Source organism: Halichoeres trimaculatus, unplaced genomic scaffold (genome assembly GCF_033239565.1).
Source record: "Halichoeres trimaculatus isolate MK-OKI-2021-1 unplaced genomic scaffold, fHalTri1.1 fHalTri1_scaffold_7, whole genome shotgun sequence".
NCBI classification, from domain to species: Eukaryota; Metazoa; Chordata; class Actinopteri; order Labriformes; family Labridae; genus Halichoeres; species Halichoeres trimaculatus.
The window spans coordinates 15100681-15162141 of NW_027437185.1; the positions used below are offsets into that span (position 1 = coordinate 15100681).

General features: G+C 41.2%; 3 protein-coding genes and 1 long non-coding RNA gene across 6 annotated transcripts; all 4 read left to right on the forward strand.

Moving 5' to 3' along the window:
* The first annotated feature begins 706 nt into the window (after window positions 1-706).
* Window positions 707-7277, forward strand: stc2a (stanniocalcin 2a). Its single transcript, XM_074673280.1, has 4 exons — window positions 707-1115; window positions 3148-3290; window positions 3888-4099; window positions 4303-7277. Exons 1-4 carry the CDS (start codon window positions 977-979, stop codon window positions 4664-4666), a joined length of 858 nt encoding a protein of 285 aa, XP_074529381.1. The 5' UTR covers window positions 707-976; the 3' UTR covers window positions 4667-7277.
* Window positions 7278-11465: 4188 nt separating this feature from the next.
* LOC141793403 (cytoplasmic polyadenylation element-binding protein 4-like) lies at window positions 11466-21290 on the forward strand. Of its 3 annotated transcripts, none has more exons than XM_074674089.1 (12): window positions 11466-11601; window positions 12544-13663; window positions 13781-13879; window positions 14681-14774; window positions 15696-15746; window positions 16241-16264; window positions 16673-16849; window positions 17055-17144; window positions 17256-17374; window positions 17775-17889; window positions 17978-18159; window positions 18308-21290. In XM_074674089.1, exons 2-12 carry the CDS (start codon window positions 12599-12601, stop codon window positions 18533-18535), a joined length of 2244 nt encoding a protein of 747 aa, XP_074530190.1. In that variant the 5' UTR covers window positions 11466-11601; window positions 12544-12598; the 3' UTR covers window positions 18536-21290. The 3 variants fall into 3 exon arrangements, with proteins under 3 accessions (XP_074530190.1, XP_074530192.1, XP_074530191.1); XM_074674091.1 differs by having other exon boundaries at window positions 14684-14774; XM_074674090.1 differs by lacking the exon at window positions 11466-11601 and adding an exon at window positions 11711-12066.
* A 926-nt stretch (window positions 21291-22216) lies between these two features.
* Window positions 22217-24065, forward strand: LOC141793889 (uncharacterized). The gene is made up of 3 exons (XR_012598448.1): window positions 22217-22606; window positions 23499-23587; window positions 23822-24065. It is a non-coding gene; the product is annotated as an uncharacterized LOC141793889 (long non-coding RNA).
* A 14466-nt stretch (window positions 24066-38531) lies between these two features.
* On the forward strand, window positions 38532-39727 carry LOC141793780 (homeobox protein XHOX-7.1'-like). The gene is made up of 2 exons (XM_074674642.1): window positions 38532-38843; window positions 39290-39727. Exons 1-2 carry the CDS (start codon window positions 38537-38539, stop codon window positions 39718-39720), a joined length of 738 nt encoding a protein of 245 aa, XP_074530743.1. The 5' UTR covers window positions 38532-38536; the 3' UTR covers window positions 39721-39727.
* Window positions 39728-61461: the final 21734 nt, after the last annotated feature.

Here is a 61461-nt window from a genome sequence, read left to right on the forward strand (position 1 = left end):
GCTTTCAGTTTAAAGTATGCAGTTATTATCATTGGATCTATAAATCAATAAAACTATATATAAAGATCTGACAACTTGTCCATGCATTGTTGTTGTGACACCATTGATTACAGTTTAATAGTGTATTTTCTTTGTGCTGTTCTGGCAGAATTTCCCCCCACTTTTTGTGAAAGTATTGACTGTGGAGATCTTTGAAGATGTTAATGTAATAACAACCTTGCATTAATGAATTAGTAGGTTGTAGAGCCGCAAGCTAAGTCTGTTTTAAGTAGAGCTCTTGGACATCATATGCTTTAATTTTCTGCAGTTTGTTGGCAAGGTTGGTTGCCTATTCCTTGATCCTCCAACTGTTATTATACTCAGCTTTGTAGCTTAAATAAGTGCTCTAGTTTTATGGCAAAAACAGACTTTCTATTGACTGTCTGCTGCAGCAACCAGCAGAGCTATAGGCTAAGTCAGACTGTATGTTATGTCAATCACATATTAGAAATGATGTGACTGAATGATGCAGATTTGAGGTTTATTGGTCATCTCAGAGTTGTCACAGTCAACTCACTGATGCATGATGCTTTATGGCGCCAGTTTTATTGCAAAAAGGGGACTTTCACTGGACACTCCCCTAAAACCTTGGACGTGGATGTCTGCGTCTCTGATTGGTTGTGAAGCCCCAACCGACAACACCTGCTTAACTCCTTCATCCAAATTGACACCCGGGGCTCTGAGAAATATAGGCAGCATCCCTTCCAGCTCATGCATTCAGACCCACAGCTGCCCCCATAAGACAGCGAGCCGCAGCTGCGCTGGTTGCTGATCCAAGGTGAACCCTCACACACACACACACACACACACACACACACACGCACACACACTCACTCACTCACACACACACTCACACACACTCACACACACACACTCGCACACACTCGCACACTGCTGGGATCTTTGCTGGGAGTCGAGGCGCGCTGACAGAGACGCGATGTTGGTTAAGCTGGCCGTGGCGCTGCTGGTTTTGTCAGTGCTGGAGCAAGTAGTGGGATCGGATAATATTGATCTCCATGACACCCTCCCGGAGAAGCCTGCGAGCCAGAAAGGACGCCTCTCCCTGCAGAACACAGGTAAGGAATGAGTGTCAGTGCGGATATGAATGTGGAGATTATTGGTTGGTGCAACAGCTCGCGCATCTACGTGGGGTTTGTCCGTACACGTGTTTCTGTGGCTGCAGATTGAACCACGCTGGGGACTCGACCGGGCGACAGGATCAATCCGCTCCTTTTCACCCAAATTCGGCCCTACGATGCACACCACTGACCCTTTTCGATTAGCCAGAAAGACGATACCTTGTAAATACTCTGAGACAGAAATCCAATATGTTAGTAAACTATTAATAGAACAGTACAAGGTAATAGGTAATGAATACGGCAGCACTAGGTGTGCTTGCGCGCTGATGTGCGCGAGTCAAAGGTGACTGTTTTGGTGGTTTTCTGGGAGAAATGTATCTTTAGTGTGTTTTGTTTCCTGAACTGGGCATTGTGTGATGTTTTAAGGAAGGGTAGTGGAGCACTGATAGTTGTGGTGGTCTGGTGACTGGGTTCTTCAACAGTGAAAGCAAGCAGGAGTTTATTTTGTTGAACCATCCGTCAGAGGAAATATGGAAAAAAAGACTTATTGTCTCTTTATCTCAAAGCATGAACACCACACCGGGCTGCTGCATTGTTCCTGAATCAAATTTAGATTTCCTAATTTTTCCCATTATGAAAACAGCATGACTTTGCGACCCACCATGTAAACCTGTGTCAAATTATTACAGCATTATCATGATCTCACCCCCACGCTAAAAAAAAAAAAATGGGGACAAACCCCTATGCTGGATTCGCAGCAGAGACCCTGGTAACACCACTGTGTAACTCAATGCACGTTGCGGCCGAGCTCGTACGATCCAAGCACATTCCCGTGATGCCAAAACAAGCACTGCTGACAGCGGCTCACTTTTCCTGCGCACTAAAGTTCAACTCTGTGCCTACAAACCCCTGCAGCAGCTCGGCCCCTTCCCCCTACTACTGCCCCCCAACAGAAGCTCTTTGTTGACATCGTGATTCCTAATAAGTCACATTTAATCATTTGTTTGCTGTGCGCAGAACACGCGTTTTTGCGCAACTGGTGCGCTCTTCAAACTAAAGAAAACATTCCACCTCCAAGACAGACCACCGGTGTAATTAACGTTTAGCTAATATAATTTAGTAAAGCTAATTATTTAGATGATGACTTGGCTTTTGTGTCGCCGGATCGAGACTACAAACTGCCTCCAGTTTGCCGTATTAATAAAAGAAAACTAACGCTCCAAACGTCACTTAAGGTAAGCAGCAGTTTCTGTGACAGGTTCCCAGCTGGCAGTCAGATGTCTCATTATACATGCTGTCAGACAGCAATTTGGGGTTACAAGAGAGACATTCACGTTCCCCTCGGTAATTTCTGTTCTCAATCATCAGTTTTATTCCTGCCTTTCATGGCTGCAGTTAAAAGAAAAGGCTATTTGAGAGAGCATGGTGTGTTAAAGCTAATATTAAGTGTTCACATGACATGTACTTAATCAAGTTTTTTTTTGTCTGCACTGCTGCTGCTGTTCCCTGAGTTACACACCTTTTTACCTTGAGATTTCTGTAAGCTGTATCAATCTTTCGCACTGTGCAACAAAGTGAGACTTGTTGATGCATATTATATTGGTATAAAAGAGAAATAACTGAGTTTGAGTTTCCTGCACAAGTAGTCAAGGCTGTATCTGCAATGCACCATCCCTTCTCAATGCTAGGCAGTGCAGTTGGATTGTGCTGCAGAATGACACAGTAATATCTGTCACCGAGTGTTCCTCTGCGGGAACCCCTCAGCTTGAGAAATTAGACTTCTCTCCTCTCCTCTCCCTGTCCCTCAATCCCTGCATCCCCCGTCTCTCTCAAACTGTAGGTCATGAACACACGAACGACCGCCTGTGTCTTTGGAAATAGTTTCATGCCACACCAGCTTTGTCATTTGTGCAGCAATCAGCGCCTTAGAGCCGTACAGTCTTCATTGCCAGAGTGCCCGAAACACTGCCGCTGTCTCTGCTGTGCACAGATAATGAAGTCCCTCCCCTAACCTGTTCTCTCTTTCCAGCTGAGATCCAGCACTGCCTGGTGAGTGCAGGGGATGTCGGCTGTGGTGTGTTTGAGTGCTTTGAGAATAACTCCTGTGAGATACGAGGGCTACAGGAAATCTGCATGACGTTCCTGCACAACGCTGGCAAATTTGACTCTCAGGTACTAAACTAGTCTGTCCTTGTGTTTGCAAAAATGATATAACCGGGGGGCTACATTCCTTTTTCTCCTCACTGGTTCACTGCTACATAATTTTCAGCCATGAACAGATATTTTCCTCTTCTTTTCCTCCTGCAAACCAGTTTTTCTAGTTGTGCAATCTTTCAGACTCTCCTCTAATAATCTCTTTTCCTCTCGTGGGAAGTTCACTTCCCTCTCAGTGGACTGATGCATGTACAGTTAGAAGCTGGGGTCATGAGCCATTTGGCTAGAAGCCCAGTCAGCTCCCTTTTCATACATAGCGGAGGCTGAAGCCCTGCCAAGCCAGGCCTGACCAGGGTCCTAATATGTCGAATGGGTCACACACAAGGAACTTACATCTTTGGCAGACAAACCCAGAAGGTTTTATCGACAGGAGTTACAGGATTTACTTTGGTTGATGTAGAATCCATCGCTGTATCACATTTTAAAAACAAGTACTCACACATTTCTCCATGTTTGCTTCATAAACAGCACACACATGGTGCTAAAGCTACTGCGATTCAGACATTGAGTTTAACTGATGTGTGTGATGTTAACATTGCTTTGTCTCACTTTCAGGGAAAGTCCTTTATCAAGGATGCTCTGAAGTGTATGGCACACGGGCTCCGGCACAAGTTCAGCTGTATCAGCAGGAAGTGTGTGTCCATTAAAGAGATGGTGTTCCAGCTCCAGAGGGAGTGTTATCTCAAACACAACCTGTGCTCTGCTGCGAAGGAGAATGTGGCTGTCATGGTGGAGATGATCCATTTCCAAGACCTCTTCCCTAAAGGGTGAGCAGCTACATGATGAATGTACTATTTGTGGCCTGTCTTTTTATCTTTATGATTTAGTGCCTTAACTGGATGTTCTGCCAGTTAACCACCTCTGTTCTTCCATGTATAGTAAAAGCGCTGTCACATTGACTCATGTCATTTCCTGGACAGAGATATATTGTGTCTTGGATGTTAAATCACAGTGTCCTCTCTCTGTTCAGTCCATATGTGGAGCTGGTGAACATCCTTCTGAGCTGCGGTGAGGAGGTAAAGGAGGCGTTGACTCGGAGCGTGCGGCTGCAGTGTGAGCAGAACTGGGGGGCTCTGTGTGACAGCCTGAGCCTTTGCTCCTCCCTCGCTCCGTCTCCTTCCGGCTCCTCCATCGAACACCACCGCCGCCCTTCGCCCTCCCACCCTGAGCCGGAGCACCCTCGCCCACCACGGCAAGGAGAAAAGGAAAAACCCGGTAAGGCAGGCTTCAACGCTCACCCACGCAACCGCAGTCAGGGACCTCGTCGCCAGAGTCCTGAGCCCGGGATCGTGGCCGAGCAGGAAGACCCCGAGGCCACTGACATCCGGAGGTGAAAGCACAGGAGACTGCCCTGACCTTTGAACCCTCACTACATTTTAAAACCACACTTGCAGACTTATGCACACCTCCACACGTAAACACACATACACACACACTTCTCTCCTCACACACATGCACACATGCACACACAGGCACACACAAGCACACAGATTCCCAGACAGACTGAGCAGAAGGAAACAAGCCCCAAGACCTTTCCTGTTCTTATTCCACCCTCTCCAGTCATTCCAGCAGTCCCACATGGTAAACTTGCAGGGTAAATGTGGTGTAGCTCGTACTGTTATGCCAGACTGTAGGCCACACTTTTTTAAAAAGAAATAATAATTGTTATGATCATGATTATTTCAACTGTTAGGACTATTTTGGCTCTAACATAGCATATCTCAAATCATACTTACTGTAAGATTTGATTATATTTGTATTATTTATTTTATTCTTTATGCAATGTCAAAATATCAAAATGTACATAGAAATATACTATCTATATTTATATAAACATGTATAAATATAGCTACAATATGCAATACTGATATACTATAGATGATAGTATATGGTGTGCTGTCTGCTCTCTCCACAGTATTGCACCCATCACACATTGGTCTGTAGATATGTAACATACACCGTTTGTTGTTTCAGAGTGGGAATGTGTGTTATAATTATAGATACTTGATGATTAAATACAAATTGTACAGGTTTCAAGTCCAGTTCTGGCACATATGAAATGAAGTGCATGATGGCCACAAAGCCGACAGACTTGTGCATTCTTTAAGTGAGCGCTCACTTTTAAGATGCAAATGTAATACTATGAAAATGGATGGTTATTTCACGCGTGTATTGTATTGATAAGGCTCTCTCAAAGCTAGAAAAACAGGAGAGCAAAGACTGATCTCTGATGTCTGGGCTGTTTTAGTGGGAAACTAACATTTCAGGCAGTCTTAAGAACTCTCTTTTTTTCATAAGTGTTCATGCAACTCAAGACATGCATCTCGTTTTGGATGCAGAAAGTATCGCATCACTCCCAGTCATTGCTGATGGAGCTCCAGGAGCTGTCTCTCTGACATTACACATTAATGTCATGATTAAAGCATCAGGAGACATGTTTGTTCTTGTTCACAGATAATAACTGGACTCTCATATGCTATTCATTCTCTCTTCAGTTGGTTTTTGATGTAAGCTGGCTGTGAAGTGCAGCGGAGAGAGGACGTTAAATCAAGTTATTTGTAAAATCTCACACATCAAGGTGCCTAAACTTATGATTGTCCACAGTGACCGCTTCTCTGTGATTTAAATGAATGGATGATACTGTGTCAGGGGGAAAATTCATTGTTCAGCTGTTTATTTCATGATGTTGAGCCACAAAAGTCTTACATTTTTTGCACTTTGGTTGATTTGTTTTGAGCCGCTGCATGTTAAGAAACCAGACCAGGTTACCAGAGCAGTCACCCCGTTAAGGATATTTAAATTTAGCAACCCTGGTTTTAGTTATCAACTGCAGCAACTCCTGTATCCCCACATGCACCCTAGGACCAGGTTTAGGCCCTTTTAAAGCAGAGCAATGTAACACTCTCATGGTGTCCCAGAGGGCAGGAAAGAGGCTTGACAGAAACCCTCCAGATCTCTAAATTAGCCCTTATTCCTCCCTTTCTGGTCCTGTACCTGGGTCAGGAGAGACATGAGGGCCTGTTATTCTACCCATAAGAGCCGCAGGCAACGCAGCAAGGACCCAGGAACTGGGTTAAGTCCACACACGGGGGCTCTGGCGCTGTTATTCTAAATGTTATATTTACCGAGGCCACCAGAGAATTCCTCTGGGCTCCAGCCAAGAGCCAGCAACCCGGAGAGGCAGATAGGAGAGCAGCGAGAAGGAGAGAGACATGCTCACCTCTTTCTTTTCTCTCTCTTTTTTTCAAATGTGATGATTCACTCCTGTCTTTACTTCTACTTGTACTGCTCTTCTCCCCCTCCTTTAGGTCACACACACAAGCTTTTGACCATTTCAGGCCAGTCACATGCTTCAGCAGTGGAGGTGCAGTTTGTGAGCACACAACACCACATGCTGGAGAGCGACTGGTGCAGAAAGAAAATAAAACAAGCTCAGATTTTGTGGCTCAGTTATTATTCTTTTCTCTTTTTTCCCCCTGATGTGCTTACAGTAAATGTTAACCCTTGCAATCATGAATAGACTATTATAAGCTCCAAGGGTTTGAATCATCAGTGAGGCTTTCATGCTTTTCTTTTTTATTCTGTTGTGGAAGTCGGGTGATATCCTGACACAAGACATAAGCTAATCCTATTGAGAATGTACTGTATGTGTGTAAAGTGACAATCTGTTCAGCTCTCTGTCATTAAGTTTGGCTTTTTGTAATAATGTAGTGGCTTTAATGGTTGTTTTTAATGTGTTTAGAGGGGAATAAAACTAACCACATTTCCTGTATTGTTAGTTCTGCGTCATCACACCACGTGTTTTCCTCCGTCAAGCACAAGGACTCTGCTTTTACTGTTGAAATACAGAACATGGTCTAGAAGTTTGTTACTCACCTGTAAGACCTTTGGCATAAGATCTTATCAATACTTTTGGACTCACTCATGAAGACAGATGTATCTTGTTATCATTATTAAAATATGTTTTGTCTGTATTCTGTACATGTTGTGTCTGTCAGTCTAGCTGTCATGTCACAGCTACACAAAATGTAGTAAAAATGACTTCTTTAAGATGAAACAAACAGCAGCTCTAGCTGTGAGCAGGTCAGCAGAGTGGCTTTGTCGTCTCAGGTATACACACAAGTTAAAAGACACCCATTCTCGTTTGACTCGCAGCCTCCTCTCTGACAGTGAAATACAGGCTGTGTTTAAAGTTTCAAGGACTGGAAATATCCTCCCTATTGAGAGACCTAAACATTTACGTCAGTGGCTCTGGATTGTTTGCAATGCTCAGGGTGTATTGAGGGTGTCAGTTTTTATGAGTTGTCCGAACAGTGTATGTTGCCTCACTAAACATTTAGACGGCTTTGATTTGAAAGGTTGACTTCCAGCAGCTAGTTTGGAGCTTTAAGTCATGTGAAAGTTATACTGAGGTGCATTGACTTTGGCCTTACATGGCAACAAGACTCTAAAACCATCTCTATATTTTTTGTCTAATTTGTCTCTTGTGTAACAGTGAAGAATGGGATGTGTTCTGTCCAAATTAATAATACATCTCCTGTAATACCAGCACTGTATGATTTCACAGTTAATTTGACCTTATTTCTACCACAGCTTTTAACAGCTCAGCCTTCTGAGCTTGTACTCTTACTAAATGGCCACTGGGTGGTGACATCTCTCTTTCTATTTGAGAAAGGCAGTCTGCAAGTGCAGGTGCAAGCATTTGGCTTTTAATGGAGGGGAGTCATGTATCTTGATGGCTGTAACAAATGCCTTTAGCGCTGAATAAACGTTTCTCAGATTTTGGCTTCAATCTAAACATCCTGTTTTCTACAAATTTTCGGGGATACCAGAAAGGATTTGAGAACGTATGTTTCTATAGAAGAAGACTTTGCAGATAACTTTGAAAAGTTGAGAGGATTTGAGGTGACTCTGGTTGATGTTTGCAAAGTTGATGGAATTTACACTGATGACCTCAACCTGGACATTAAAGCAGAAACTGGATGTTTGGAGAGTCAAAGACAAAAGTTATTAAGAGGAGAGGCACAGGAAGGTTGCATTATGGGAAATATTACTTTTTCATATCAAAGTTAGAGATTAAATCATCCCATCCTCTTGTTTTTATTGAGCAAAACATGTAAACTACCACACTCTAGCTAACTTCCACAAACATAAACCACCAAATCACAACATATGTTATCTTTAGCCCAGGGGTGGCGAACCAGTTAGAGACCAAGAGCCACAAAAATGACTGTGGTACTACAAAGAATCTATCTATCTATCTATCTATCTATCATCTAGGTAGCTATAAGCACATGAGTGACTGAGAGGATCACGTGTAGAGAAGAGAAAATGAAACTTAAGTATCAATCTCATCACCCGAACATTGATCAATACTGATCCCAATCTTGGATGAATGGATCGAAGAGCCACACACCGAAAGGCAAAGAGCCACACATGGCTTGCAAGCCACAGGTTGGCCACCCCTGCTCTAGACACTTCACAAAAACACAGGTCCAGACCTACTAAGGTTGTATTATTAACTAAGATCCAACATCAAGTCGAGATAAGGAGTCTTATATCATCTTAACCCAGCATAAGTAGAGACCTTTGCAGCATTCAGCAAGTTACATTGGCCAGGAGAAACTGCACAGACATATGCCAAGAACTGATTGATTAGCAATATTTCAGTCCCAGGCATTTTTTCACACAAGGTATAACATCTTAAAAGGGATGTGACTGCAAGCCTGCAACTGCTCAAAATCACTGTATCAGGTCTGAGTCAGAAAACAAAATATCAAATAATGAAATTTAGCTTCTTAACAAAGAGTACACAAAACTTGAGGCTCTGTGAAGTCAAGGAATTACAGTATATCTATAAACTTACGTCAAAGGGATAATAAAGGTACCAGCTGCCCAGTAGAAAACAAAGAAAGAGTGAGAAACCATCAGGAGTCTACAGTTTTCAGTCAAACCAAAACAAGTAGAAAACTCTGCTCATAAGTGTATTTTGACCCAGTGACAGATGATCACTCAAAAACAGTTTTACTTTGAAAATCTTTTAAGTCCTTTTACACGTTGAAGTAAGTTACAGCTCCCTGGTGCAGAGAGGAGAGAGTATTTACATTCAAAACTGATTTTTGACTTACTGACATTAGTTTGACAAGCTATATTCAATGAATTGGCCTCTGCTTAACAAACATGAATCTATTTGTGCTTATGTCTCTTCCCCTGGATAAACTGCAGTGTGAGCTGCACCCGTCACCGAACATCACACTGACACAGTCGCCTGGACTCCCTGTGACGTGGTGGAACTGATAAGAGAGGCCAAAGAGTGCAGTGTGATGCATTCACTTGAACTTCACTGTGTGGGAAAAAAATATGCTGTGTCACCCACTATGCTGCACTAACACACCAGTCTCAGATAGATAGGTGACCTCTCTGCAAAACAATGGACACACGACTGGAAAACTCATAGCTTTCATGGTTGCTATAGCTACAGAGCTCTATCAATATGGAGGTAGTAGAGATCTCATCTGAGAGGAGGCAGAGCAGTGAAGGGGGACTGCATCTGTGAGGAGAGAAACCTGAGCTAGTCAGCCCTGGGTGCTTTGTGAACATCTATCCTGTGCTCCCGTGAGGACTAATGAATTAATGACTGGGTGAAGTTCCACGGATGAATCATTTAGGAACCATCTTTGTCTGCTAGTTGTCCTCAGAAAAATACATGTTCCCTATGCAGATGAGATTGGAACAATATATTATATCAATAAATGTGCTTTGAGTAAGAAATTTACTTGTATAGCTGCATAAAATGAGTGGAACCTGAAAAGCTCCCCTCAGTTTTACTGGGGAGCAAAGAGTGTGTTGCTCTCAGGGAAGAAAACGCTGACACCACTCACACTGCTCGAGTTACTGCCAGCCTCAAAAGCCTTATAGCAGGCAGCAGCATACATAAGATGGTGGATCACAGCATGCAACCTGAAAGCCACGGCCACTGTTAGTTTAGCCGCCCAGTCGTAGATACTAGCCAGAGACTTTTAAACCAGTAACACCTGGACCAGTGTGTTATTTTCATGCAGGAACCAGAAGATCAGGACACACTGTTGTGTTGTTAAACCACCCTAACAGGCCCTGCAGCACATGTGAGTGGGGCGGGGTGATTGTGTGCTTCTACTACAGGATACAAAAAAGGGTGGGTCTGCCTTGGGGGACTGGAACAGAGTGTTAACCAAACTAATTCAACAAGCAAGAAGTTAACATAGAAGGAAAAGTAACTGAAATTTAGCAGCTTAGCTTCATCTGTAGTGTTTTGAGACCTCTTGGCAAGTTGTACATTCAACGATTGACTAACCTGCAAATAAATTTGTGTCAGTTCTCCTAGCCACACATATTCTTTTTTATCTTGATTTTAAGTATCCTTCTTGTATTCAGACGATGGAATTAAAAAAAAAATCTCTTAAAAGAGTCTCCCTGCTGTCATGACTTTATGTGGCTTATTCTAACTTGTTTATTATCCTGCAGCTGTAACAGGAGGACTTTTATTGAGAAGGACACTCTGTCTACTGTGAGTGAACGATCATTAAGGTTTTAATGAATTAGCTTTCAGAGAAGGGAAGGATTCTAAAACCCACATTTATAATGTCATCCATGTTCTACAAAATGAATGCTGCTAAGACGTCTCAGTTTCAGGATCTGTTAGACTTTAATGTTTGAAGACTGAGGCTGTGGAGGAAAAATATTTGCTTAGACAAATTGACTTATCTGCATTTCTAATAAATGTAAACGCTGGGACTGAACCTAGGATCTAACTCTTTGCATGTTTATCTTTTGACTGTAATAAAAATTCCTACTGGATCGTTAAGTTCCTGAAAGATTTTTATTCTTTACTACAGTGAAAATAAAATATTCCTTGGATCTCAAATGTGTTTTCCTTGAAACAACTCCTCCCATTGATTTCACTGACTCCTTATTTGGGAGGAGAACGTCTTAGATGCATGTGCCATTCATTGAAAAGCAGATATGTGGGCGTGGTTTCTCAGTCTCATTCCAATCAGATGTTAGATTTCTTTGGGCGAGGGCGGGGCGACTAAAGGAAATCCTGACGGTCATTGGCTGGTTGCTGAAGCGGAGGGCGGGGCTTGTAGACGGAAGTGTCTCCGGACTGGTCCAGCTGTCATGTAGAGCAGAGAAGAGACCATTTACACCGGCTGCCTAGGAAATGCAGAAAAAGGGAAAACGCTAAAATATGGCAACATCAAAACGATAAGGTCATGACGCCGTACTGAAGGTAGCTATGCCCGACATATCATTAAATACACATGTCTGTCGATACATAAGGCTTGCAATCGTACTTGCGTTACGTTATTTGGAGATGTAAATATGATGACAAGGATTGGTAGGCTGTGTGACATTGAACATACAGGACACGAAACAGACGAGGTCGTTTAAAGAGCTTTACACCATTTCAAACTATTAATGTCCTGCTATATTACTCAACTCTGCTGTTGATAACGCTGTCGTGTACCTTAGCATAATTTCGTGAGACGTTGTGGCCGTTGAATTCGTTTATTGCTCCCCAGCTGGGTTGCAAATATGCTATACCGTCTCTGCGGTATCGGCTATTATCCTAGCCTAGCGGCTCGGTGAAGGGAACTACCCTAGATTCAGAACAGACAGGAGACGTCATCAACATTTTCCTGTATTTAAATGGTTGCGTATGAGGAGGTCATTGCTGAAAAGGAGAGATTATACGGTAGGTGTCCATGCTGAAAGCCACCTCATCATTAGAGCGTTCACAGACGCAGTATAAGGCACAGTCGTACTTTAAAATGTACTGCTGGGATCTGCATGATTAATAGGGCACATGGAAGGTGGCGGAGCAGCTGTTAGCTTGCTGCTAGCTGGGTAACGACCTTTGGAGACGTCAGCTTCTCCAGCACAAGCTGTTAGCTGCCTACGCTGCTGTGGCTGGGTGTTTTCCGTGGTTGCTTTCCTGCTATTCGAGTGTTATATTTCATCCAGGCCTCCCATGGCCAAGCGAGTCAATGATTTAATCTCATTGATTGCATCACAAGACCAGACTGGGAGCAGCCCAAGCACATTCACTGGGGCTGGCAAGGCTGATTTTTTTTTTTCACTCACAGGCCGGATCAGCTTGAGATGTATCAGCATTTTGCTTTTTGTCACCCATTTATTTATTTTTTCTGTCTCGCCTAAACCTTTATTTTAGGATAAAGAAGAAGGTGAAAGCCAAAAGTGAACTGAAGATTTACTGGGTGTCCTAAATGGGGGACTACGGGTTTGGAGTTCTGGTGAAGAACAGCAGCGGTAACAAATCTGCTTTCCCTGTAAGGATCCCTCCTCACCTCCAACCCCAGAACCCACACCACCCCTCCAGCCCCCCAAGCCCCCCTTCCTTCGTAAACAACACCTGCTCCACCAATGGGGGCAGTGCTTGGCTGTTCCCTGCTGTAGCCCAACACAGTAACATGCAAGATGAGATTCTGGAGTCAGACAAGTCCAAGACCTTGGACCTCCAGGACATGCAAGAGAAGTCTCAGGTCCAGGCCCAGCCTCAGACCCTGTCCCCAGGCCAGCAGGAGACTGGGGGTGGCCTAGGAGAGCTTCAGGGTGCTCTTCCTGAAGATGGTGCATTGGAGAAGGGTTCTCTGGAGAGCAGTGGTGGGAAGGAGAAGCTGAGGATGGATTCCCCAGTGCTAAGCGGATTTGACTACCAGGACAGCCTGGGTATGGGTACAAGCTGTGCACAGTCCACCTCCTCCTCATCCTCTCTGACCAGCTTCAACAACTGGTCCCCTGCTGTCCCATCCACCCAGTCTCCAGTTGTCGGGGAAGATGTTGGAGGGTTTTTTGGTCCAACTGGCTCAAATGCCAATGGACCCCCCCTGCTGTTCCAAAACTTTTCCCACCATGCTGGGCCTGGCTTTGGAGCAGGAGGGAGTTTCTCCCCACAAATTGGACCAGTCTCCCAGCACCACCCACCCACACCTCACCCCCAACACTACCACCCACATGGTCAGGGTGTCCCACAGCAGCATCGTCGCTCCCCAGCTAGCCCTCATCCACCCCAGCCCTCTTTCCCTCCACATCCCCACCGCACTGGACCATTCACCCAGCTGCCCCACCTCGCTCCTGCCCAGAGCAAACCCCCCTCACCATGGGGAAGCTATCAGAGCCCCTCCACTCCCACATCCACCTCCTGGAGCCCTGGGGGGTATGGTGGCTGGGGAGGCACGCAGGGGGTTCGAGAGTACCGGCGGGGGGTAGGTGGAGGGATGACAGGTCTGAACTCGATCTCACCGCTGAAGAAGTCCTTCCCTAACAACCAGGTGAGGAGATTTGCACGACTCATGTTTAAAACAAACAAATATCCACAGATTCTTGCTTTATTTTCAAGATGTCACATAAATTACATAAGAAGTTAGTATCATCTGACTGACACACAGGTACCATCACAGAAGTTCCCCAGAAACAGCTCCGGCTTCAATCACAAAGGCTGGGTGGAGGACAGTATGAGCCGCAGTGACAGTGTCTACCCTTTCCAGGTGAGCATATTAAAGAGAATACCTGGGCTGGTGGTAGAGCGCAAGGTGCCTAAAAGCAAAAAGTTCAGTTCACTTTATCTTGCCTCAAAACAGCAACAACCTTGGACTGTGAATCTACACAACTGCAAATCTGTTAATATGTATATTGTGTCATCTGGGGGCAAATGATGTTAATCATATTAAATGCATCCATCTGTAGCAAATGCAACAAGCAAACTATTCAGAGAACCAGGATAAGTTGCACTCAAGTCAACTGAATGGATGAATTGAAAGTAATTGTGTGTGTTTGTGTCAGGGGTTTTATCTAAATCATTCTCACTGAAGGAGAGCAGGCTTATCATCTGCTCTGATCACATGGCCTTCCCCCTGTCCTGGTTTGAGAAGTCTTGTGCTCTGCTGCAGCTTTTCATGATCACAGCCCATTTGGAAACACACTAAAGAGCCTTGACTTGTTTGTTTTGCTCATCACTTCTCTCAAATGCAAATGCATCTTTGGTACATTTTTTTATGAAGGCCTAAGTAGGCCTAAGCATTTTTTGCCTCCTACGTAGCCTGTCTTGTCTGATTCGGTGAGATTCATTGGAAAGATATGTTTTGATTGTGGAGAAACGCAGGTGATTCTTGCACACTCTGAGCTCCATTTTCTGTTTGTGGAGTTTTCCACTAAGGGTCTCCACGGGGATATACTCTGCAGTCTTTTATTAGCTATTAGCATCATTCCAAACCATGTCGGGGCTTTTTTCAGTCTTAGATGGTGTTGTAGGGAGTGAGGACGCTAATTGTTGTCTTCCTCTCTTTCAGCAGGAGAGAACACGGTCCTTTGATGGCTTCAGTATGCACTCTCTGGAGAACTCTCTGATTGACATTATGAGGGCTGAGCAGGATTCCTTGAAAGGTTGGTTCCCACACTAACAATGCTGAGGAAGGGATAGTTTTCCTCACTGCTGGCTGTGGATAAATACAGCCGTTTGTTGCATGTATTTGACAGCAAATAGAAACTTGGTGTCATTTCACAATGCTGACAACAGGTTGTGGTGACATCAGGACTTAGTCTGGAACATTATTAGAGCAGATAGGGTCGCAGAAATTGAAACGTGGCACCAGTTTGCTAATGCTCATAGTTTTAGCCTAAATCAAGACCTGTAGAAAACTTAATCAGTCACATCATAATTTCTGAGGCTAAAGTTTGTAAAAGTTTTAAACCAAGACACTCTTGTGTTTAAGAGTCTTTACTTATGATTAAACTTCTGTAAGAAGCCAAGTCACAGAGTCATGACTGCTCTTGTAAAAAGGGGTTTTGGCAATAAGACTCACATTACAAGTATCAATAGCATTGATTTTGTGTGTACTAAAATCGTTCACATGAAGTATGAGACATATACTATGCAGTAAAATAAAAAGTTTCTGTTTTTGTGAGTTGGTCTCACTGAACTAATTTCAATCACCTCTAACTCTACTGCCACTATTCTGGGCTGGCCAGTGTATTTACTTTTTTCTTAAACAATAAAATTTAACAATCTAATTTTGTGAACAATATTGTTGGGTTTTATAATGTTTAATTTACCAACGAGCTCTCTGAATACAAAAAAAGATGCAACTCAAACAATTGGAAATATTGCATCATCTTTAGTATATGAAATGCAATTTTATTAAAGTGAAACTAGTTCAAGGTATTTTTCCAAGCTTTTAGTGAAATGCATACCAACATGTTCTTTTTACGCAGTCATAAAACAAAATTCAGCATCTCATTTTGGAAGTACCTGTCTTTCTGAGACCTGTTCTGTCTCTGTTTTTTTTTTTTTTTTTAACTTTGTAGGACGCTACACCTTTTCTCATCAGGGTGGAGACGGGCCTCTACCTATGAATGGTATGTAGAAGAAATCAATACAAATATGCAGTGCTGTTGCTGGAGAGAGGCCTTTAAACTATTGTCTGCCAAATATAGATCAATAAGTAATTCAAAAAACAATACTAGAAATAAATTGCTTACCCACATCAATCCAACATTTTAGTTCTGTGTTGATGCGGACTAAACTTTTTAGTTTTATGTCAACAATAAGTTTTAACACATAGCAGAAGCTACTGTAGGTAAAAAAGCTAGTTCAATTTGCATTTTTGAATCCTTAAGGGACGAGGCATTGTGTGTCTTTGGGGATAATAAAAACAGAATGATGTTTGCTCAACCTCCTATAGGACTTTGACTAATTTAAAAAAGGGGCTATAAGGTTTAAATAAAGCCCTAAGCTAGTTGTTTATTAAACACTGATTCCAGTCTCAGGCAGCATTTCACTTGTTGGTTTTATTGTGTGTCTTTTTTATGAAAAGCAACTTTAAGGGTGTTTTGTGTTGTTTCACATGCAGCAAGAAGTTATGGCAGAAGACGAGGTAAAGCTTATTAATGTGTTTGTGATCCTACCTTCTGTTATTTCAAAAGTTGTACCACTCCCCTCAAATGATGACTTTGTGGTTTTGCTTCTGTGTTTGTCTGCTTGGCTTTTCAGTGTCACTTATTATTCTGCCTTGACTATATTTTTAGGGATTAACCTTTTCTTTCGGCAGATAAAGCCTTTTAAGGTTGCCTGCCAAAGCCCCTCTTGTGATTTTACTTGTACTTTTAATACCTCATAAAAATAAGCAATCATGGCTGCTTTTATGTGTTTTCTGTAATAATTAAACATATTTTAATTTGCATCTAATCAGATTTACTGCTCAATGTAATAATGACACACCACACTGACAATAGAGCTTGATGGTGAACCATAAATGTGATGTGAATTGCCTTCTCTCTGCTAGGCCATTCGTCTCTGTTCCCCATGGAGGATGAGCGCTCATTTGGGGAAGACGAGTCTGGTGATCAGGGGCTTGCTGGCCTTGGCTCAGCCCACTGTTTCCCTCACCTTAACGGGGAGCGTGTGGAGCGATACTCTCGCAAAGTCTTTGTTGGTGGGCTGCCCCCTGACATAGACGAAGGTAAAAATGTTTGTGGATACAGGGGAAGCCTTATTTCTGATCTTCTTCATCATCCTCTAAGAACTAAAACATACCTAAAAATTTGATCAGCAAACCCAGTGCCTCCACATGTACACAAATGCTTAACTGTAATTTTGTTTTAGAGACGGTATTTAATCTAATAATGAGTGATTGACCAACTTTATTCCTTTTATCTTTATTTCAGATGAAATCACTGCCAGTTTCCGCCGATTTGGTCACTTGTTTGTTGACTGGCCTCACAAGGCTGAAAGCAAGTCCTACTTTCCACCAAAAGGTGAGTCAAACCAATTATGTCACATTTCTTCCACCATGTTGACACTACAGCAGTGTAATGAGTGCTCGCTCATAATGTGACTTCATTGTTCTGTAATCCAAACCTTTCCAGGATATGCATTCCTGTTGTTCCAAGATGAGAGCTCTGTTCAGGCCCTGATTGATGCTTGTATTCAGGAAGACGGCAAGCTGTACCTGTGTGTCTCCAGTCCTACTATCAAAGACAAGCCTGTAAGTTTGTCTATAGTAATTGTTAAAACACAGATGAATGTTTGTATGTATTTTGTTGTCTCTCAGTCATTGTATCTTAAAATCTTGAGGTTAAATTGCCTTATTTGTTTTACGCATACAAGTTATGATGTATGTTTAAAAAAGGGGCCTTGATCAGTAGCCTAGTCTTCTGTATTTCATCACTTTCCAGGGGTCCTTCTTGTCAAATGCCCGTGCCACCACCAACATGCTGCTGTAGCAGTCAAATTAAACCACTGATGTTTGTTAATCCCCATTATATAACCAGCAAGCAGCTTTCATTTTCACAATCCAAAGTGGTTCTTGTTCAGAGGGGAGGAAAGCACGACTGAGGAGAAATGAATGTCCTTTGTTCTTCTGTTTCCTGTCTTGGTTTTTCTAGGTTCAGATCCGGCCCTGGAACCTCAATGACAGTGACTTTGTTATGGATGGCTCTCAGCCTTTGGATCCAAGAAAAACTATCTTTGTAGGCGGTGTCCCTCGGCCCCTACGTGCAGGTAAGTGTTTGTCAGAGCGACTTGAAAATGTCCTTCATCCTTGTGCTAAATTAGTTTTGATCACATTGTCTCACGCTGTGTCTTTCAGTGGAGCTGGCCATGATCATGGATCGTCTGTATGGGGGAGTGTGTTATGCTGGGATTGACACAGACCCTGAACTCAAGTACCCGAAAGGGGCAGGGCGGGTAGCCTTTTCCAATCAGCAAAGTTACATTGCAGCCATCAGTGCCCGATTTGTTCAACTGCAGCATGGGGAGATTGATAAACGGGTGAGTACGTCTGATGTCGGCAGCTTCTTCTGCTCTTGTAAAGGAAGAGTTGATGTTCATGAAATATTGATCCCCACATTTCCCGTGCTGCCGCGCATGCATTCAAATTTCCCTCGACCTCCATTTTACCTCCTTTCAACCATCTCAGGTGGAAGTGAAGCCATATGTACTGGATGACCAGCTGTGTGATGAGTGCCAGGGCACCCGCTGCGGAGGGAAGTTTGCTCCTTTCTTCTGCGCCAATGTGACCTGTCTGCAGTACTACTGCGAGTACTGTTGGGCAGCCATCCACTCCCGGGCTGGGCGCGAGTTTCACAAGCCGCTGGTGAAGGAGGGTGGGGATCGACCACGACACATTTCCTTTCGCTGGAACTGAGGCGAGAGGGTGAGGGAGGGAGATGATGCAGGATCGGGGAGGGATTGAGTGAAAGGGGTAGATAGGGACGGGGTACGGGCAACGATATGAAAAATAAATGCACTTTTCTTTTAAGTTAAAAATTACTTAATTTATTTTTTATTTTTTTAATTCGGCCTTCTAAAAGAAGTTAATGCTAAGAAGAGAGTGAAATCCCATTTATGTTTTGACTTTAAGTGTGCATGAGCATATGGATGCATTAGATTTGGATTTAGATGTTTTCTGACTTGACTGTACTTTCTTTTCGTGTTAGCTGGCAAAGCTGCTTACATTTGTTGTCAAGAGTAACATAAAATTTAAGTGAGGTTCATCATACCTAAACCAGTATACTAACTATGGAGGTTGAGTTAAAGAAGGGTGCATTTTCTTACTTTATGCTTGCAGGATTAGAGAACAACTGTACCATTTACCAAAGGTTGAGTGCAAATGGTTGAGATGAACAGAGGAGGAACACGTTTCGAACAGTCAGACGAGTGAGTTTTTTTCTAGAAGCTCGGAGTACAGCATCTGGCTACGTCACAAAACAAAATCTCCCCTCAGTCTAGCACGCATATTTATATTGCTGGCATGAGTTTTTAGGTCTTGGTTTAAAAGTCGACACTTTGTAACCCGAAGGGCAAACCAAAGATTGGCCTAAAATGCATCATTAAAAGCAGATGTTGATCTGAGGGTTTTCAGGATAATGTAGTGTCCTCTTGTCGCTCGGCAGAGGGAAAGCAGGAGTTGTCTGGAGTTTCAGTTTGTGGGTGTCGGCTAATAAAGACACAGCCCTCAGGGCTCAGGTATTGACAGTAGTATTTGCTCACTTTATATTGTCAGGGATATTAGCACTGGAAGCTAACATGCTAATGTAGTACAAACTAATGGGAATGCACAGTCCAGTCTCCCTGAGCTGTCCTCATGGTGTACCACTGCACGCTCTACCATGACTGGAGCTTCTATCACAAGTGTTGTGGTTGGATATGGTAGTAGCTAGAATTTGCTGTCACAGAGATAAAGATATTATTTTATACATGGCCTGCTGATTTTTGTACAGTGTTTTATAGCTGATTATTTTGTCATGAACATATATACATTTATTATGCACTACTTTTCTAAATATTTTTTTCAATAGTCATTTTAGGCACATTTTTCACAGATGGGAGAACTCCTTTTGCAATACCTCATTTTTTTCACTTGGTGAAAAATAATTTTGTACCTTTGTTACTAAGAGATCTGCATTTATGGTAAACTTAATTTAAAAAAAAAGAAAATTAATGATATTAATATAATTTTCAATTAGCTTTTATATATTTAAGTGCTGGTAAATCTGAAAACTGTCTGGTGCATTGGTGTGATTCTGTAGATAAAGAAAAAAAAACAAGGCTTTCATTAGCCAGTCATATATGGATTCTCCTCTGTCCTAATAAACATACTTACAGGATCCTAAGGCATGACAAGACCTTTCTAAACTGATTTTGATAGTCTTGAAAATATATTCTGACATTTCTCTCCTAGGTGTAGTCGATAAGATTATCAGTAGGGTAAATGTTTTGGCTTTGGTCAATGTAAAATGTTCCCTTCTATCACCGGAGTGAATATCAGCTGTTTGACTATTTAGATCCTCTTTCTGGGACTGCCTGTAAGTTCTACTTATTCTTGGCATGCATAATATAATACAAAAATAACATGGCTAGTGTTAATGCAGGACCTAATGTAATGCACTAGATCTCCTTTTTCCTTTCTAACTTTCTTTTCCTTAACTCTCTGAGATCACCTCTCTTGTAGCCTCTCTTTACATGATGGAGTCTGCCTTCTTTTCACAGACATGATGTTTATGCAATCTACACAGTGACAACACTTTGGATGCGTTTTTTGTAATGTAGAGGACACTCAGTAGGACATAGGTGAGGAGACTTGATCACTTGACCCCCTTTGTGATGTGGCATGCTTTGGGACATAACCTGAATGTGATTTAATGTTGCAAGTTAACTTTGAGCCATTATGTGCAATACTTATTCTTTCCAGAAGCAAGTCTCTGCAGTGTAAGTCATTTAACCCATATAAACCATGCAGTCAGTTACACTCTATTTGTTTCCTATTGTTCATGCTGATGTCTGCAAGAAAAAAAAACTAATTTATACCTGAATTTATTTTTAAACATTAGTTTTGTGCTTATTTACTTATTTTGCTACTACCATGCTACTGTGATTGAAAACATTGTAAATACTAGGTCGATAATGTATTTAGCATTTGCTATATTTTCAACTGAAATGTATAACTATCATTTTGATCAGATTTTTGTTATATTTTTGGGGTGATGTGTTAAACTCGTTGATGTGTCTAGTTTTTTCTAATTGCTGTATTGTGCTCCACATTTTCAGATGAAAAGAATATTGATTATGTCTGTTAGTATTACTTGATTGCAAAGTTTCAATAGTTTTTAATTGTATGCTGGGAAGGTTATATTTATTAACTTTTTTTTTTTTTTTTACCTGATATCATTTTGATTTTTATTAAGTCATTTCACATTTATACGTATGTTCCAATTTTTATATTTTCTTCCTGATTAATTTACGCTACAATACTGAAGTCAGTTTTTTATAGTTGGTTTGTAGTATTGAAGTAAAACAAAGATTTAATGTCATATATTCATTTGCTGCCAACTGTTTGTAACTGTATGCATACATTTGAAGTATTTGTAATGTGAGATGTTGAACGAATAAAACAGCTGTGAGGCAGAAATGTAGGACTTATGTGCCTTATTTTCCTTTCTTTTTGATTTATGGCTTTGACTCCCAAAGTTTATCTATGTAACGATGATTCTCGCATTCAATACCATTGTTTTGTAATAGCATCCTTTTTGGCACATCTGGTGGGTTAAGTTTGAATCAGGTCAGAGGTATTTATAGGAGGAAGCTTATTTTAGGCCTTGGTGTTGCTGCATAACTCGCATAAACCTCCATTTGCTTTTTTTCCCCTCACCAGACCATTTTCTAGTCCAATAAAAGCACATATTTTGTTCCAAGTGAGAGCTTTTCACAGAAGAAAAATAGTCATGATTGAGGTTATTGATCTTTAAACTCAGATGCATGGAGATAAAATCATATTTGAACATGGTTGAGTCTACTATGAGCTTGAAATGCTTACTACATCTGACAGGTTTGTCCTCATGTTGAGCTCTGTCTAGAGCAAAGCAATTTTCAGTCTTCTTCTCCAAGTAAGGGGAGAAACACTGCAGATTTCACCAATATGTTTATTTATCAACTTAATATGAAGAAGCTTTAATGCATGCCTATAAAATGAAATTTATTTTTAATTGAAGCTAAAAGATATTAAATTGGTAAGATTAGTTCCTGTGCACCTACTTTAAGAGTAAGATTCAATTTGTTGATTGATGCACAGAAAATAAAAAATACCACCTCGTATACTACTAATGGAGCTTTTTTTTTTCCCAGTTCTGTTTCATTGTGTAAATCCCTTGATACATTTGCTCCATCTATAACAAGCCACTGTAATTTCCAGCCAAAAACTGGCTTTAGCTTTGACTGGTTACGGAGATTGATAATTTTATTTTAAATACGTTTTGTAATTAATAGTCACGGTGCAGTGTACCTGGGTAACACTGCCACCTGCTGGAGGACAGCCAGTATTACAGTTTAAAACATTAATCGGCCATTAACTGAAAACGCTGACAACTGAGAGGGGATTTCTGCTGCACGCCGCCAAAGATGTTCTCCAGAAAGAGAAAGATGTTGCAGAAAACGGCGGTGAATGTGCCTCAGGTTGAATCACAGATGAGTCAAAGAGATGAAGAACCTCAAACACACCGGGCTGAGCCCTCCTCTCAAGGCCGTAGAGACAAACTCAAGAGAAAGCGCGGGAACGATAGCGAAAAAGAAAAATTCCTCCTGAAGGTGAAGTTACCAAAACCACTAAAGCAGACTTTGTCCGGGACAGACCAGAAGAGGGGAGGTGAAAAACCGAAAGGATGGATGGTAGAGCCGACTGAAAACAATACCAAGAATACCGTGAGCCGAGGAGGAAGACAGAGTAAAGTTGTTTTACTTACTAGCAAAACGCTGCTATATCAAGTTAGCAAGCTAGTCAGGTTATCTGTGGTACATGCTAGCTGTAGTTTTTAGCCCAAACTCTTAGTTCACGAACACTAGCTTATCATGGTTTTGACAGATGGGACTAAAAAAGTCCCATCTGCTCATAATGTGTCTAATAATCAAACAATACAATAAAGCTTCAAAATTACCTCTGGATAAAAAGGAAATAATATGTAAAAAAAAAAAAAAGAAGAAAAAAAAAGAAGAAGATCAAACTATGTGAAGCAACAAAAGATTCAAGCTCCTGCTGGTGAGACAAACATAAAAACACTTTTAGGGTTAAAAACAGGCTCAGATAGCATCTCTTACTAAAAGCTCATCAATAAAAATGTGTTTTAAAAAGATTTAGAAAGACTTGACTGACAGGCAGGCACACTGTAGACCATTAGCGAGGAGGCCACAGATGTACGTCTTTACCTGGCTGACCAAAGTTTTTTTTAAAAACATGATACAAACCCTAATTCCATTGAAGTTGGGACATATCCTCTTCAACCTATATTCAATTGAAAACACTGCAAAGACAAGATATTCATGTTCAAACTGATCAACTTTATTGTTCTTGTACAAATATTTGCTCATTTTGAAATACATTCCTGCAAATATTTGCACAAAAACAATACAGTTTATCAGTCCAAACATTGAACATCTTTTTTGTGGTGTATTCAATCAAATATATGTTGAAAAGGATTTCTGAATCATTGTATTCTGGTTTTATCCACATTACACAATGTCCAAACTTCATCGGAGTTTGAGTTTGTAAAAATACTCATATTAGTAATAGCAATAAACATCAGATGTCTGTTTTTAGTGTAACGGTTCTCTATTTTCAGGTGCTGGAGGGACTCAGTCTGACTGTACTGGAGATATTTTCTTTTTCTCTGAAGGACTACCTATCAATGCAAAAAATGACAAAGAAAAGGTAAGATCTATAAAATCAGTATGACCTGTGTAAAGCATGTACAGTGTATAGTGCACCTTAACAAGCAGTGAGACCAGAAGACTTCAAGGTGATTGGAAAAAGTACTTACGAATCTCTATATTTTGTAGGAGTTGAACCTGAAATCTGTTTGGTTAACTTTTGGTTTTCCTGCTTGAAAGTCAAATTTTTTGTTCAAGTCTTCGTTAAATATGCTCCCTTCCATGTTCTGGACAGGCCAAGCTCACAGTACTGAGGACTATAGCCAAGATGCTGGAGGAGAACCAGCTGATCAGACAGAGAGTGGACGCCCTCAGCCAGACCAACAGAGGCTGCACTGACTGACTTATGCCTGACCAAAGGAGCTCGCTTGCTGGTATTTATGTTTTTATTTTTTAAAGCATTTTTGTGTTTCCTCTGAACAGTGATGAATAGTAGATAACTTAAGTTGTGTTAAAAGACAGTGTTTCACAAAAAGTCACACACCTGCTTCATCTGTGGTTTAATTTTAGACTCATGAGTATTTGTTGAACAGAACACAATTTCCTGAATGTTCAATGGTCTGTTAGTGTATTCCAAGAGTCTGTATTAAACTTGATTTACAAAAGTTCTATTTTAACTATTCTTCAATTCAGTTTTAAGTTTCTTTTTGTAGCAAAGAAATATATTAAGCTGTTTTCAATGACAGATACTTAAAAAATACACCCTTGGTCTTTGATATTTAGTTTACAAAGGGAAACTTTCAGAGCAGGAAAGTAAAGTAAATGTTGAATGGTCAAAGTACTGAAATACTCAGAGTCACGACTGGCTGACAGAAAATGAGGGAGCCGCTGTCAAAATAAAAAAAATTAAGCTTCTATATGTGTCCACAAGAGGGTGCTGCATCCTGCCATACTGATGTCTGCTGTGGATATTTTCAGTAAGTTTCAGACTTCTGTCCTTCACTGTAGACTTCTCAGACAATATCAGGAATGTCTCTTACTGTGTTTTATAAGTCCCAAACCTTTTATCATCTTTATGAAACTGATGCATACATACTAGTTGCTTTTTGTGTCTGTATTAGGTGAAGAATATTTTACTAATGCTGAGAAGTCCAATGTACAAACCTTTGTTTGGAGCTTAAGTGGTTACGTATGTAAGTGCTGGTGATGCTTTGAAAGGTAAGGGAACACCTGTTTATCATTTTAAATGAGTCAGATAACTTTACTTTCATCATTGAGTCACACTTAGAGTATTTATTGATTAACTGATCATAATTACAGAAAATAACTTCTGCTAAAGATCCAAAACTATTCACTGAATGCCACAGTGATGCATCCGTCACCACAGTTCTTAAGTGTTTACTTCTCATGTCTGAATTTCAGCGCAAATCAGCTTGAGAACAGCATATGGCTGTGATTAGTTTTACTTTAAAGTCATTACTGATAAACCATGAACAATTGACTTCAAATTGTTCTGCAGTCTCTTAATATTTTGATTGATGTGCCTCATTGCTTCTGTATTTAAAGGCCATAACATGGCAGCCTTATCAGAGTTTCACTGAAGTTCAGGGAGGTATTACAAGTACAGTGTGTGCTTTCAAACACTTAGTGAAGTATTACAAGCAGCGTTTACACAGATATTTGACTATACGTGCTGGCATTATAGAGATGCATTTCATTTGAACTGTATTTAATACATTTTTGTGTTTTTAGACTAGACTAGACTAGACTAGAATAGAATAGAATAGAATAGAATAGAATAGAATAGAACTTAATTGTCATTGTAACAAGTACAATGAAATTGAAGTCACAGCAGCAATCAAGAAAACAAAAGTAAGAAAGTGTTTGGAAATTGCAAAAAGGTCCATAAGAAAACAGATGATGACAGCTTGTCCATCATTCTCCAGTTCAGCCAGCCTCCACCTCCACAGGGTCCAGGACTGAGCTTCTTCAGTCATGCTCCATCTCTGTCTCCTGGATCCTGTCTGCTCACAGCAGGTGAAGCTCTTCCAATGTGGCGTTGGTGTCTGATGTTAGCTCCATCAGCCATGTCTGTGAATAGCATGATGCTACTCTGCCTTCTGGTATTCCCTCTGTTGCTGGGTTAGCGTCCTCACCTTGTGGGAAGACATCAGGCCTTACACCAGTTAGCATTGACATGCTACAAGCTGCTAACAGCTGAGTTCACATGTAAACAATGCAGCCATGGTTACATGTAGGATCTCCAGACAAACACAGGAGAAAAAGTAGTAAAAATATCACTGACGCCACAAAAAGTTTGGTGTCCATGACCAACAAATGAACCATACAAAGTAATGATCCACTCCAAATACAAGGATGACAAAAAAGAGACGAAAAGTTACAAGAAACGGACAAAGAATAGAGAGCTGCTGCAAAAGGCAGCCATAGCCAACAGGGCGGCGCCTAACAACCTTGCCCAAAAATATGATAACACAAGCAGTGGGGATGTACCCAAGCAAATCATTTCCAAGCCACTTGAACAAAGATTTCTATCTTGGCAAATTTAAAGATAAGAAAACTGTCAGAAAACATTTGAGTTAGACACATTTTGTTAAACTTTGTCCAAAACCATGTTGGATTTAGCCTGTTTATTTGCAGCTATTTGAAACACTTGATCACAGTTTTATTTAAAAAGTATTGAACAAGGCTAATGTGTGGAACTTGAATGATGAACATGGCATTTCCCTAATCAGCGTAGACAGGTTTCTACTTTTCATCTATAAAAAATACATACCTGAGCCAGTCACAGCGTAGGCTACGCATGTTTAGAGATTGATAAATCTAGTGGCTGAAAACAATCGTCATTTGAAAAAAAGACTCCTACAAATTCACCGCTCAGCCGGCCTTACCCATGGAGTTTAGGATGTGGACGGACAGGAAAAAAGTGGAACGCCTCTTGGCTTGAAACTGACACCATAGCAAAAGAGGCAGAGGTAGAGGCCCTGTTGTTTGACAGCCTGAAAAATGTTGTTAAAGAGATGCAGAAAGCACACATCAGAAAGGAAATCACTACAGCAGTCAACAAGTTTAAAACGTAAAATGTATACATTCTTCATTAAAACCTTAATTTACCTATTCATTATAAGTAAAGACGTGATGTAATTAATTATTCATATTAAGGTTAAAAATAAAACAAAAACAAAAAGGGGAAACCTTTAGGTTGCTAATTAAAAAAAGTGCACAGCCATTCTGAAAAGAAGCTGCAGTCAGACTCCAGCCTCAAACTGTCAGGGAGAGAGCAGCAGCTGAGTGCACTGGACGCTCTAACGTGTCAGATTCACCTTAAGTGAACCAATTGTAAGATAAGATTACATGTTGCTATACTCTGGAGTGAGTGGTGTCTTTTTCCACATCATTGAAGATAAACAGCTGTTTGAATGGCAACCTGCAGCTGAACGGTCCTTTTAATCAAAGCTTCGCTCTGAAGAGGAGACTGGCAGACTGTGAAGCCTGTTGAACGGTGGTTTGCTGCATTGTTTACATGGACCGAGGCCTCAGGATGTAACAAGCTGGTTTTGTTGTTGTTAAAACAGAGCAGTCAGCAGAAACAGTGTTGGAGAGAGGACCTGTAAACTACTCTGGACTATAAAATGAGCAGAGCAGTAAAGTATGTTGTCTAGTGAGTATCGTTTCAGCCATGCAGTAAGTTTACAAAGTTTATTTCAACACCTTTTACACCAAAAGCTGCTTTTGAATTCTTTGCAGCTCTCTGAGGTTAAAGCACACGTTGATTTCATTTAGATACAACAGCTTCTGTTTCTGATGATGATGGATGATTCATTATGCTCTGACACCTACTCCACCACGTGACATTTTTGATAATGAGGCTGAGAGACCCATAATGGCAGCAGATTTTAGAGCTTTTTAAGTTACACTGCACTCATAACCACCTACCTGTCCTCGAAAATCAGGCCAGCTAACTCAAATAAAAACATGATCTGTTGTTTTTTTTCTTTTCTTTTTCTCTCTTTCATCATCAGGAGGACTTAAGGTAAGCTTTTATTTTGGAGATACTTTTTACCTGACTACCCTCTTACTCTCCGATATGTTAGTTAAATGTTCACCAACATTATTATTTATTAATATGCTGAACACAATTCAAAAAGAACTGGTGTTGCTTTTCTTTCATGATAGATTTCATGATAGATGTTAACAAATAGTGGATTGCCTGCTTTCATGATTACCATATGATATAAAGTAATAACTGACATTTTTCAGCAACATACATAACACAACATAACACTAGAAAAGCACCATAGATTGTATAAAACATGGACGTAGTCTCGCCGACGTCACCCGTCTGTTTCAGAAACGGAAAATGAAGCACATTGGCTATAGCGGCCATATTGGTAGTGGCAAGGGCTTAGCCTACAGCCATATGGCGCCTGTCGGTCACGTGACCCTTAGCTGTGCCTCTTATCGGGGAGCTTGTGATCTTAACATCCTCGACTCAGACAGGAGATGTTTTTTGAACCAGGCTGTAAATAGGTTAATTTCTGCTTTGAAAATGGCTTTTTTGGCTTGGTGTGTTTGTGACTTCCGCTACTTCTGGAGCCAGCCTCAAGCGGACACTCGAGAAACAGCAGAGTTTAGCACTTCCGCATTGCCTTATATTCTTAGACCAGAGGTTGCCACTTGAAAAGCACTTAGAGAGCGCAGACCTCCACCAAGCATATTATGATTGTCATCAACACTTTAGTCCTACTTTAATGTTATACTCCCTTTCAGCAGACTGTCTGCTACAATTTGGTGTTATTCACAGGTTTGTTTGATCATTTGTTACCTGACAATGTTGAAAATGAGGACCCAGTACATATTTCATATTCTGGATCTTAGTATCCAGGATATTGCCAGGATCTGGATCGTACTTTTACATTTGTCAAAAAGTACAGTGATCTGTCTTGTATTGTTTTGCAAAGCAATCCGACCATTTATCGTGGAGTTATATACACATATGAAGAAGGTGGCCCTATCTCTTAATGATAAAGAATCCTTTAAAAAAATGCAGAATTCAGACGGTGATCCAGATCCGCATTTTGAACATTTCCTGAAAATTTCATCCAGATTCATTCGTTAGTTTTTGAGTTATGTTGTTCAAAGACAAACTCTCCCAAAAACATAACCACCTTGGCGAAGGTAATAGCACTGACAAATTACCACCATATAAAGTCATGATGGGTTATGAGAATCCTGTTTCATCTGTACTTACTGTTTTTCTTTGAATCACTAATTTTGCTCAGCAGCTGTTTTTAAGTGCAGAAGATGATGCACCAGGACTTGAGATTTTTATGTTGGAAACCTCCACAACAAGATCTTTCACCCTTTACTGCCTGAATTAATTAAGAATTATAAAAATAGACTATTTTGTGTGTTTTTGCATTCTTACAGATGTTAAATGAAGTGGACATTGTAAATTTGAGTATAGTCCACACAATAGTTATAACTAAGTTATATTATATAAATAGACACGTAAAGTTCATCCCCTGACCAACATATTGCGAAATAGTGGATCTGATATGATATTTGGTACATATAGAATATGAATCAATAGGCAATAATGAGATACAAAGGTCATTTCAGCTGGATCAAGACCTGACAGGGTGTGTCACAAATTTGCAACGACAAACATCAAGGGGTTTAAAGCTCTGAGAAAGCAACATCTAAAGATGATGTTCCATAATAATATCAGATTGTAGACTGTGTAATATATTAATGCAGTCTCTGTGACATCATCCATTTGTTTCTGCTACTGAGATTTAAACTGTCTACCTTGCAGTGTGACTATTACATAATGCTCATACTTTTTGTGCAGACCTTGTAGAGAGCAAGTTATTTTACTGCAACTTGTACATACATGCAAAGTATGTAGCTCGATGCAACATCATTGGAGAAGGAGAATAGCTGAATCTCTCTCTCTTAATGTTGCCCACTGTGTTTCTGATCAATCTGAACTCCTGAAAAGCCTTTTAGAATCGTCACAGGCAGTCAGAGAGAGCACAGAGAGTTGGAGTAACCTGAGGCTTTCACAAAGTTTCATCAGCTCTAATTGAGTTTACATGCAACATCACTTAGGACACCCGGGAGCAAACTGCTGTGAAGTGTTACAGTAATGCGTCACTTGGCCCTGGTGGCGTCCATGGAGAAACAAGACGCGCCGATGACTAAGCTGTCCTCCAGACAGTGAATACGAATGATGTTATAGAGAAACAGTGCTGTGCTGGTTTAGTTTAGGCAAAATGGACGATACAGGGTCATTAAACAGAAACGTGTTTGTTGATTTACTTTATTTGATCTGGTAAATTATCTTTGCAATTACAAAAACGTGGTTAAAAATCTGAATGAATAACATTCAATTGACTTATATCACTAGGAATTAGTCAACATTAGCAGAAAGACTGAATAAAAAGTTGGTGTAACCACAAGGTCTCGTACCTTTCCCTCACTGCTCTGTGTGACTTGAAGCTTGGGTTCAGCATTATGGCTAATGATGGTTTAAGCTGAATGGGGATGTTGTATCAGAGGTAATAAGATGTAAATGGTACCAGAAATATATTTTCTTTAAAGTGGGGAACTGACTTTGCTTGAAAGCCTGAAGTGACCATTTGATGAGCTGAAGATTTTAGCATTCTCGTCAGCTTTAGTTTTCAGGCCTGAAGGTTGTCATTTAGATGCAACTCAGGCACGCTATGGTTGCCAAAGTGAATGCTCTGTCAGTATTTAGCTGTAAATTATGAAAATCATTCTAATTTATTACATTTTCTCATCAGAGTTCAGGATGGGTTCCCCTGTAATTTGAAATAAGGTTAAATTTGTATCAGTATCAGGGGCCTTTTACACAACAACAGTTTTAGGGTGATACACAGAGGTTTTGTTATAATAATAATAATGATAATAATAATAATAATAATACATTTTATTTAGAGAGCGCTTTCCTAAAACTCAAAGACACTTTAAAAGGTAAAGGAAGTATAAAGAGCAAGTTTAAAAACAGATACAAACAAAGAAATAACAGTAAAATACGTGTATAGAAAAAGAAGACGAGGCAAAAACAATTCAAAGGTGCAAAGAAAAAGCAAGGTCAGGACCGGGGTTTGTTTGTTTAAGTTATAAGCTTTGCGATATAGGTGAGTTTTGAGTTTCGTTTTGAAGGCTGTGGGTACAGCAGTATCACAGAGGTGTTGTGGGAGGGAGTTCCAAAGGGAGGGGGCAGCGACAGAGAAGGCTCTGTCCCCCATGGTTTGGTGCTTGGTCCTAGGGACGGTGAGGAGGTTTGCAACTGAAGAACGGAGGGTACAGGAAGGAGTGTAGGGGTGGAGCATGTCAGTAAGGTATGGAGAGGCCTGGTTGTGGAGTGCTTTGTGGGTAAGAAGGAGGGTTTTGAACTTGATACGGTATCGGACAGGAAGCCAGTGGAGATCTTGAAGAATGGGGGTTATGTGCTCGCGGGAACGGGTATGGGTGAGGAGGCGGCAGCAGAGTTTTGTATGTACAAAGGTTAAAATAGTTTTGGATTTGTCATTATAGTTTAGTTTTAGTTAGTTTTGACATTTTTTTCCCATTACAGTTTAGTTTTAATTAGTTTTAGAGCAGGCATTCTAGTTTTTATTTAGTTTTAATTTTTGCAAGGCTTAGTTTTAGTTTAGTTCTAGTTTATTTTTAGTTTAGTTTTAATTTTTTCATACCTTATTAACCAGGTGCAGGATTCAAAAAGGTCAGAGTAAATATTTTGTGATACTGTTTATTTTCAAGTCCAACATAGTGCTCACTGCTCAGTCAATGCTGATACTGAACTGTTGGCTGCTGCCTTAAACTCAAGAAAGTAATATAAACTTAATATAAAAATATAAACATAAATTATATAAAATAATGTTAACATGAATTAAATAAAAATAATAAAAACATAAATTATATAAAACAATATAATATGAGCTTTAATAATTAGAAATTTGGACTCTGTAACAATAAATTCAGACTCACAAGAAATTAAACTATTACAGATGCTCTAATTCATTGCTCCTCTACGTTTTGTCGCAGCACAGCCAGTCAGTGCAGTAAACAAGCACGTCCCAGTACGTCGCTGTGATGGTGCCGTACGGCGCTAACAACTGCCGAAAACTGTTGTAAAATTAGTTGGGAAAATGTGTTGGATTAATTTAAATCCAGAAGTCTATTAATATTGTCAAAAACTATAACTAAGGACATTGTGTCTTTAATTTTAGTTAGTTTCAGTTAGTTTTGTGAACACAAGATACAGTTTTAGTTTACTTATTGTTTCTGTTTTCTTTTCTAGTTTTTATTAGTTTGAGTTAACTGCAATGTATTTTAAATTTTAGTTTTCGTTTTTAGTTTCGTTGTAGTTAACTATTATAACCTTGGTATGTACTGAGGTTTGTTGAGGTGGTTGGTGGTTGTGCCATAAAGAATGCTCTTGCAGTAGCTGATACGTGATGTGATGTAGCGTTTAGGTCTTGCGTTTACACAGAAACAGCCTTTTAGCCGACCTACAACGCCGACTTTTAAAACGGCCTCTAGAGTGGGATTTTTTGGAAACACTGACGACACCATTGCCGTGTAAACAGTAAGCTGGGGTTTTCAGTGGAAACGCTAACGTCACACACCACTTTGCGTGAGTACATACAGCAGGACAACAGTACCGTTGTTATGATCGTTGTTCATTCAAAAAGTTTCTGTAATTCTTAAAGTCCTCTCCAGAGACCAAAAGAACGTTATAGTTTTAGAAAGCAGATCTTTAGCCTTCTGAGGCTTCTTTAGCCCACTGAGTAATTGCTGCATGCAGAAGCTAGCAAAGCCATGCTCGAAGGCTCCACCATCACTCCCTGCACATGCTGCTTGTGTTTGTGTGAGATGCAGAATGTGACTTTTCAAGTGAAGGCCACAGTTTTTTTTATGTAATTGAATTTCTGTCGAACACATTTTTATTCTATGACTGGCTTAAAGCGTCCATTAACCTTTCAATTCCATGAAGTAATGTGTTCCATAAACCTGCTCATGCAGCACTAATGGCTACATGTACACACACACACATACACACACACAGGAGATATGGCTCAGTCACATGGTGTTGGTGTTACTTCCTCAGAGCTTAATATTAGCAGCAATGGGTGAGAAAGTCGTACTACGCACACTGTGGTTGTTGGTGTAATTTTCTGTGATAGTAAACCCATGATGACTTTCAAGTTTAACACATTCTGATGATGCACTTGTGTGATGCTGCAGCTCATTTTCTGGAAACATGTTTTGAATAAAAGATTGCTGACATCATTTAACCAAGTTTTTGTGGGTTGCTGTTAGCAGTAAGTGTAGGTAGTTTGACGTACTAACAGACTCATTCACCACAACTCATTTGTTGTGGTCTGACAGGAATTTACAAGAGCTACAGTGAGTCAATCAGGGAATTACTTTAATTTGTGTGGGCTTTTAATATAAAAATCCAACAAACTTTAAACAGCAGTGTTTGTGGAAATGATGACAGTCTAATCAACTTACCCTTCAGTAATGAATGCAATAACTGAGGAGTCTAAAGATCCAATAAAAAAGAAACAAATGACGACCTCCGGCATCACACGAGACAAATGCAACATAACATTTTGTTATTTTCAAGACAAACTCTTCTACATTTTCTCCTGCGTTCAATGACTGTTTTACAAATAACACAAATACTTTGTCACCTTAGAGAAATAGTGATGAATCAATTGATGCAATAGTATGTAACATATCTACAAACTCCATTATATGAATAGTTTATACATTAATTGCCCCTTTTTTCAAACTTTATTAGTTGAGACAGTCTCTCCTCTGTATATATACTGCTGTTTGTTCTACGTCTCTCTTTGCCCTCCTCTATACCTCTGACGATTTCAAAAAAACAACTTCATTAAATAGTCAAGTTTTAAAACTTATCTCCAATGTTAGATCATTTCTGTTTCTCTCAAACATAGAAAAGGGTCATTCCCGCATAAATTACCCTAAAACTAAAACTGGATCACTGCAACACTGAACTCATGACAGGAAACATACATAGACTTCAGGTAATCCAAGGATCTGCTGCTCGGCCTTTAACTTGTTCCAGGAAAGATGAACACTTTACTCCCACTCCTTAAAAACGGATAGATAGATAGATAGATAGATAGATAGATAGATAGATAGATAGATAGATAGATAGATAGATAGATAGATAGATAGATAGATATTTCAAAGTTGTCTGTAGTTGAGGCTTGGTTTTTTTAAGAGCAGTCTACTGTGAATAAAAAATTGATGCTGTCTTGATTGCTCTGTGCTGGGGTGCAATGAATTTTTAGGTCCTCCAAGCTGGATGCTAAGCACTCAGTCCCCTGTGGTAGAGAGCAGAGCTGTTTGATGATTTGGCTGATCAATGCGAGCTGAGGACATTATCGCTCTGGTTAACTGCTGTTCTGCCTCAACAGAGGCACTCTGACTTTGAAACTTTTGCCTGAATGGTAAAATGAGTCAGCTCTGCCAGTAATTGGAGATGTTTTGATGCCATTTATCCCTTTCTGATCTTTATATCTCTGTGTGTGTCAAACACTGGTTGCTGAAAGTGTGCCAGCTCTCACTGATAATGCATTTTCTTCCAGCACAACAGGGTATATTTATATAATAAAAGGAAGAAAAAAAATGTGTTTGGTAGATTATTTCAATAAATATTATACTGCCGGAAATTTCTCTTGTTTCTTCAGACTTCAACAATCCAATCTACTAAACAAGAGTCCGTGTCAGAACACGCTGTTTGGCACTGGCAGAGAAGATTTGCCAAATTTGTCATTGGCGCAACTCACAAACTCAGAGCTGCTGGTCATCCTACAAATGCATGTTTATTTAAATGTGACACCGTTTAAAGGTAAATAAACAGGCTTCCCAACAGTAAGCCTGTTTATTTCCCTTCAATGACAAAAAGTATTATTACAACAAAAAAATAATTGCGTAAACACAAAATGCCTAACTTTTTGTGCTATGTTTAGAAAGACAAGATTGTAAGGGGCCGTTTATACGACAACGGTTTTAGGGTGAAACGCAAAAGTTTTGTTGTGTTTTGGCCTCGCATTTACTTGGAAATGACATTTTAGCCGACCTAAAACACAAACTTTTGAAAGTGGCCTCCAGGGTGGGATTTTTCTGAAACGCTGCCACCGCTGTTGCCGTGTTAACAGTGGGTTTTCCGTGAAAACGCTGACGTCAAGCTCGGCTTTGCTCCAGGCGAGTGCATACAACAGGACAACAGTACTGTTGGCACGATTGTCGCAAACTACCGTGTTGTGCTTGTGCTGCTGAATCTGCTGACTGTCTTTGTACAAAATGTGCATCTGTTGCTCCGCTTCTGCAGTCAGTTTATACCAATTCACCAGATGATCAACCCAACTCTACTTCGTGGAGGTCTCCCAGATATGGCTTCTGGACAAGACAGTTATAGCGCCAACTACAGGCCTGGCGTGCGTACTACAGCATTTTTGGTTGTCTAAACGGGGCCTTAGAGACAGGGTTTGGAGCTCGGACATCCAGGGGAGGCTAGGAGTACCACTTCTCCTCTGAATTGAGAGGAGTCAAATAAGGTGGTTTGTGCCTCTGGGGAGGATGCCCCCTGGATGCCCCCCTGGGGAGCTGTTTTTGGGCATGCCAGCCGGGAGGTGATCCCAGGGTGGACCCAGGACACGATGGAGAGATTATATCTCTTGGCTGGCCAGGAAACACCTTGGAATTCCCCGCAGAGGAGCTGGTGGAGGTGGCCAGGGAAAGGGGCCAGTGGTCTTTGCCAATAGCATTGCTGCCCCTGCGACCCGTACCCAGGTAAGCGGCAGAAGGTGAGGTGTGATGAGATGAGATGAGTTGAGTGTGGTGTCTAGGTAACTATTTTCATTAGACCTAAAGGCCTGGTGTGCTTACTACAGCGTTTTCAGTCCCTTAGCGTTTCTGTGTAAATGCAGATTTTTCACTGCGTTTTAGCATTTTTAGATGACACATTGTGTAAACAGGGCCTAAAACTCTTGAAGCACAAAGGGAATATTTCACTTCCTGATTACCCACAGCTGCTGTCATCTTTCTAGCTATCACACCTGTGCTGTGTAATGTGGTGGGAAACCTGTAGATTGGTTCTGAACTTCTATCACCACACCGTTATTTAAGATCTACTCTCAGAGCTCCTTTAGTTACGTCTGAAAATCAGGTTGTCTTCCTGGAAGAATGGTGAATGGACATCTACACACAGCGCACCTTTCTGGTCACTCAAAGTGCTTTTACATGACTCATCACAGCCATCCAATCAGAGCACATTCAGACACTTATGGCAGAGGATGCTACAGTTGGGGACTTTCATTTCTCACTTATCCCTTTTTCACACCATTGACTTTGTTATGGGGTTCAGTGCTCTGCCAAAGGACACTTCAGCATGGGACAGCATGAGCTGGGATCAAACTGCCAACCTGCCAACTGAGAGCGGACTGGCTCGACTGCTGAGCCACAGCCTCTTCATGCTGCGTAAAACCCCTGATCCCGAGCAGGGACATGTCACATGACAAGAGACCTGAAAATAATGCTGTCAGTTTATTTTATATTATTTGTAGTTTACATATATTTATTGTAGTATTTCCCCAATCTGTCAAACACATTAAAGGGACAGTTCCGTTTTTTTGAAGTGGGGTTGTATGAGCTCTATGTGACCACTAAGGACATTAGATACAGTAGAAAGGTGTCTCCTCTCCCTCAGTAAGACACAAACTGTAATCCATGGTGACGAGGAAATAGGCGCTAACAGGGAGAGACTGTACCAAATTCAAAGGCTATTTTCTCTGCCTAAAAGAACTGAAATCAAAAAGTAATACCACAGTTTAAGAGTACGCTACATTTAATTTTTAAGTGCATTAAGTCTTCGGAAATATAAACATCTATCTGGACCTAACTAACTGGTCATGTATCCTTCCGCGCAGCGCTAGTGCGCTCCGTCCCCCCTCCTCCTTTCAGCTGTAGGGAATGTAAACAAGCTATGCTTTGGGCGCCGGTTGTAGCCTTGTGTAAGTTTGATCAAGTATCGTAATTCTTTTGTTTGTACTCTAAGGATTGTGAGGCAGCTTAGGAAATTCAAAATGGGTGACTATGACAGCGTCGATGAAGTTCCCTTCACTTTCATCATTCACACATAGTGCTCATACAACCCCACTTCAAAAATACTGAACTGTCCCTTTAAGTGGCAGAATGAGTATATTTGTTTTATTTATTTCTTTCATTACTCAGTTAAATTTATCTATTAAAGTTATTCTATGCAGGGTTTTTTTTGTTTGTCTTTTTATTATTAAATGTGATGTTGAACAAAACATTTTTAGTAGACTATTTGTTTTTAACATCTTAAACAACATAACTTAACACCTACCTACAACTAACTACCTTGCTGTGTTTCAGCCTCAATTCAGTAGCTAATTGGATTTCACAGACCTGCTATTATTAAATATGTATAAAAACATGCTCACATCCACATGACGTCTATGGATCTGTAGGAAGCACATTGCACTGACACACAGGCCCCTTAATTGATTTGCATTTGTTTACAGGAGAGTGAACTCATGCTGTGCGGGCACTTTGCTTCATACGGAGACTAATGATGTAGAAGTGCTGCAGAGTGGAGCCCCTGATGCCACTGTAATCCTGTTGATTATAGACAACACAGGCTCTGTGAGGAGTGATCACAGAGCTCTGGACACACACTTCACTCACCTCTGAGGTGGCCTTTGTACCCGAGTCTACATGGGCATCTGTATTTGAGAGATACAGACACACAGGAGACAAAGACTAGAAAACCTGGGGGGAATTGTGGAAACAAAATGCGAAAACTCATAACTTTTGTGACTGAACAGGTTTATTTTTCTGAATAAGGATCAATCTCTGTAAGAGTGACATTAAAGTCTCATCAGTGGGGGCTTTTTGCTGAGTTTGCAGGATGCTACATTATTTTATCCAAGCAGTATAATGGTAAAGTCCACTTTAAGGAAGGTCTGAGCTCCTGTTGTGTTGTTTCCTAATACCTGGAGCCCCTCTTTAGGAGCGTCAAACAGGCACGAGACAGAGCAGAGACTAGGAATAATCACAGCGGGCGCCACACACCTCAGGAAGGTAGTAATTTTCCATCATTACCATTAAATCCTGCTTAAAAGAGCCAGATTCCACCAACCTAATTACAAGGTGTTAATAATAACAATGTAATGACAGTCATTTGAAGGCCTGCCTTCAACCATAATCCACCTCTCATCTGACTCTCACATCTGAGTGTGCTCTCCGTACTGTGAGTGATGCTTATCGATTACCATTGTGATTGCAACTGCAATTTGTGTGTCAAGTCCTGCCAGCTCAGACTTGAATTATTGAGCTACAAAATACAGCTCTTCAGATGTGACTCTGAGGTTTTCATCCTGGTGCCACTCATGCTCGCAGACACAGCCTAGACCTGGTGGAGGAGCAAGTTGTAGAGTTTGTCAGCCAGATGTTGTTCTTTTGAACCAAAGTGGGTGTTTTATTTTTTTATTTTGTTTGTTTTGTTTTGACATTTTAGGGGGTTGATTCAAGTAGTTCCCATGATTTGCAGGCTAAATAAAAACAAGATTCTCATCAGATAAAAAAGTGTAGCTTGTCCCTCATTTAAAATAATGTCCTTGCGTAATTGCTGCTAAATGAGGCTGATGCGCAGCCGATCCTTTGTTTGAGGTGCGGCATCGCAATAACTGCTCCCTCAAACATCCCGTCCAATCGTAAGACTCCTCAAAGCTCTGGATCAGGACGCATCATTGGCTCAAAGTCCAGAGAACCTCCCAAAGTTTCCCAAACACCAGTTCTGGCAACTTAACCCGACATTCCTTCTTGCATTACTCATCGTGTAGACTCTGCGACACCAGAAGTTATGAATTTAACACCTGAGGATTAGAAATTACACATGGATCCCCTGAAAGGACGCACGCCGTCCATCGGTGACGAATTTACGACATACGAAGGTGTGCCGCAGCTGAAGACACGTATAGCGCAGGTGTGCCTACCTTTTAGCGTGGATGCGCTCATGGGGGACAGCAGGCCGCTGAAAGTGATGGACCGAAAGGAAGGCAGGAGTCTCTTTCTAGGGGATCGTCAGGTTTGCAGACCGGAAACATTTTCCCACAAAACAACATCAGTCAAATCGGAGTCACCAGTACAGGAGGTCCGTGCGTCCTGGAAAGATGGTGTGAAGCTGATATCAACGCCTCAACGTAAGTGTCTAAAATACGTTTTGTTTCAACGGGTTTAGTGACACGCAAATGGCCAAATGAAGTGGTTTAGTCTGTGCGTGCACGGGTTAATTGAAGGGATACAGAATAACGCATTTCAGAAATTACTTGAATTTTAAGATTTTGTGGGCAGCTGTGGGTGCATAGATTTTGAGATTGAAGAGGGAAAATAAATGATCCTGAATAATATTAACATTATTTTAACCTTTGTTTATGTCCTTAATGGATGATAGATATTTTTATTTAAAATGTTTCATTTGCACGTTGTAGAAACAAGAGGAGATTCTCTCAGTGGGCTGAATTATAAATAGACTCATTGTTTCAGCTTCCTCCAGTGATATGGCTATGAATACATCAAATAAGTTAAAGTTTGACTGTAGAGTTTGCTTTACCAAATGTGTCCTTCATGTATATCTTGTCTTCTTTAGGGCAGCTCAGTCCAGCTGTCTGCTCACTGAGGAAGCACAAAACCAACCGTAAACCTCGCACCCCGTTCACCACCACACAGCTCCTGGCTCTGGAGAAGAAGTTTAACCAGAAGCAGTACCTGTCCATCACAGAGCGGGCTGAGTTCTCCTCCTCCCTGACCCTGTCCGAGACCCAGGTCAAGATCTGGTTCCAAAACCGACGTGCTAAAGCCAAGAGGCTTCGGGAGGCAGAGGTGGAGAAACTGAAAATAGCAGCTGGATTTGGAGCCAAAGCTGTGTATAACCCAGGCTTCTCATCCTTCAGATTCCCCCTCAGTCTCAACCTGCACGTGGGACCAGCAGCACTTTTTGGACTTGGCTGCAGCCCCATTCTCCCTGCTGCATATTTGGCCATGTACACCTCACAGGTGGGCCTGTTCCACGTCACCTGAGAGGGGTCAGCAACAATGGAGGAGAGGTTTTGTTGGTTGGATGTGTGTTGTTCAAAGAAGTAGAGCGGCACCTTATGAAAAACTTGATTTGAGCCCTCTGAAGTGGAGATTTACAATCTCTGCTGTGAACATTTGGGCAGATTTTATAAACTTCCATCTCTTCTTTGCTGAGACTATTTGAAGAACAAAGATACAACTATTTTGGAAGACCATTCTGAACTGTTTACCTCTGCTAACTTTACAAGGGTTATTGAAAATGTTCAATTAACGTCCCAAATATCAGAGAGCTATGGAGCTATTAGACTCGGGTGGCCGGACTTGGGGCACTGACTGTTGTTGGGGTGGCTGAGCATAACATATGTGCCCTGGGGGCTTATCCCAAAACCTCCATAACCTAAGTTATATTACATAGACTGGGTAAGAATTATGTATAAAAGGTTTCTAATGGAATTTCTAAAAGACATTGTGCAGAATTACAGGCCAGCAGGATGCTCAGGGTTTTAATATATTTTTTTTCTCTTTTACAACACTCCTACAACATACAGTTCAACTTTAATGATCACTATACTAATATTAGAGCATACAAAATTTTTACATTTGTTTGAAGTTTAACATTAAGAGGTTGCTCAACAGAGTGGCAACACAGATATCAGATATGAGCAGATATGAACCTAATTCTTTTAGGAAACAACAAAAGGAGAATTATGTATAAAAGTAAACATTTTAAGACGCAACAAAAGAGAATCTTCCTTCTTGGTATGCAAAGAAGCTACTATAGCCTTTAAAACACATCACTAAAGATTGATTTCACTCTACATGTAAATGCTGCCTGTGACAAGGTGAATTAGTAATAGAGGTGTTAGACTTCAGGGCTATACTCCTGCTCTGCCCTTATATGTGAGAAGCATGTTAAGCTCATGCTTTTGGTCCATAATGGTCCTTATTTGTGTATTTTTTCCCCACCAACTTGAATGTTCATTTGCATTTTGTATTCCCCTCGTAGATCTGTAAGAGGCAATAGGTAGGAAATTACACTTTAACGCCTCTTTCCACTTCGGAGCATTCACAAAGTGACATTAGATTATTGTAGCTGGATGTACATTCATGCTGCAGTTCATATTTACATTTAAGTTTTTTTTAACCTTTCATATTAAACTGTATGACTGATTGTTTGGCTCCCTTTGCTTATTTTGACTGGTATCTCCTGGTTAATCTGTCATCACCAGTCTGGTGCTTCACTCACGGCGCTGGTGGGAACAGGTATACTGGTAATCTGGTTAAGTCACTGCCCAACTTTTATATATATATATATATATATATTTTATATATATATATATATATATATATATATATATATATATATATATATATATATATATATATATATATATATATATATATATATATTGTAGCGTGAATCGGTGTCAAAGAATGACTAGTTAATTATTAACAGCAGAATGCCAGCATTCCACCGGAGCGAAAGTATAACTTTCAAAAGACATTTAAACTTACAATATGCGAGTTTAAATTTAAGTCGGGGCACCACCCAGTTTTGGAGAAAACAGGGAAACTCTAGAAAGGTTTACTGTAAGAATTTGTGATTTAATAATTCATAGAATTATTAATTATCAGGTCTCAATATCAAAAGGCCGCTACATCAAACGTGAATTCTTTTGAACGGTGTACAGAGGCCGTTAATTTCAACCACACAAAGACAGAAACAATTTATTTATATATGAAAAGTTTATTTACTAACTAAAAGAGGAAAAATGTGCATGAATAAATGAACAGGTGAAAGATATAAAAGGATAAATGCATCGATGAATGGAAAGTGAAACTGATCATAAAAACCGGAGTAAAGGGAGTAAAATGACATAAACCAACCCACATAAATCTAACTAACCCACCCAAGATCTCTGGGGCATTGACCACGATATACCAGTAAATGCAAGATTGTCTTACACAAGTTCTGAGGCCGATGGTGAGAGTGGAGGGGGCGACAGAGGTGGCTGGGTCCCGCTGCAGATGTCTGCGGATGTCCGTTGAGGGGTGATGGAGAGGCTGGAGGCCTACTGCAGGTCATCTGAGCGTCACGGAGGTGATGTCCGGTGAGTTGAGTCCGTCGAATCGATTCTCACAGCGGCAGTAGCGGCTGGAACAACGGCGATGATGCCGGGCGTCGGGTTGAAACTTTGGCAGAGTTCCAAAGTTGAATCACCGCAGGGAAAGCAGTGAGCAGCGCTCGTCTCCTGACGTCAGCGCATGAGGGGGAATTCCCCGTCGATCAGCTGGGTGTCTCAGGGAGAGACCCAGGCACCGATAGATGACTGGATGCAGTCGGGCTGAGGTGACTTGCGTCTCAGCCTGTAGAGTCTGGAGCCGGTGATGAGCTTAGAGTTGGCATGTGCGTTGCCAGTTGAGGAGCAGAAGGAGAAGAGCCTTCTGAAAGAAGTAAGAGGAAAGAGCCTAGCCTCCTGGAAGGAGGGTAGAAGAAAGAGCCGAGCCAGAGCCTTCGTGTAGAAGGGTGAAGAGAAAAGAGCAAGAGCCAATGTTCTTGTCCTGGAGTGGAGTTTTACTCAGCTTTTCCCGCCGAGTCAGTGAGGTCACTTTAGGCTGACGCCCCTCAATGTCTCATCTTTCTGCACGTGGATCAGATTGTCTCAGAGATCACTAACTAACTATAACTTTAGACTGTAAAGAGATTCCTACATGTAATAGTCAAAATCACATTTCTTATGATTTAAGCTTCACATCAAGACTAAACATGATAGGTTTTCCTCTTTAAGAACCCAATAAAATAAAAATCAAGATGTTAGAATAGGAAGACAGCAGTTTTCACACGCACATTATCAATGATTGTCATTACACAGTACATGTTTGCAAAGGTGAAGATGTACATGTAAGTCTTAGTGTAAAAACATCATTTTTGTGTTGATCTCAACTGTGTGAATCAAAGAGTCTTTGTCTTTGGGAAGAAGGAGGGGAGCGGATCTTCTCCTGGCATTCCTTCTCTCCTGTTCCCAGAGAGAAAGGTCAAGGGTCACAAGATACTAGGTGGAGGCTGAGAGGTCTCTCCAGCCTCTCCCTAGAGGAGGATGTCTGTACAGTTTCACATGTCCGCCAGGTGTCAACGAAAAGTCTCCGAATTTACAGCGATGTCTTAATGTTTTATAGTCTTGCAAACATCAGAGGAAGGGGTGAGGCAGACTTGGGGAGAAAACCACTTTAGCGCAGAGGTCTGTTTTTCCAAACTTGCTTTATTACCTCTCCTTCCTTGGGAGGGGGTTAAAGTTGGAGACTAGGTCAGAGCTGCGAAACCAGGTCCCAGCCTGACTTACGTTACAGTCCCCCCTTTTGGCGATCTGGGTCATCTTCCTGGAATGAGACAGGACGGCAAACCAAGGCGTGGCAGCTGGCAGGTTGAGCAGGTTAACCAGGTGACAACAACATTGCATGTACCAGTATACATGGTCAATGTACCCCTCTAACCCATTACCTATGCCTGGATTGAAAAGCTTCTGAGACTCACAGTGGTTTGCTAACAGAGACTTAAAAGTATTGACCTAACTCAAAAACAAAGAGAGAGAAAAAGGAAGAGAGAGAGAAAAAAAAAATATAATCTAACTTGAGTAAAGAAGATCATATATATGTACATGTTCAAAGAAAGCGTTGGAGTACTGATGAGTACTAAAACTACTAATCTACATCTATATAGTGTATAGTGTAGTGTGAGAGTAGAGTGAGCTTGAACAGACTAAAGAGAACTTGGAAGGAACAGGGCTTTGATAAAGATGCTCAGAGATAGAGAAAGGAGAGATCCTACCAATAGCTAGGTTTCTATGGAGGAGTCAGTTTCTTGCAGCACATTACCCATGAGCAGGGACTGTTTGAGTGTGTGCATAGTCAGTTGGGACTACTGAAAAAGAAAAAAAAAATTCCATCTTGCCTGGTCTGGTTGAAGGCAACACTATGGATGTTGAGGACTCAAAAAAAGTACCTTTGAGAATTTCACATGTAATTTGAAAATTGGCAACCCATCTCTGCACGTTGTGTGATCATAGGAAACTATGCTTGAAGTTCCTCTATTTGTTTTAATCCTGTATAAACTGACTGCATTAACAGTACAGGTTCCCAGGCCAACAAGGGAACCAAGCTGTCGAGTTTTTCTGAACTTTCTTTGGTCACAGAGTTACAGCGGTCAAGCACCAGGTTAGAGTCAGCAGCATCATCATTCCCTAACAATGGAATGGGAAGATAACATTAACTACTGATTTCCATGGTCTTCTTTAGGTCCAGTACATTAAAGCTGTTGCTTGCTGGGTGATCACAAAACAGGCATTAGATTAAAGTTTAAAATTTTTTGCATTTGGAATAGAGAAGAAAAACAAAATCGTTATACATTGTCTGGCCTATCTAAATTTGTGTTGATTAAAATCCCTAGTTATGTCGAGCATCACAGTATGGATCTTTATTGAAAAGCCCACCCCCCTTTATCATTTTTGTTTTTTTGAACCTGACTCTAGTGAGTGACCTGTTGGTCCTCACTGAGTCCTGGAGGGCTGTGGTGTGCCTTGATTTCACAATGTTGTGCACAAGGTGAGTCATGGGCGTACATTGGTCTGACCCCCCTTTGGCTACGAGGAATCACGAGCCTAGGCGAAGTGTTTTCCTTGGAGACAGAAACACGATGGCCCTTGACAAGAAAACATTTGTGCGTGCCAGACATGAATTGATTGAAGTTAGAACGAGACAAAGTAGGCACATAATGTAAGGAACACGAAAGAGTAGCACAAGAGGCGTCAGCTGCTCGGGCAGAGGATGCCAAATGTGACACCTGAAGGACTGATGGGGAGGGCTGGGTGGGAAAAACTGAGTCCTGAAAGTGAGTTTTGGGGGACTTTTCAGGTTCAAAAGATTCTGACCCCCCTTTCCCCAACCAAGGGTGTGGTTGTGAACAACAAGTGATCGGCAGAAGCTGTGGTGACGAAATGTTCTGGTCGACAGTGTAACACTGAACCACTGCCTGCTGTGGCATTGAGAGTGGCAGGGGTCGACGCACTTGTGCCCATATTTTGAGCTGCCTGTAGTCAATCAGTGGCATGAAGCGTGCAAGCAGGTCCTGACCAATGAGAAGTGGGACAGAGTCCACTGGAGACACGTAGACAGGATGGACCAGTTTCATAGGTCCAATCGTCCAGTGTAAGAGAGTCACTGCATTTAAGTGTGTGTCTGACAAAGAGAAAGCTTGGACGTTCATGGAGCAGCGTTGTAGTCGAAGAGTTTGGCCTTTTTCCTGCGTCAAGTTCTGAAGTTCTTCGAACAGGGAGGCAGATATGACTGTGATATCAGCTGCGGTATCGACAAGTGCTTCGTGAGCCATCACTCGCTCAAGGGTAGTGGTCAGGTAGAACCTATGTGCCACACCCTTTTCAGTGAGTTCACCTAGGAGCTGTCGAAACGGCTGTTTACTGGGTAAACGTGTGGAACCTGTTGGGTTCCTGTGGACCACTGAAATAGCGCTGTCAGGTACCTGGGAGGGGCTGTCGAGCTGGGACGAGTTCTGATCCTCCCCCCTTAGCTCAGACGGCTGGTGTCGAGGTTTACCTGAGGGTGCTATGTAGCCTACTGGTTGTTGGCGTAGAGTGGTTTGATAGTCAGGGTGGTCAGCTTTGGAAGCCCTGCTTCCACCCCGACCTAGTCGTAAAGACTGATCTGGCTTTTTGTCCATTGTTAGTTTTCGGAGTGCATCAAGGATCTCTTCTGTCAAGACAATGTTGTTCTCTGGGGAGCTACACAACTTGGTCGTTGGTTTCTGTTGCTTCCCTTGTGGAAAAGATTTTTGATCATCTTTTTCAAAGTTGTTTGGTTTTGAGCGAAAGTTTGTCTTCGCCTTGGGTACTCGGTCGCTACGGCGAGGATTAGAGTTATAATCCCACCGAGGTTGTGTTTTCTCACGAAAGCGACGTGAGTTTTGGGGAGAACCACTTGGTGATGGACGGGTTCTGTGGTTTGTAGGGGTAGCATATCCCCTAGAATTGTGTTGCGGTTTGGCTGGCAACTGATGACCTGAACCTGGACCGCTTTGATGGCCTCTTTCAAGCTTTGAAGTTGGGCCAGCACGGGTCACATTAAAGACGGCAGGTTCTGTGGTTTTGGAGGACAATGCTTTCTGCTTAGCAAAGCCCTTGGAAGCTAGCTCACGTAGCTGTGCACTGCTCAGCGTGCGAGGACAGGCTGAAACACCTAAGTGGTAACTGGTATTCGGGTGGAGATTTTCCACAAAGAGTGTCTTGAAGTGTTGTTCTTCTTCCATGCCGGGTTCGTTTCGATACCCGAAGTATGCTTTGCGCAAACGGCAATAATACACTTGAGGTGGTTCATTCCAGGCCTGTTTGATGTTCAAGGCGGCTGATAAACCAGTGTGAGCATTGAGGTCATCGAATTCACGAGACAAAGCTTGACACAGTGCTTGGTAATCATCTAGGACACGAGCGGGTTGTCGCTCGATCCAGTTGCTTACCTCTCGACTGGCTGTCAATTTGATGAGATAAATCTTATCCTCCGTAGTCGCATGTGGGAACCTTTTCAGGTGAAAGTTGATATCTCTGAGGTATGCAGATGTGTCATGGGTACCGTTTGGTGTCGGTTCATACCTCGGAATGTTGCAAGCAATCTTATCCAGTTCCTGTGGGGACAATCCTGGCTGTCCACTAGGAGGAGGGAAAGATGCAGTTCCCTGTGGACTGGCATAAGAAAGGGGTACAGCTACCTGTGGGGAAGCTGAAAGAATGGATGCTGTTGTTTGTGGGACAGCATAAGGATGAGGTGTATCTGCCTGAGAAGGAGCATAAAGCGAAGGTACAGCTGTTTGTTGAGCCACATGAGGAAAGGTGGTATAAGGAAGGGATGCACCTGTTTGTGGAGGCGCATAAAAGGAGGTTGCAGCCGTTACCTGAGCTTTGCCCAAGGTGGGCTCAGGACCAACCACTGGGGGTGTCTTAAATGGTCCTTGTGGGCTCACTCGCAGAAGATTCTGGTCAGGACTGTACGAACCAAGAGACTCGAAGGTGTTATCAAGATATTTCTTGTTGAGCTGTCGAGCTCGTTGAAGTTCCTGCTTGGTGTCGGCCAACTCATCCTGTTGCTCCTTATGGCGTTGCTGGAGGTGATGACATTCCTCCTTAAGTATTGTTAGTCGACTTTCTAAGTCGTAGGCTCGCTCTCTCTCAAAAGAGCGCTCCTTTTTCAACTCATCTATTCTGTTAGTGAGTTTCTGAGTGTTGTCTGATGCTTGCCGTAGCAAGTGTTGGGCTCTTTGGTAGTCAGCGTTGACTTTGAGCCATTGATCCCCAGGGGGTCGATCGGCGACTGCATTCAGCTCTTTTTTGAGTTCCACAAGTTCGGTTGTGGCTCTGTGCAGTTCTCTTCCCTGTTCGAGGGAAGCTTGTTTACTTGAAGCAAGAGCTTGGGTTAGCTCTTCATTTTTGGCTTTTAAGACTGCAAAATTGTCAAGAAGCGACATGTCTTTTGGATCAGGTTCTGCTGTCAGCTCAGCTACCTGTGCTTGTGTTTGGAGTAATTCCAGTGACACATCAGCAAGACGCACTTCTGCATTTTTCTGCCGTGTCACGGCATCAACACAACAAGCCTCAACTGCTTTTAAACGAGACTCGGTGTTACTGAGTTGTGCTTTCAGACTGGTTAGCTCACGGCTAGTCTGTGCCACCAAATTTAAAAACATGCCACCTAACATTTCAGTTAGGGATTTATTTTTTAGAGTTTGGCTCTCAGCTTCACTCATAAGTTCTGCTATGTTGTTAAGTTTTTCAAGTTTAGCATTTCTGACTGTGTCTGCGAATCCTGGAATCAGATCTTTAGTCTTGTAGTTTACAAATTGTTCCAAGGTTTTCAAGTTTCCTAGAATTTTAGCCATTTTTAGATTAAGTCCTGTAGTGGTTTAATAACTAGAAATTGATGATTTTGTTCAAAGAATAGCTTTTAAGGCTATCTATTAATTCAGAATAACAATTTCTAGAACAACTAGATTTAATGTGCAAGTTGACTTCATGAATGATTTCAGGTTCAGCTGTGGAAATTGCACAAAACAACGATAATAAAAAGGAAATGAAAAAACGTTTAATTGTCTGTAACGAACTCGAATCTGTGGGGGTACAGATTTAGTTGTAAAATGTTGATTGTGTAGAATTATTTAAAACTGATGTAATTAAATAATTGTTTACACAAATAAAGCTTATTTTGATTAATAAATCAAGCTACTGTTAATTGCTCTGCAAAAGATTTAAAGTATACAAAGTTATAGACCAAGTAGCCTTTTAAAGTTTGTGTACAATGGACTGAGAAATTGATTAAATAAAACAATTAGTTAACACCAAAAAGTTTATTCAATTAATTAATCGACAAAGTGATTGTTGTTAATTGTTTGAAAAGGATTTAGAATCCTAATGAGTAGAGTGATAAGTTAAGTTGACTTTTGAAGTTTGTGTGCCAACGATTTTGAAATTGATTAAATAAAATAATTGCTTTACACCAATAAAGTTTATTTAATTAATCAATCTAACACAATAAATATTGTTGATTGTTTGACAAGGATCAAGCACAAGTAGGTTGTACCTTATAGTCTTCACCCAATACAAAAGCTTAAAAGCTGATTAAAATTAATATATTGGTTACACAAGACAATTCCTGCTTTAACGAGTTAATCTGGATCTGTACTTTGAACTTAAAATAAAACCAAAGACAAGTTATCTTAATTAAAGAAAATCAAGGATTGTTTGTGATTATCCTATTTAATCAAGACCATGTCTTATCAAATGAAAATCCTGAAAGTGGATAAAATAACAAAGGTTTGGGGCAGAGTTGTTTGCTTAATCGAGAGAAAAAGTCAATAAAGAAAAACAAAAGTGCAATTATAATTCACCACTGTTTCTAAATTTAGATTGATAAAGTTATTTAATAACTTAAAAGTCACCCGAATTTAATTAAACCACTCTAAGGTGATTTAATTACAATAGTAATTTAGTTACTCTGATTTAGCACCACAGAATTTAGAATTTTTGCTTAGAACAGTATCATGTATTGGTCACAAGAGGGCGCAATTGGCTTTAAAGTGCTGGTAAAGTTAAAAGATGATAGCTCTATCCATTAAAATGATTTAAAGCAACACAAATAGTGTTACTTGGCAGTAACTCTTAAACAAAGGAAGCAAAACGGCAGAAAACAAGCACAGCTTGGTGTAAAAGTTTAGCTTTGATTCACTTTAGCAGCAAGCAACAGCAATCAGAACTGAAGCAAAAGCAAAACCAGTAAAATAAAGTAACATTAGCTTTGGCTAGCAGTTCCTGCTAGTTAGCTTAGCAATGCTACTGCTGACTCCGTCACAGGAGGGGGAGCAATGACGCATGCAACTCCGGACTGGCCTCCGACAGTTCACGCCCACAATTCAAAATGGCGATCCTGGCGATCTTCAAGAATCAAGCTCCAGGTGAAATAAGCTTTAACTCAGTGTCATAGACTCTACAGCTTAACACCACAAACTCCACACCTCACGGTTGTGGATCTGAGTAAACGAGTTTGTACAACACACCCAACACAAAAGTACAGTGACTGGTTTTCACTCCTTTCTAACGCAGTTTAAACGTGCGCAGAGAATAATTCTCCAGCCGCGTTGGTACGGCTCGTTAAAACACTGATTAGCTACGTCAATATTTCAACACGGAGATTGGGTGGACGCCCAGACGCTTCAGATATTCGTGACAACGCTGGGGTCGACTCTAGGCCTATTTAATTAAATAAATGCAAATGCAAATCCAAGATTTGACAACATGCAGAGACAGTGATCACTTTTAAAAGTTCTACAAAGAGAAACAAAAATCACAGACCAGTAACTTCGGTCCAGTATCAACTGGGACCCTTAATAATTTCAAAAACTTAATTTAACAGTGTTTAAATCAAGTTTCATACCGCGGGCTCAAGCGGTACCGGTTACTATGGCAACTGACGCACACACAACTCAGCGCAGCGGCTGCAGGAAAGGACTCGGACAGGAGAAGAAGTTTGTGTGGAAGGAATTAAAGAAATTGCAGCCTTTTTTTTATGTAATTAACAGCTTGTTTCGTTCCCTCACACGGGGCACCAAAATACTGTAGCGTGAATCGGTGTCAAAGAATGACTAGTTAATTATTAACAGCAGAATGCCAGCATTCCACCGGAGCGAAAGTATAACTTTCAAAAGACATTTAAACTTACAATATGCGAGTTTAAATTTAAGTCGGGGCACCACCCAGTTTTGGAGAAAACAGGGAAACTCTAGAAAGGTTTACTGTAAGAATTTGTGATTTAATAATTCATAGAATTATTAATTATCAGGTCTCAATATCAAAAGGCCGCTACATCAAACGTGAATTCTTTTGAACGGTGTACAGAGGCCGTTAATTTCAACCACACAAAGACAGAAACAATTTATTTATATATGAAAAGTTTATTTACTAACTAAAAGAGGAAAAATGTGCATGAATAAATGAACAGGTGAAAGATATAAAAGGATAAATGCATCGATGAATGGAAAGTGAAACTGATCATAAAAACCGGAGTAAAGGGAGTAAAATGACATAAACCAACCCACATAAATCTAACTAACCCACCCAAGATCTCTGGGGCATTGACCACGATATACCAGTAAATGCAAGATTGTCTTACACAAGTTCTGAGGCCGATGGTGAGAGTGGAGGGGGCGACAGAGGTGGCTGGGTCCCGCTGCAGATGTCTGCGGATGTCCGTTGAGGGGTGATGGAGAGGCTGGAGGCCTACTGCAGGTCATCTGAGCGTCACGGAGGTGATGTCCGGTGAGTTGAGTCCGTCGAATCGATTCTCACAGCGGCAGTAGCGGCTGGAACAACGGCGATGATGCCGGGCGTCGGGTTGAAACTTTGGCAGAGTTCCAAAGTTGAATCACCGCAGGGAAAGCAGTGAGCAGCGCTCGTCTCCTGACGTCAGCGCATGAGGGGGAATTCCCCGTCGATCAGCTGGGTGTCTCAGGGAGAGACCCAGGCACCGATAGATGACTGGATGCAGTCGGGCTGAGGTGACTTGCGTCTCAGCCTGTAGAGTCTGGAGCCGGTGATGAGCTTAGAGTTGGCATGTGCGTTGCCAGTTGAGGAGCAGAAGGAGAAGAGCCTTCTGAAAGAAGTAAGAGGAAAGAGCCTAGCCTCCTGGAAGGAGGGTAGAAGAAAGAGCCGAGCCAGAGCCTTCGTGTAGAAGGGTGAAGAGAAAAGAGCAAGAGCCAATGTTCTTGTCCTGGAGTGGAGTTTTACTCAGCTTTTCCCGCCGAGTCAGTGAGGTCACTTTAGGCTGACGCCCCTCAATGTCTCATCTTTCTGCACGTGGATCAGATTGTCTCAGAGATCACTAACTAACTATAACTTTAGACTGTAAAGAGATTCCTACATGTAATAGTCAAAATCACATTTCTTATGATTTAAGCTTCACATCAAGACTAAACATGATAGGTTTTCCTCTTTAAGAACCCAATAAAATAAAAATCAAGATGTTAGAATAGGAAGACAGCAGTTTTCACACGCACATTATCAATGATTGTCATTACACAGTACATGTTTGCAAAGGTGAAGATGTACATGTAAGTCTTAGTGTAAAAACATCATTTTTGTGTTGATCTCAACTGTGTGAATCAAAGAGTCTTTGTCTTTGGGAAGAAGGAGGGGAGCGGATCTTCTCCTGGCATTCCTTCTCTCCTGTTCCCAGAGAGAAAGGTCAAGGGTCACAAGATACTAGGTGGAGGCTGAGAGGTCTCTCCAGCCTCTCCCTAGAGGAGGATGTCTGTACAGTTTCACATGTCCGCCAGGTGTCAACGAAAAGTCTCCGAATTTACAGCGATGTCTTAATGTTTTATAGTCTTGCAAACATCAGAGGAAGGGGTGAGGCAGACTTGGGGAGAAAACCACTTTAGCGCAGAGGTCTGTTTTTCCAAACTTGCTTTATTACCTCTCCTTCCTTGGGAGGGGGTTAAAGTTGGAGACTAGGTCAGAGCTGCGAAACCAGGTCCCAGCCTGACTTACGTTACAATATACATATATTATATACATTAAGCTGATATTAAGCTGGACTTTAATGGCTTTGATTGCCCAATAACACCGGCCCCTGGCTTCAGATGTTTGCAAAGTGAAACCTCAGTGGAGGAGGTGATTGCAGCTAATAAGTTTCACAGAGAGGATATTTGCAGAGAAGAAAGCAACCTCCTTCTTCCCCAAAGAGGTTATAGAGGCCGCATTTTGTTAGAATGGTTTATGTTTGTCTCCCATTCCCTCCAAATTATCTTCTGTATTTTTCTTTTTTTTTTTTCCTTTTAATTAAAACTCTGGCTCTGAGCTTATTTCATCATAACTTGTAACTCGAAAAAAAATTAAACAAAAACAAAACATTTCTTTGACTATAAAAGTGATTTGAACCAGTGATCTCCAGTCAGGTCGTGCCCGTGTTTAAATCTTGACAAACACAGAAAACAACCTCGGGAAGGGGGGAAAGTATTCACTGAGGACAGACTGAGACCTATTGTGGGCACAAGTTGTTGTTCAAGAGTTTATTTAACCATCAGAAACAAGGACAAGAGTAGTTCCCTTTCCTCAGTTTGTTGAAGGTTTGTTGCCAGAAGATTTCCACTTGTGTCACATTTTTTTCTGTCTTACGAATCAGATTCCCTGTTGTGTTGTTGTGGTGAGTTCTTACTTCTTTCTCTGACAGTTTTTAAAATTTTCCCTTAGATTTTTCTCATGCTTGTGTGTAGGTGAGTAAGTAAGTACGTGTGTGTATGATGATACCCCTGATGTCATCCAGGATAGTTTAATTTCTCTCATGTTTCAGACAAGTGTGTGTGTGTAGATGCTGTCTCAAGTTGAACTAAAGCTCATTATGGATGAGTTGTCCTAGGTTGACCCAAAGTTGGTAAAGTTTCTTGCAGACGTGGTGTGGGTCAGGCTGTCCTCAGATGCCTTCTATGTGGGGTCTCTTAAAACAACTTTTTCATTTCACCTGTCTCAGGGGAAGAAGCTGGTGGAGGCGTCTTCCCTTGTCCGCACAGAGTGTCCCTTACATTTTCGGATGCTGACATCAGTAGGAAGTCAAACACTTTCATGATCAGCTAAAGGTAATATGAGACCTCAGCAGCAGACTACATATGCAAATAAAATCTTTTAAAGATTGTGCAAGCTGACAGCCGTTGCATGAGCTGTGTTTTCTTGAATATCCCGAACTTGACTTTTAACTTTGGGATTAAAACAGTGATTTCACCCTGTTGTATTCTCAAGTTCTCACAATATTAGCTCCTTAACACTGATCTCTTCAGTGTTTCTGGAAAGAAGAACAGTATAATTGTATGTGAACCCCCAGTGGCGACTGCTCTAAGACTGCAAGGGAAGCTCAGCTTCCCCTAAAATGTCCCCCAAAAAGTGGTGATATGTACTGCTGTGTGTATATTTCATTGACAAAATATGCGCTAGAATTCCTTCATCTTTTGTTCAGAATCAGCTACCTATCACAGGTAACTGGCTCCACCTCCTTCTCATTCATCCCCACAGCGTCTTCTGACTACAGCGGGGACAGGTAGAGTCAGTTATCCTACTTTGGAAACGGTCATTGGATAAACGCTGGGCTTTGTCCCGCCCTCGGACGCTCAGCGTCTCTGGGGGTCTATGAGGCAGTGGGCTGGCCTGGACGCTGTGCTTCTGCATGATGATTGGATGATCTGTCTGAGGCCGAATCACTTTTTGATTGACAGTGAAATGAGCCAGTCAGCGATCTTGATGTATTACCCTCCACCAGAGCATCTTCTGAGTTTTACAGTCACTTGTTCAGGACTGATCCGGAGGCTTTATCGATCCCCAGCGAGTTTACCTTTCTTAAAAACCACGAGTGTTGTGTTTAAAGATTCTCTCTTTTCAGCAATAAGCAGCAGCTACAGCTGCGGTGCTTCTCCCCCTGTCACTCCTGTTTAAAGCGGCTCAAGTCCGACTAAAAGGAACGGAGGGTAGAATTTACGTTTAAATAAATAAACAAATTTATGATGTAGGCCGGAAAAAAATGAGCTTCCCCTCCTTGACTGACCAGCAGCCACCACTGGTGGACCCATACATATTGATAAAAACCATATGAGTTGTTTATCTTTTAGAGACATCTGCCTTTATATTCACTGTTGCTTTGTGTTGTTTCTCAGCTCTGGGCCTTGCAGCTTTGTCATAAATCCACTAGGTGTAGCAGCTCCCCATTTGTTTCTGTGCACTGATCCCAGAGGCCACACAACCCTGACTACTCTCATATTTACGCACTTATTTTTGGCTTTCGATGACATTTCTAAACATTTCACATAACAACATATCATGTCAGATAAGATACCGAGCTCGTAATGTGCAGCCTCCGAGATGATATCTGTTGAATTCCTCATGAGTGCTCAGTGAATAAAAGATGACACTTATGTGTTGTTCCATTGTGACTGAGCTGGATTGCACGGATATGGGAATAAGGGATTTCTGGAGTTCATTGTTCCAGGAGCTGAAGCATTTTGGTCCCTGTGCATGCATCACTGTTAAGCATCAAATTAGTTTACTCTGATTAAGATTAAAAGTGATTGAGTATAATCGCAGTTAAATGTTGTGTAGCTCTCCTCTCCTCTCTTTATTGTGGTAATTGCAGATATTCATAATACCACGCAGACGTCTAATTACTCATATCACACTGGCATTTCATTAAACACGACTGCCCGCAGTTTACGAGTCTTTTTAATTTGATCTGATGTGTTTATGGCAAACAAAGCAGTCACAGCCACGATGCTGAAAAGAAAAGGAAGAGCCAGTTTGGGATTCCTCGCTGCTCCTCTCCTCTCCTGTCCCAGCCTGTTAAGCAAAACTGAGATTTAGAGGAGCATTTCATCATTCGACTGCACGCACACAAGAGCAGTGCTGAGATACAGTCTGCGCTTCACCGCACCGCAGAAAAACACCAAAATCTGAGGATCCCTCCTCAAAGGGTCGTAATGCGAGATATGATGGATAAAAGCAGGGCGGGGGAGAGTGAGAGTATTTTTTTTACTGTGTACACCTCTAAGGCCAGAGGAGTAAAGCTGACATTTGTGCTGTACCAAGTGCTGTAATCAGAGGACATGCTTTCATCTGGTCTTCAAAGCTTTAGAGCAGGTGTGTTTCCTCTAACAATCCCTGCTATATCCTCCATCTTTGCTGTGGATTTTCATGTCCTATATTCCTGAAAACCCCTTTTATCCGCCTCTCTGCTTCAAATTTTCTGCTGTCTGTATTGTTCTCTAGAAGAAGCTTTTAGCAAGCTTCATATAATTTGAACCAAGCTTACCTCGCTCACTTTGCTGTTACATGATTATAACAGCACAAAGGCATCCTGCACAATCTGTGGCTTAGATAACAAGGTTCCTCACAGGGAGAACCTGATCTTAGCTGGAGCACGCATGCTCGAGCACACTGAGGGGCAGACCTCATCCCCTGAGCTCAGAAGAATCCCACCTCCAGCAGTTTCTGTCTTTTGTTCAGTTTCTTTTAGCTGGTTTTCAAGAGACATGTCCCCCGTCAGGACTGCAAAACAACATGACCTATTTCAACATAAAGACACACCTAAAAGCTTTAGCTTTGAGGTAAAAAGACAAAAAGCTTCCTCTGGGTCAGAGTTTTATGTTGTTTCCTCTCATTTTCAAAGATCCGGGCCACCAGAGAATTCATAACAGAAACGAGGAAACAGACTCAAATATTGTTAATCTTTTTTATCTATTTTAATGTATAGAGCTTTAAGTAAACACTCTTGAATAATTTCTCTTTCTCTTCTAACTACCAGCCAACCCTGGATTTGTTCTTTCTTTTTTTTTTTTTTTTTTACAGGTGTGTAGGAGAGCTGTTTGACTCTTTATAAAGCATCAGCTATATTTAAGTGGAATTTATTTATTTTTTTTTAACTGAAGAAAGTTCAAAATCTTTCCTCAATTATTTGAGCAAGTGAAACTTAATACATCCTGGACTCTAAACATGTAAACTAAAATCTTCCAAGCTTTATTCATTCATTTTAATTTTTGACAATTAAAACTTTATAGTGCAGGATGCCTTAAAAAAAAGCTCTAAACATTCTAAGAGACCTCTCACACTCAGGACATCACATGTTTAAACGCTGCCCTGTGCGGGTTTAAGATAAGGAAAACCTGAACAAACCATTAAAAAACTGTTTTAATCCTGAAGCAAAAAAATGTGAATGAATAAATAAATAAATATATAAATAGAGTTGGACTTGGAGAACAGAGATGCAAGGATGTTTATTTACTGTCTTACACTATTCTCTTTTACTGTCAAGGTTTGCATTTAAATTTTGTTGTATGATGGAAAACAAGAGTATAGTTGTACTTAAATTTTAAACGTCTTAAAATTTTGCATTATTATAAGTGGGATACAGTTTTAAATTGAATACGGTATCAAATGTACCTTTTGGTCTAATTACACACATCCACAATCATGGGAAAGTCTGCTGACTCTACAATTCTTAAGGAAGATAATCATCGATACCCTCCTCTCCAAGGAGAGTTCCCTACAAAAGGTCATTGCTGAAAAGGCCGACTGTTTGCAGGGCGCTGTACAGAAGTGTTTCACTGTTGAAGTTTACTGTGAGGGAAGAATGTGGTTTCAAAAAATGCCCGAGCAACAGGAAGGACCACAGCCCAAGATTTTCAGGAAACTTGATTTAAGAGCTCTGAAAAGCTTAACAAGGAGTGTATGATGCTGTGTCAAAGAGCCACCATTCACACAGGTCCTCAAGGAAAGAAACTACAAATGTGCATTCCTGATATCACACCACAGAGATGTCAGAGGCATCTTGCCTGAGCTGAGAACTGGACCTTTACTAAATTCTGTGTAAAGTTCATTAGAGCTCTAATTATGATATGAATTGTACAGTAAATTAATGGTTCTCGTCCTTAGCCGTCAGCTTTTCACTTTGGTAAGAATCTAGATAACAAAGTGTGAAATTGTGTGAATTGAAGCTCCTGAACTTTCAATTTATGTCAATTTTGGCAATTTTGGTGGACAAAGTGTTTTTTACTGACTTCGTCCCATACTTTACATGTGTGCTGTATTTTTTGACAAAAGTTCTCTTTTAGCACTCCGTTTTTACTGTCAGATATATCACTCAGCAGGAATATTTGCTATGGACTACGTGGAGATTTAACATATTAGAGTTTAACACTTACATTGAGGCCTACCCTAATCTATGGGCTTTAAAATTGAGTACATAGAAAAAGTTACCTAGTTACCACACTCATCTTATCTCATCTCGTCTCGTCTCGTCTTGTCTCGTCTCGTCTCGTCTCGTCTCGTCTCGTCTCGTCTCGTCTCGTCTCGTCTCGTCTCGTCTCGTATCATCTCGTCTCGTATCATCTCGTATCATCTCGTATCATCTCTTCTCATCTTATCTCACCCCATCTCACCTTCTTCTTCTGCCACCACCATGTGGAGGGGCAGCGGTACTTCTAGCCTCCCCTGGATGTCTGAGCTAAGGCCCCAGTTTACATGACATTTCATCCGAAAACGCTAAAACCAAAAATGCTGTAGTAAGCATGCCAGGCCTGTAGGTGGCGCTATAACTGTCCTGTCCAGAAGCTGCTTTTGGGAGATCTCCACCGAAGTAGAGCTGAGAAACAACAGAACATCATCTGGTGTATTGGTGAATGCTAAGTGCCGAAGTGGTAAGACAACCAGCAGATTGAGTAGCACAAGCACAACACGGTTGTCCACAACAATCGTAACAACGGTACTGCTGTCCTGCTGTATGCGCTTGATGTCAGTGTTTCCCCTGAAAACGATGGCTTATTGTTTACACTGCAACAGTGTTGGCAGCATTACAGAAAAATCCCACTCTGGGGGCCTTTTTCAAAACTTTGCGTTCTAGGTCAGCTGAAACGCTGTATAAACGCAAGGCTGAAACGCAACATAACTTTTGCGTGTCAGCCTAAATCTGTTGTCGTGTAAACGGCCCCTAAGGCTGAGCCCAGACACTCTGTGGAGAAAGCTCATTTGAGCTGCTTGTATTCGTGATCTTGTCCTTTTGGTCACTACCCACAGCTCGTGGCCATAGGTGAGGGTCAGAACGTAGATTGACCGGTAAATTGAGAGCCTTGCCTTCTAGCTCAACCCCCTCTTCACCACAATGGACCGGTATAACATTCGCATTACTGCCAACTCCACCCTGATCTGTCTGTCAGTCTCTGGCTCCATTTTCTCCTCACTTACAAACAAGATCCCAAGATACTTGAACTCCTCTACTTGGGGCAAAGGATCCCCCCTGGACCTGGAGTGGGGAGTCCACCCTGCTCTGACTGAGAACCTTGGCCTCGGACTTGGAGGTACTCATCTTTATCCAGGCTGCTTCACACTCAGCTGCAAACCGCCCCATTGCAAGCTGGAGGTCAGTGTTTCTATGAGGCCACAAGAACCACATCATCAACAGGAAGCAGAGATGGGACCCTAAAGACCCCCAAACCTAACTACCTCGGCCACTTAGCTGTGCCTAGAAATCCTGTCCATAAAAGTAATGAAAACAATCGGTAACAAAGGGCAGCCTTGGCAGAGTCCAACCCTGACTGGGATTTAACTTTTCATGTTGATTGTTTTATTTGCTGTTTAAGGTCAATAAAAACATCAGATTACAATAATCTTTTTTTAACAATTTTCTTATTTTCAGTCTAATACTGAGAGATATTATTCTTAAACAGGCTATGTTTTCCCACTCATCCGAACACTTTATTTTGGCAGATTATTTTAATTTTTATACTCAAGCAAGCTATCTGATACCCTCAGAAGTTTAGAAAATATCAGTTTGGAATCAAGATGGTCCTGTGTAAAACATGAAGAAAAGGAAAAGGATATGTAAACCTTTTTATAGGTGTCACGCAGGCTTAGCTAACTGAGCCTTAGAGGACTGATGCTTGTTAAGTGGCATGAGTTAAACACATCCTTACTCACTGCTGTAACTGACCTCTACGGTCATTTACAGCGTGAAGTATCATGTTAGTTATTGTTCACAGTACTTCACACTGGATTTATCCCAGCCCCTTTCTCCGGATGTGCAGCAGCCTAAAAATAAATTCTCTCCAGTATTAGATATGCTCTTCCGGACAAATGACCCCAAAGTCACCTGAATTAGCCTCTTGTGTTGCCCAGTGGGACGCTTTTACCCCTGTGCTTCTGATTTTTTCAGGGCAGCGTCATCTATAGCCTTCACCATTGTCCTGGTCCCCTCCATGATCTGTGCACTCGCTCTGTCTCCTGAGATCCAGTGAGTCATCAATCTCCTCCATGGCCTCCATTGTACTGAAGGAGGCCAAGCCCTCCAACACTTTTTGGTAACTTAATAACACTCGCTGACATGAGATATGCACCCAGATACACTGAAAGACTGATTCATACAGACATCAGCCATGGAGATCGCATTACCCTGGAGTTTCAAACACAGCAATCTCAGTTATGGATGTGAGGGACTCTGAAATGTGCTGTTGCTCCCTCTCGTACGGCACATTCACCTGCTCTGTTTGGCTGGCTCTGTGTTTTTGTGAGAGAAATGGAGGAAATCTGACGCTGTTTATAAGTCTAATGTGCAACCCATCATCATCTGAGCTGAGATGATGACTGTGCTGTTTTTTTTCTTTGGTGAATATCAAATGGAAAGATATGCTAGCTTTAAATGAATGATGTTTACTTTTTGCTAATGCAACACTTGTTGTAAAGGGACTGTGATTGGTTCAGTGTAACCTGTACACATTTACCTGGTTTTCTCCTGGTAGAGACATTGTTTTATCTCGACCCCCTGTCCGGTCACATATTGAATTATTGATAAACAGAAAGTGGGCTAAGCAGGGGAGCAGACCTCCAGATGGGACAATTAAAGAAGATTAACATAGTCCTCAGAGAAGCGTTCATCTCCACTTCCTCTCCTGCACTCTGATAAAAACCATTTGAATACAAATCCTTATTTTATCTGAGGACTGCAGCTGAACACGTATTTGTATTAACCTCCTTGTAAGTCATGCTAGCTGCTCACTGATGCCTGTTGCTTTGTCGGTCTATTCTGGTCCAGCCTGAAATACATCAAACACCATCAGATGGATTGCCATGAAATTTCCCGGGACATTTATTGTCCCAAGTCGAACCCCTCTGACTTTGATAACCCCCCCCCACATTTCTTCTCATGACACCTAGTTCACATTTAGGGTATGAGTCTCAACATCTCAATAACCATCCGATGGATTGATGTAAAATATGTCCTGACACGTCTGATCTCGCCAGAATGACTCAGATTATTTTTGCTGATGGCTGTTTGTTTAGAGCAGTCATAAGTTCTTGCTGCGGTTTTAGGAAAGGCTGCTGACTGTCTGTGAGGCGAGGACTTCCCTGCATTCAGGGCTGTGTGCCTCTCTGATGGAGCATGAATAAAACGGGTTATTTCTGAATGAACGGGACATTTATTAAGCCTTTTACAGCATGCTGGTTGATTTTGATCATACTGTTTTACAGCTGCTGAACTAATCTACTCAATGTTGATGTGCGTATGGAAATCCTGTTTCAATCTGAGTGAAATGGAAGTCTGTTTGCAATGTGGCTTAAAGCATCTGGCAGAATCATTTATTTCTTGTGTGAATTTGAATCTGGTTTAATGTAACTCTACTGGGAGAAAACCATTTTTGTCTTCATATAAACTGGCCAACACATGATTTTAAACCCAATCACTTTAAACAGAGGTGTAGTATTCACTTAATGGAGCGATGGTGATTTTAAGCTTCTGCGATCTGTGTGATTTCTGCATGGAAATGATCATGCAGAAGGTGATCAAAACACTACTTTCTAATTTGTGTCAAGACTCAGTAACAGTTGTAAACACCATTATCTGTCCAAACAGAATCATCTAACTTGCTAACTTGCTTACTTTTTGCCCCCAGCCCCTGTAACAGTAGAGCAGGGGGGGCCACATGTGGCTCGTTAGCAGCGAATCCAAAAAAAGACACTAACAAACTGCTTGTTTTGTATGTTGCCTTGGACAAGAGCATCTGCTAAATGAAAATGTAGAATTGTAGAACAACAAACAAAAAGGCTCAATATACATGTATCTGTATATTAGAAAAATGATTTGCACTTATTGATGTTACTTAAATTCACCAGCAGTTATCCTGGCTCAGTCACCTCTTGGGTCTTATGACAACAAAGAAATGTGAAAAAAAGAAAAAAAAAAAAGAAAACAAAAAACAGATTAATCAGTTTTAGTATAAAATACGATAAATGAAGTCAAAAGAAGTCAAATAGAGTATTATTTAAGTATTATTTTAGGCCTTTCTTTTTGGTCTCTTGTAGTACTTTATCACCTTGGTCTTTCCTCTTGTTAGACCTCAAACATCCTTTAGTTTAACACCTGTATGTGTCTGTGGTCACAGCAGTGAGTTGAGGTGTAATAACAGCACAATCAAGCATCTTATCATTACAAATCCCAGCCTTTTTCTCAGCTCTTGGGATGTAATTCAGATGTACAAAGTTTGATATTATAACAAAGCATTCATGACAGAAGGTTTCTCACCTGGCCTGCTTCACCAAAACACACTGCAAACATCCAGTGCAAAGAAGCAAATGTGGACAAAAACCTTCACTCTGTGATGCTTCCACTATGGGC

Bases quoted from the DNA above. Each gene is read 5' to 3' on its own strand.
- LOC141793780 (XM_074674642.1), top strand. From the start codon at position 38,537: ATGGATCCCCTGAAAGGACGCACGCCGTCCATCGGTGACGAATTTACG. The intron at 38,844-39,289 runs GTAAGTGTCTAA...TGTCTTCTTTAG, and splicing joins GCTGATATCAACGCCTCAAC to GGCAGCTCAGTCCAGCTGTC.
- LOC141793403 (XM_074674089.1), top strand. From the start codon at position 12,599: ATGGGGGACTACGGGTTTGGAGTTCTGGTGAAGAACAGCAGCGGTAAC. The intron at 13,664-13,780 runs GTGAGGAGATTT...ACTGACACACAG, and splicing joins AGTCCTTCCCTAACAACCAG to GTACCATCACAGAAGTTCCC. The intron at 17,890-17,977 runs GTAAGTGTTTGT...TGTGTCTTTCAG, and splicing joins CCCTCGGCCCCTACGTGCAG to TGGAGCTGGCCATGATCATG.
- stc2a (XM_074673280.1), top strand. From the start codon at position 977: ATGTTGGTTAAGCTGGCCGTGGCGCTGCTGGTTTTGTCAGTGCTGGAG. The intron at 3,291-3,887 runs GTACTAAACTAG...TCTCACTTTCAG, and splicing joins CTGGCAAATTTGACTCTCAG to GGAAAGTCCTTTATCAAGGA. The intron at 4,100-4,302 runs GTGAGCAGCTAC...CTCTCTGTTCAG, and splicing joins CAAGACCTCTTCCCTAAAGG to TCCATATGTGGAGCTGGTGA.